General features: G+C 39.6%; 1 pseudogene; it reads right to left on the bottom strand.

Annotated features, from left to right (window-relative positions):
* Positions 20,216–21,046, bottom strand: Gm13527 (predicted gene 13527; annotated as a pseudogene).

Genomic DNA, 60,948 nt, shown 5'->3' with positions numbered 1-60,948 from the left:
GTCACATTATCTTAATTTTACAGATGAGGAGAAGAAGAGAGCAAAGGAACTCATTCACAAATACCTGGAATTATCAAACTTAGAATTTAGAGTCAAAACATGCATTTTAAAGGCTTTTGGTACTGCCTTTTCACACACTGGGTGGGGATTTCTCATCTGTGGGCCTGGCTTGAGAGGCTATTGTTTCAGGAACGGTTAGCATGCTGACAAGAAGTCAGAGTGGGGTGGCCACAGCACCACAATGCTCCAGTTTCTGAAATGTCTTTCATTTTGAGGTTAGATCTTACCATGTAGCCCAGGCTGATCTTGAACTCAGGATCCCCCGGCCTCAGCCTACTGGGATCGCAGCATGTGCCATCTCTCCCACCTTCTCTCTGACATTTTAAATGAGAGGATTTTCATTGCTTTTCACAACAAAGGGGTTCATAGTTGTCTACTTTGGTAGTCAAGAAAATAGAATGATGGCTGCCCACCTTTATGTCTCAGAGAAAGTCATTGAAAAAGCAGGAAGGATAAAAAAAGCCTATTTCTTCCTTAAGAGGTTTGAATCCTTCTGTGTCTACTATTTGACTTCCAGCCAACTTCTGAACTTCCTGTTAGAAACACGACAGAGCACAGCAGAAAGTTAGTTTGCTGTAGTGCTCTGTTCTGAGCAGGACATTCAGTAAAACCGCAAACCTGGCTTTGTCTGCATTCTCTCCTCTTTCCACTACTTCTTGGGTGTCTGCAATCTACGATGCTCAAGTGTTACATTTCCTTACAAGCTGCTCTTACAGTCTACTGAATGGTATAAATAGATGTTGTTTAGAGAGTTGAGCAAGAAAGTAATATTTCTTCAGGAGATTCTCTTGCATCTAGCTTGTCATGGTCAAAGGGTAGTGAAAATAGCCTTATTATATTTCAAAATTTATTAGAATATATACACTGGCAAACAAAATATGGTGGATTTAGGTCAGCCGTTTGCTTATACAATAGATTTTGTTCAGCTTTGACATTTAATTTAAGCTTCAGTTATCTGAGGGCTGAGAATAGGATAAGCATGTTCTGCATGTGGTACGCTTCTGGTTTTATAAAACTCACTTGTCTGCAGTTATTCAGAAATAATTCATGATCAGAGGCTTAGGGACAAGGAAGCCTTGTGACATATTCTGAAAGAATTCTGAAAGGTTGAATTATGGAGACCCTGAGAGACATTTTTATTTTTGAGAGAAAAAAAAGATGGCTACATTTGCTTTTCCTGCTTGGTTATCATCTCAGTGTGCTGAATTGATTCAGTAAAAAAAGCTTGCTTCCAGAGATCCATAATGAACACACGGGATACCGGGAGTTAGTGCAATGGGCCTGCCTTAAGCAGTGCCCAGCAGAAGTTTCAACATGGGCTACATGTGTGGAAACAATGTGGCAAACATTTGACACATCAGTGACTTATTTTTAATATATCTGAGAAAAATAAAGTCTGCTGCTGTAAAATCTGCACTTGCAGATGTGTTAGCCCTAAATAACCTTTAAAATTGGCCGTGGTGTGGTGGGAGATGTTGGTATTCATGAGTGTTTTGACATGTTTGACATTTTATATATGGTGCACTGCTCTGTCTATCTCTCATTCCCAACCCCCCAATAGTGCACATTTTCTTACTAAAATATAGCTTTCGGTGTTTGTATTTGGTGTCAACAAGTCTGCTTACTGGATGACTGATTTGTTTGTTATTTATGCAAATAATGTTTTAATGAATTAGGTTATTACTGCTTTTCATGTTGTGAGTGAGAAAAGAAAGGCTTTGTAAAGAGAAGCTGGATTTTGAGTTCTTTCAGAAGCGATGGGCAAAAGGATGTGTCTCTGCATGCTTCTGTAGCTAACGCTTGCTGCAGCTCAGGATCCACAAATAAGGAAGAAAGAAACTGTATGGAATGATTATATTTTTGGAAGCCGAGGAATTTGTGCACCAAAATCTGGTGTGATGAATAGAGGTTTTGAAATCAGTCTAAGCAGTATTCAAAATTGTCCTTTATTCATTTATTTAATTTTTTTGGAAAGGGCAAAAAGCTCCTTAGTGGAGGAGATTTCCTCTTGAACTGAGACATCCAGGTGGCCTTGAGATAAGCATGCTGTAAGAAAATATACATGTATGTATGTGTAGAATCAAAGATTTCAGCTGCTCTACTGAGTAAGATAGGCTTGGTACTGGGGTTGCCTTTGCTTTGCTTCATAGTCAAGTTCTTCTTCAGGCTGAACTCAGTGCATAAATTCAAAACTCATCTTTTGTGAAGTAGTTTTTTTTTTAATTTTATGAGTAACATGTTACTAAGCTAGCATTTTTCTGCCTGCCTTCTTTTATTTCCTCCTTCCCTCCTTCTCTCTCCCTTCCCTCCCTCTCTCCTCCTTCCATCCCTTCATTTTTTCTTTTTCTGATGACTAGAAAGACCAAGAGTTTGAAAGGTATTGTTACCAAATTTGATCCTGTGCAGCATGTAAATATTTCTGCACCACATTCAGTTTGTCCCTCTGTCTATTTAGTCCATCTAACGATGGATGACGTTGGCAGTTGTGTAATCTGGAACTAGTAAGCCATTATTTTCCCCTTTCCCCCTTTAAATTCCAAATTGCTAATAATGTGACTTCTATCCAGACACTGTTCTCTTTAAGACTGTAACTGACTCTAAGGCTTTGACATTTTTCTGTCCCAGATATTTCTCCTGTTTTTAATCTCCACTTGTTGGCCCATGCCAGAACAGCATGGGGCCCCCAGGTGGAGGGCAGAGAGGGCAGCGTTTCTGTCTGGGGTGTCAGCATAGCCTTTCCTCGGGAGTGGAGGTCTCGTGTGCTTTTTCCTTTCACCCTGTCCCTGGAGATGAACTCATCACCCTCACGACATGCAGAGCAGCTACAGTTCAGATTTGGCCAGAATAATGTAAGTTTACTTTCAATACACACAAGTATTTAATGTCGCTTCTTGCAATTCAAATGATGACAAGAGACCAGCTTACATAGACTCTCTACAGGGTATTCTCCTGAGTTCTCTTCTCTCCTGATCAAGACATATGCCAGTCTCTCCCCCCCACCCCTTGCTTAAGGCTCTTCCTGAACAAAATTTCACTCACAAAGCACAAACAACAAAAAGCTTTAAATAACAAAGTGGCAGTGCTGCTTTTTCAAAAACACTATTTTGATTTGTAGGGCAACGTGAGTGGTTATAGTTTGATACTAATATGACTGTGAACCTCATTTTCAGTGTTATGAGCTGGGAAAAATGCAAGGCTCTTCTCGATTGTGCAGGGTTTCATGTGCTTAACATTGCTCTTATCAAAATATGCAGTGTTGATTCATTAAGTTTCTCATCCGTACTTCAATAAAAAAAAAAAAAAACAAGAAAAAGAAAATAAAGTGCTCGTCTTTTCTGAGTTAATTTCTCTTAACATGTATCCAAAACAAGCCTTCCAGTGTAACATGATGTAAAGTAGTTATGGAATTGCCTGATTGTAGGGAAGTAGGTGTGGGTGAGGCATGTAGCATGTAGCATGAACTAGATTGCAGGTAGCAGAGGATGACGGAAAAGGCAAGATACTATAAACAAGAAGCAGTAAATGAGCCCCTTTTCCTGCTCTGTAACTGGAATACAAATACTTGCATTATGTAGACATATTCATAAATTTTGATGATAACTTACTGAAAGAAGACCATAAATATGGAAACTAGGCACATTACTGAATATATATGATTTTTACAATGAGTGCTTATTATTTTTAAAAGTCTGGATACTATAGCTTTCACTTAGAGGAATCAATCTCGCAGTGCTATGAAATAGCCTAATCATTTCTTTTCCTCTGGCTAATAACAGTAACTTCCAAAATTGAAGACTGAACCATAGCAGTCAAACTTAACAACCTTTTGATCAAATCACAAAACTGGTGGCTAAAAGGAACGTGAAACCTGAGATACAGTTTCGCAAAAATCCTATTTAAATCTTATTTAGCTTAACACAGCAGAGTCACACGTGATACAAATGGGCCAAAAGGCCATAAATAAAATGAGCTGTTACCTAACAATAGGCTGACTATATAGGATGATTCAGTGGGGGTCCTGTTATAAGGGTTTTTATTTAACCTTATCGTTAATAACCCTTCTAATGTGTAAAGATCATATTAATTACACTACACATGGCCTCGGATGGAGAAATTGGCTGGACTGGAGAAACACAACGGCACAAAGAAAGGTCAGGCACACACAGAGAAGAGAAAGCTTTTCTAAGAGGAGGAGGATGAAAGGAGAACCATCTAATGCATGCCTTAGCATAACAAATTTTCAATACAAGAGTAGGACTGCAAAAGAGACATTTGTAAAATGCTCATACTTGGGGTGAAGGTTGGAAAAAAAAAGTTAGGTCGGAATAGTCTTTGTAAAATCATATCAGAAGCCTTCCCTGCTTGTGAAGCATCATGCCCACAGATTTAGCCCCACCAGAAGAAGCAGTGAGATACCTGCTTTCTGAAGAAAGTGTTGCTGAGGCAGTAGCAGGGTCCTGCAAGCTGCTCTGAACAGCATCCGGAGGGACGCTGATGAACTGGATGGATTTCAGAAGAGAAAGGTGGTTAAGGGCTCTGCCACTGATTTATGAAGAAAGGTTTTAAAAAGCGGTTAGGTATTGCTTACCCACACAAGACGAGCAGCAGGGGGGAACAGGTGAGTATGTATGAGTACTTGGAGATCACACATACAAAGAGATGGATGATTAAGTTGGCCCAACATGGCAATAGCTCTGAGGTAAGAGTGAAAACAATGGGTAATGTTTGGTAGGTTCTAAAAAAAATAATTTGTGTATTGTCATTTATACAAAAAGGAAGTGACTTTTAAGAATTAGTAAAAGTTGATTTTTGCTTTTGAAGATGCAGAAAGGAACTACACATTCATCATTAGTAGAGTTTTAAATGAGGAGGAAGAGGAGGAGGAGGAGGAAGACAAGACTCGGTATTTCAGTTTAGAATGTGAAGAGTTTTACTTGTAGTTGAGATTAAATAGGGTACACTAGAAGGTCAGAGTGGATCTTAAATGAAGGACCATTCCACTGTCGTAGGGCGGAGCATCACAGTACCCTTGGCCTATAGAGTAACCTCAGCAAAAAAGCTTGTAATACTCTCTTTTAGCAAACCATTCCCTTATGAGGGAGGTTCTGTTCTCAAAACGATAGTGACAGCTCAAAATTCATTATCAAACGAATAAGAGAAATGAGATGGTTCTCATTTGTTTTCTTGCTGTTTTTTTTTCTTTCATGCGTCCACACCCCCCCACCCCTGAAACACCAGCTTGGAAGGAAAAAGAATGAGTAAAACTGAAGTGCTTGTACTAATTACAGTAAGCCTGGAAGTAGCTGCTGTCTCAAATTCTAGGGACAGAAAGCTAGGAAGGTCATGAGTTGCAGGCCAGTCTGTGCTACATAGTAAGACCTGGTCCAGGGATCCATCCCATAATCAGCCTCCAAACGCTGACACCATTGCATACACTAGCAAGATTTTGCCGAAAGGAGCCAGATAGAGCTGTCTCTTGTGAGACTATGCCGGGGCCTACCAAACACAAAAGTGGATGCCCACAGTCAGCTATTGGATGGATCACAGGGCCCCCAATGGAGGAGCTAGAGAAAGTACCCAAGGAGCTAAAGGGGTCTGCAATCCTATAGATGGAACAACAATATGAACTAACCAGTACCCCCCGGAGCTTGTGTCTCTAGCTGCATATGTACCAGAAGATGGCCTAGTCGGCCATCATTGGGAAGGCCCCGTGGTATTGCAAACTGTATATGCCCCAGTACAGGGGAATGCCAGGGCCAAGAAGTGGGAGTGGGTGGGTAGGGGAATGGGGGGGAGGGTATGGGGGACTTTTGGGATAGCATTGGAAATGTAAATGAAGAAAATACCTAATTAAAAAAAAGGAAAAAAAAAAAAAAAAGAAGGTCTGGGAGAGGGACAGACGTCTGGATGTGAGGGAGAGGATCTTACAGAGCCATCAAAGGAGCCAAGCAAAGTGTCAATGAGGGATATAAATGGATTTTAAGACATTAGTGGAGGATAGAGAAAAGTACAAGTGACCAAAGAGCCCACGTGGCTCTCCTGCTTCCTCTGCTCTATAGGGAGAGTGATTTTCCTGTGCTGGAAGTTGCAGCAAGGTAGGGAGGTACAGAAGGAAAATCTCATTAACACAAGCTCCCCTTTCTCCATGCAAGTGGAAACTGCTTGCTGTCAGGCCGCTGAGAAGCCAGCATATGCAGGCTTCCAGGGCTGTGCTGCAGAAGGCTGCGTGTAATTATTTCTGGATAGGTTCCTATGTATGATTCCATGATAACACCCACTGATATTTCCTGTGTGTGTGTCAGTTGGCCTTCTCGCAGTGAGATATCATATTGGGGACATATACAGATATTTTTCCCTTAAGCTATGCAGTGCACACTGATGTCTGAAATCCAGTAGATTTACTGCTCTAATTGGAAGAAGCAAGAGAGGAAAAAAAACACTCCTCACCATTTGCCTTTATTTTCCTGAGGGTTCTCTCTCTCTCTCTCTCTCTCTCTCTCTCTCTCTCTCTCTCTCTCTCTCTTGATAGTACATCATAGCTTGTTTCAATTATAACCAATTGGACTATCTGTCCTATCTTTAAATTCTGACAGATAAGTTTCACAGTAAAGCTTCCCACATAATTTTAGTCCCAGGGTGACACAGTGCTTGCACAGTTGCCTCTTCACCTGCTGCAGGAGATACTAAGGGTCTTTATTACTATCATTTGTTAAAAATAATAAAAATGTTATTTTCCTAACTCAATTTTTAACTTACTAGACAATTTTTATTAAGCAGGGGGAGTTTTTGAAGTTCTCTTTTAAAATTTCATTTTGTAAATGGTTATAATTTGTTTCGATTTGAGCAAACCGCTCAGCCTAGGGCCTTAATTCAGTCCCTCTCACCTTAACACATGGTAGAGGACGATGCTGCAGGAAGACAGAGCTGTAAGCCAGCCTTTGGGATTGTGACGCTGTTTTGTTTCTATTACTGTGTTGTGTTAATGATTTGCTGAAAATGGCCTCATTTTCTTTGGTTTTGTTTTTGAATTAGCTACAGCAGACAAGGCTGCTATCATTGAGTTCTTATTGTAAGACTAAAAGTAAACCATTTTCACAAAAAAAACCCAAAAAACCAAAAAACAAAAAAACACTCCCGTGGTAATCATTTGTAGGTTCAAAGTGATCAAGGTGAAGAGAAGAGGTATTGCCATTTCTGCTCAGCTTTATAATGAGCTGGTTACAAACATTTAAATTAAATCGTCATTCACTATTATTGCATGTGCACATGTGTGAGTGTGCATGATTGCATGTGCCAGGATACACATATGAAGCCAGTTCCATCTTCAATGAGAGGTCCGGGGATTGCATACGTTCTTTATTCAGCTTAATCTCTAAATTAACCTGAGCTCAGGCAGGGGGGCTGTGTGAGGGAGTTGTCTAGATCCTATCAAATGCACTCTATTATTGTGCAATAGTGAATTTTCTCTTGTTTAACAAGAACACTAGCTATAACTCGCTTATGTTTATAATGTGGATTTTGTGAATTAGAATCAGTTAATATTTGTTATCTTCTCAGAGAGATAAGCATTGCTCATTTGTTGAATTGTGGAATGATAAAGATTAATGTGGTCTCAGAAGGTCGACGAAAGCCATCTTTGTCTCTCTTGACCAACTGGGTTTTGCTTGCCTTGCGTGTCAAAGACAACATCTCAGCTAAAGCAAGGCTAATGTGTCATGGCAATGGAGATTTGCAAAATTTTGGCAGAGCTCTTTAATATTTAGATGCTAACTACTTTGAATAGCCCACTAAAATGAACAAGAGATTTGTCTTTTGATAAATTTCTGCAGCTGAGTGAGATCCTTAGGCACTCAAGTGCCTTTACCCTGTGGTGCGTTAACACATTGATATTCCAGATAAACGTCGCAGAAATGACTGTTTTTAGGCCCACTTTAGGAAGGGCATATTTTGCATATAAAATATTATGATACAGTGACAGAATATTATAGCATTTAGGGAATGATTTAGTGACTACTCTCCCAGTGTTTTTAGGATGCCAAGCAGAGCTAAATTACATTATGTACATTTGGCTTATTATACAAGATATACTTATTTATAGAAAAAGTAGTTTCTCAGAGATGGTTCTTTAACATATGTGAATAACTTCCATTGATCTCCCTGCAAACTCAGTCCTCATGTTGGTATGAACATGGGAATTTTTGGACAATGATGAACCTTGTTGCTTAACACCTTATGGTGGGATTTACAAATAATAACTTCTGTTTAAAATGTGTTAAAAAGGTTGGTTTCGTAGAAGTGGGAAGTACAGTGTATAGTAGAGGCTAGGAAAGGTACAGAGAAGGGGGGCAGAGGAAGGTCACATGGAGCTCTGGGATATACAAGACAAATCAATTGTCAGTGCTTTATAACACAGTGGTGTGAGTGATATTCCCAAGAATCCACATGTCACACACACACACACACACACACACACACACACACACACACACACGAGAAAGGATATTGAAGGCATCCATTCCAGTTCAAAGCAATAGGGAAGCACTTGTGGTTTTTATTAAATCAGTATACAGTGTGTACAAAGCCCAACTTACCACACTGTCCCTTTAAATATATACAGTTACTATGTCAATTGAAAATTTCAAATAGGGTCTGGAAAAATGCCTCCGTGGTTAAAAGCACTCAGTGATTTTGCAGACCAGGGTTTTGTTCCCAGCACCTAGTTGAGGACATCTGATGCTCTCTTCTGACCTCCCCAGGCTCCTGCACACATGGGGTGCACATACCTTTGTACAGGTAAGCTCACATACTTATAAAAGAAGGAACAAATAAATCTTATAAAAATAAAGCCAGTTTATGAATAATGAAAAAAATAGATGTATGCAACATAGAAAAATGCTGGAGGCAACCTGTGCATACTGCTACCTATACAGACATTAAATTATTCCTACACTAATTAGGGTAAAATATTGCCACTTAAGAAAAGACAAGCAAAATACTTGTTTAGTAATTAAAGTTTTGTGGGTTCAATGTTAATCTAGTTTGAGATCTGCTCGGTGTGACAAAAGGTGCAGGTGCTTTTTTTTTTTTTTTTTTTTTTTTTTTTTTTTTTTGCCAATTAGACTTTGAACACTTTTTGAGAGTCTTGTGATGGAGGCATGTGGGAAGAATTACTGTAATGATCCACAGAGAACCTTTGAGGAAGACTTCCATGGAGTTTTTTTGGTAGGTATTTCCCCAACTATAATTCTATATCTTGTCTTCTTTTTTCAATATAGAAAATTGAAAGTGAAAACCAGCCTAATTTTTGGTGAGGTCAGTAGCAGCATCAGGAATTAAACTCAACACATTTTTTGAAAGCTATTGGTATTATTGCCTATTATTATTTCTCTCTCTCTCTCTTTTTCTGTGACAGATCTCACGTAGCCTCAAACTTACCAGGTAGCTAAAGGTGGCCTTATTGCTACTTCCCAAGTGCTGAGACTGCAGCTGTGTACTGCCATGCCCAATTTTATGTGGTGCTGGCTATCAATCCTAGGACTTTGTGTATACTAGGCAAACATTATCAAGGGTACTGTTGATTGAATCCAAGGTTTCATGCATATAAGCGATACTCTCCGACTTAGAAATGTGTTTGAGAGAAACGAGGAGGAATCAGTCCCCAGTAGAATGTCAGCTTTAGAAAACTTTAAGCACACTCTAGAAAACAGTTCCAAAGATTTTGATGTAGGAGTTGAGTAAAGTCTATGGAATAGCTATTTTACAATGCCAGCACTCAAAGTATTGTGTAATTTATATAGACGATTTGAATTCCTGTTCCTTTACCAGGATACAAAACAAAAAACTTGCCACTGGTAGCTGGTTGTGAATCTGCGTTTATTTAGCAATCCATTTGCTCTTTAGCTCACCAAGGACAACTTAAATAACTCATATATATATATATATGAACTGACATAGAGAGTGTCTTCTGTGAGTGTTAGTCATGAGGTTTAAATGCCTACCTGCTAAGACAGTATCTACTCAGTGGTTAATTCTCAGTCTGCTTTGACTGTCATTACTATCTTGCAGGGTTCTGAAAATTACTTTTTTATTTTAATTAGATGTTCCCCTCTTATTAATTTTACGGTTTTACTTGATAGTTCATAATGGCACCGGCTATGAAGGACCTCTTTGGCCTCTCTTATTTAATCAATACATGTCAATTTTCTATGTGCTAAGTGAAAAGTACCTCTCTTAAGTCTCCTGCAGTGTAAAAGAGAATCCACATATGCAAAGAGAACACTTTCAGCATTGTATGTTTGGAGATCTAATGGGACCCCACAACCCATGTTACAGAATTTGTGAATGTTTCGATGAATGTCTTTGTTTGTAGAGAAAGGAGTTTGTTCCTAAAACAAGAAAGAAATATAAAACCAAAAGCTCGGGGACGTGAGCAAGCCTAGGGTTTCTAGAAAACACTGATATACAAGACTCAAAGGAGGGTTTTTTTTAGATGAGCTTGCATTGATATCTGATTGAATTTCCCCAGCCATACATCGGCATTTGTTTTGTTTTGACTAGTGGGTAGTGATTAAGATAATTTGGTAATGAAAGTATTTACTTAAACTTTTGTAGATGAATTTAATCCAGCAACATGGCTGCTCTCACCACATCTAAAGACCTAGGGGTGTGTTTGTGTGTGTGTGTGATCCAGATGGAATGCAGATATGCCCTTAGTATACACCTTTAATCTCTCTGGCTGGAATCCCTTAGTACACACCATTGATCACAAACAACGACATCTAATTGAATGACTAATTCATAATTAAGTGACAAAGCAGAGAAAGATTTGACAAGAGTCATAGATAAGATAAGGCCCAATTACAAAGGAACTCACACAATATGTACTCACTGATAAGTGGATATTAGCCCAGAAACTTAGGATACCCAAGATATAAGATACAATTTGCTAAACGCATGAAACTCAAGAAGAACGAAGACCAAAGTGTGGACACTTTGCCCCTTCTTAGAAGTGGGAAAAAAACATCCATGGAAGGAGTTAGAGACAAAAGTTTGGAGCTGTGATGAAAGGATGGACCATCTAGAGACTGCCATATCCGGGGATCCATCCCATAATCAGCTTCCAAACGCTGACACCATTGCATGTGAGCTCTGGGGGTACTGGTTAGTTCATATTGTTGTTACACCTATAGGGTTGCAGACCCCTTCAGCTCCTTGGGTACTTTTTCTAGCTCCTCCATTGGGGGCCCTGTGTTCCATCTTATAGATAACTGTGAGCATTGACTTCTGTATTTGCCAGGCACTTGCATAGCCTCACAGGAGACAGCAATATCAGGGTCCTTTCAGCAAAATCTTGCTGGCATATGCAATAGTGTCTGTGTTTGCTGGCTGATTATGGGATGGATCCCTGGGTGGGGTAGTCTCTGGATGGTCCATCCTTTCGTCTTAGCTCCAAACTTTGTCTCTGTAGCTCCTTTCATGGGTATTTTGTTCCCCATTCTAAGAAGGAATGAAGTATCCACACGTTGGTCTTCCTTCTTCTTGAGTTTCATATGTTTTGCAAATTGTATCTTGGGTATTCTAAGTTTCTGGGCTAATATCCACTTATTAGTGAGTGCATATCAAGTGACTTCTTTTGTGACTGGATTACCTCACTAAGGATGATATCATCCAGATACATCCATTTACCCTATTGTTTTTAATAGCAGAGTAGTACTCCATTGTGTAAGTGTACCACATTTTCTGTATCCATTCCTTTGTTGAGGGACATCTGGGTTCTTTCCAGCTTCTCGCTATTATAAAATAAGGCTGCTATGGACATAGTGGAGCATGTGTCCTTATTACCAGTTGGAACATATTCTGGTTATATGCCCAGGAGAGGTATTGCTGGATCTTCCGGAAGTTGTATGTTCAATTTTCTGAGGAACCTCCAGACTGACTTCCAGAGTGGTTGTACAAGCTTGCAATCCTACCAGCAATGAAGGAGTGTTCCTCTTTCTCCACATCCTCACCAGCATCTGCTGTCTGCTGAATTTTTGATCTTAGCCATTCTGACTGGTGTGAGGTGGAATCTCAAGGTTGTTTTGATTTGCATTTCCCTGATGATTAAGAATGTTGAACATTTTTTCAGGTGCTTCTCAGCCATTTGGTATTCCTCATTTGAGAATTCTTTGTTTAGCTCTGTACCCCATTTTTAATGGGGTTATTTGAATTTCTGGAGTCCAGCTTCTTAAGCTCTTTGTATATATTGGATATTAGTCCCCTATCAGATTTAGGATTGGTAAAAATCCTTTCCCAATCTGTTGGTGGCCTTTTTGTCTTATTGACAGTGTCTTTTGCCTTACAGAAGCTTTGCAATTTCATGAGGTCCCATTTGTCAATTCTTGATCTTACAGCACAAGCCATTGCTGTTCTGTTTAGGAATTTTTCCCCTGTGCCATATCTTTGAGGCTTTTATCCACTTTCTCCTCTATAAATTTCAGTGTCTCTGGTTTTATGTGGAGTTCTTTGATCCACTTAGACTTGAACTTTGTACAAGGGGATAAGAATGGATCAATTCCCATTCTTCTACATGATAAATGCCAGTTGTGCCAGCACCATTTGTTGAAAATGCTGTCTTTTTTTTCACTGGATGATTTTAGCCCCCTTGTCAAAGATCCAGTTACCATAGATGTGTGGATTTATTTCTGGGTCTTCAATTCTATTCCATTGATCTACCTGTCTGTTGCTGTACCAGTACCATGCAGTTTTTATCACAATTGCTCTGTAGTACAGCTTGAGGTCAGCTATGGTGATTCCACCAGAGGTTCTTTTATTGTTGAGAATAGTTTTGCTATCCTAGGTTTTTTATTATTCCAGATTAATTTGCAAATGGCCCTTTCTAACTCAGTGAAGAATTGAGTTGGAATTTCGATGGGGATTGCATTGAATTTGTAGATTGCTTTCAGCAGGATAGCCATTTTGACTATATTAATACTGCCAATCCATGAGCATTGGAGATCTTTTCGTCTGAGTTCTTCTTCAGTTTCTTTCTTCAGAGATTTAAAGTTCTTATCATGTAGATCTTTTACTTCCTTAGAGTCACACCAAGGTATTTTATATTATTTGTGACTATTATGAAAGGTGTTGTTTCCCTAATTTCTTTCTCAGCCTATGTATCCTTTGTGTAGAGAAAGACCATTGACTTGTTCAGTTAATTTTATATCCAGCTACTGCACTGAAGTTGTTTATATGGTTTAGGAGTTCTCTGGTAGAATTTTTAGGGTCACTTATATATACTGTCTTATCGTCTGCAAAAAGTGATATTTTGACTTCTTCCTTTCCAATTTGTATCCCCTTGATCTCCTTTTGTAGTCGAATTGCTCTGGCTAGGACTTCAAGTACTATATTGAATAGTTAGGGAGAAAGTGTGCAGCTTTGTCTAGTCCCTGATTTTAGTGGGATTGCTTCCAGTTTCTCTCCATTTAGTTTGATGTTGGCTACTGGTTTGCTATCAAAAATCAAAGACAGACCAACAGACAGATAGACAAGGCAAGGTGGTGCATTCCTGTGATCTATCCTTTAGAAGAATAAGTGTAGAAGAACTACAAGTTTGAGGGCTATTTGAAGAGATCCAGTGTATTAAAGAAAAACAAACAACCCAAACTTACAAACAGTTCCTTCCACCTCAAACAGCCATTTAGGCTAACGGGGCATTCAACAAAAGCATTAGATAAGGTACATTATATATAGCTCTAGGATAATCATATGTTCATCATGTTGTGGGGACCTCAGGATAAGTGTTCTATTATATATGTTAGAAAATTTGAGAAAAAAATCCACATCTGGGCAAATAAATGTTATCAGAGCTGTTAAAAAGACTTCTGGTAGATATATGACATCATTACAAAGCACACAACACTTTCCATTGTTAAAAGAACTTTGCATACATGGAGTTGGCCTGGCTTATCATCACTGTTGATTTGAGTTGGACTGAAACTTATATTAGAACTTAATATAATTTCATATAGAGACCAATTATATCAAAAAGCAGCCCACAGTTGAAATTACAGAGGTATATATACATTTTTGATTTCTGAACTTAACTTTGAGATGCAAACATTTGAAAATGTATTGAGGGATGTATGTAATGTATGGATCAAAGGTTATAGGTGCTTAACTGCTCTTACAGAGGATGAGAGTTTGACTCCCAGATGCCTGACACTCCAGAGGGATCTGATGCTTCTAGCTTCAGTGGAAACCTGTAATCATGGGCACACACATCATTATTATTATCAAAAATAATAAAAATATACAATTGTATCGAGCAGCCTCATATGTTGGATTACATACTAGAGCTGAACATTTAAGCAAAAGAGCAATACATGGTAAACACAGGTGACTATTGGGGGCTCAGTACTGTTTTGCTGAGTATGTTGGTGACGTTTTCCTCTATTCCCTTCTCACTGGTAACTGTCATTGCACAGTAGTGAGTCCCCCAGTTCTGATGTGAATTGACAGTAGCTACGGATGAGCGTCGTTAAACAATGATCTTTGTTTAGGAGCTCTGTGCTTTCTATAGTATTTCTAAAAACATAATAAGTATGGATTTGATTTACATACTTAATGCCTTATTCATTCAGTTGGCTTGTTTAAACCTTTTGGGAACAAGCCAACTGAAAATGAATAATTATTTACAACTATTATTGATGGAGTGCTTACTGTGTATTCTTTATAAGGATTAACTCATTTAACCATCAAAACAACCTGGTGCAGAGGGTCTTTTATATTCTCCATTCTACAAACAAGGACACAGCACATGTCCAGAGTTGTGGAACTAGGAAATATTGAATCCAAGAGTTAAGCCCTGACACCTGGTCCCTAGAAACATTATTTTCATCCTGACTCTAGCATGGTTCATTTTTTCATTACCCCAGATGCCTTTGTATGCTGTGGAGCTGATAGTGTTCCAAATAGTCCCTCTGAATCACATGATTATCTTTCAGTGGTAGTAGTAGACTTGTGGAAGGTACTAGGCACCTTAGCATGCCTGACCTTGTGAGAAAATCTAGTTGTCTCTTTAAAAGGTTTGGAGTTTTGCCAGGTGTAGCTGCACATACCTTTAATTTCTGAATTCAAGAGGCAGAGACAGGTGACTCCGTTTGAATTTGAGGCCAGTCTTGTCTACACGGCCAGTTCCAGGTCAGCCAAAGCTTTATAGTGAGCCATTTTCCTCAACAACAACCTTTGGAGGTTTAAAGTCATGGTCTATAAGTCAAGTGATTTTTTTTTTCTTCTCTACATGTAACTCAGGCTGGTTTCCAGTTCACTACAGCTTCAGCCTCCTGAGGTTCGGATTCTAGTCATGGACCACTATGCCTAGATGATAATGAGTGAAGTTTGCTGAGGAAGATGAGAACCTGGAACCACACACATCAGATCAGAGAGCAAGCATCCCTGCGATGCTCTGCCAAGCCTCCCTCCCTGACTCACAACCTCATAAGCATAGTTAGGTGGTTCTTTAGTCATTTCATATTGAGCAATAACTTGCAAAGGCACACATTCTTTCTATATGTCAGATCAAGCCTAAGGCACAGGTTGGTCATGAGTCTCCATATGACCTAGAGCAACGTAAACTGCTGTGTCAAGTAAGCTTTAGTGTTTGTTTATAATTTGTCTTCAGGAGCTCCCTTTGAAAAAGTGTAAACCATTCATGCTTATTTAAGCTTTAATGACAAACATATTTGTTGGCATTTTTGGACAAAGATCCTATAGGACAGAAATAGAAAAACACATTTTCCAGGTGTATCTTGAGTCTGGCTTTAATTTAAAACTTTCTGTTGTTGCATTGCATTGATATTTCTCCCTCTTGTCTTCTTTCCATTCTCTGCCCTCTCTCCTTCTGCCCCATCTCCTTCCCCCACCATTTCTGCCCCCCATTCCTAATAGCTCCCTCATGGTCTCAATCTCACTTTTTGTTCTCTTACTGGGTTGATGTCAGACAATAGACACAATTAGTGCATCATGACCGAGGGCACGTCTGGTGATTGAGAAAAACCATGGTGGCCTTGACCATCATGTAAACTTTGGAAGACTTGTGTTTTATGGTGAAAGGGAACCCAGGAAATCAAGATGCTATTTCGTGTATTCATGAATAAAACTTTAAAAAATTATCCCCAAGAGTCAAACAATGGTTGATAATATATAGTTTTCCCAAAGGATGACTTGCCTATGTTTTTGTTTGGAGATTAAAACAGAAAAAGGACTAGATACATTAGAGAGCTCTTAAATTTGGTAGATGGAAAAATAGAAAAGAAAAATGGATGAAAACTAGACAATGGCAAACAGTCAATTAATAAAGAGGCCTTGGTTGACTAATATAATGGATATGATGTAAATCCTAATGGTGGTGCACATAGTAAAACGATACCATTGTCCACAAATGTTATAATTTCTGAACTTAGTATGTTTTACATTTCTCTCTGTTTGAGATGGGATCTCACACAATGCAGGATGTTCTCAAACTCACCATGTAGCCAAGGTTGGCCTAGAATTTCTTGTTTTCACATCCAAGTTCTGGGTTTGCTCAATGGGTGTGTCACCATTTTCCTTGGAACATTAAGTCAGAGATAGACAAAAGAAACACAATAGACATATTTTTCCTTTTTTGTATGTTCTCTTTTCTCAGAATTCTGATACAATCTCTAGTGGGTTTTCTTCTTTACCATTTTTGATAGTTCTTATTTATTTATTCAATTATTCACTTTGCATACTGCTCACTGCCCCCTCCTGGTTGCCCCTTCCCCCATTGCCCCTGGGTATGTCCCTACCCTGGCACCTCAAGTTTTCTCGAGGCTAGGCACTTTCCCTCCCACTGGAATGGACAGACAGACAAGCTAGAAGAACAAATTCCATGTACAGGCAACATATATATATCATGGTTTAACTCTAACCAATCAAGTGAAAGACATGTATGACAAGAACTTCAAGTCCCTGGAGAAAGAAATTGAACAAGACATCAGAAGATGGAAGGGTCTCCCATGCTCATGGACAAGTAGGACTAATATAGTGAAAATAGTCATCTTACCAAAAGCAATCTCAGATTCAAAGCAATCACCATAAAAATTCCAACACAAGTTTTACAGACCTTGAAAGACCAATTCTCAACTTCATATGGAAAAACAAACAAACAAACAAACAAACAACCCCAAGATAGCCAAAACAATCCTGTACAATAAAAGAACTTCAGGAGGAATCACTATCTCTGACCTCAAGTTGTATTACAGAGCAATAGTGATAAAAACAGCAGGGTATTGGTACAGAAACAGACATGTTGATCAATGTAATTAAATCAAAGACCCCAAAATGAACCCGCACACCTATGGACACTTGATTTTTGATAAAGATACCAAAACTGAATAATGGAAAGATGAAAGCATCTTCAACAAATGGCGATGGACTAACTGGATGTCTATATGTAGAAGAATGAAAATAGATCCATATTTATCTGTCAACACAAAACTCAAGTGCAAGGAGATCAAGGACCCCACCATAAAACTGGACACACTAAGTCTCATAGAAGAGAAAATGGGAAATAGCTTTGAACACATTGTTACAGGGGACAATTTCCTGAACAAAATACCAATGGTCAGGCTCTAAGATCAACAATGGAGAAATGGGAATCCCACAAAACTGCAAAGTTTCTGTAAGGCAAAGGTCATCATCAAAAGGACAAGTCAGCAGCCTAGAGATTGGGAAAGGATCTTCACCAAACCTATATCTGACGGACTAATATCCAAAATTTACAAAGAACTCAAGAAGTTAGACACCAGAAACCCAAAAACCCAAATAAAAAATAGGGTACAGAGCTAAACAGAGAATTCTCAACAGAGGAATCTCAAGTAGCCGAGAAGTACTTAAATAAAAAGTTCAATGTCCTTAGTCTTCACAGAAAAGTAAATCAAAACAACTCTAGGGTTCCATCTTATACCCACTAGAATTGCTAAGATAAAAATCTCAAGAGATAGCAGCACATGCTGGCAAGGGTGTGGCACAAGAGAAGCACTCCTTTATTGCTGGTGGGAGTGCAAACTTGTACAACCACTTTGGAAATCAATTTGGTAGTTCCTCAGACAACTGTGAATAGTTCTACCTTAAGACCCAGCTATACCACTCCTGCATGTATGCCCAAAATTTGCCCTACCATCACACAGGGACACTTGCTAAACTATGTTCATTGTAGCTTTATTCATAGTAAAGCCAGAAACTGGAAACAACCTAGATGTCCCTCTACTGAAGAATGGATAAAGAAAATGTGGTATATTTACACAATGGGATACTATTCAGCCATTAAAAACAAAGACATCATGAATTTTGCAGAGAAATGGATGGAACTTGAGAATATCATCCTGAGTGAGGTAACCTAGTCCCAAAGGGACATGCATGTATTCATTTATAAATGGATAATAGCCATAAAATACAGGTACTCTAGAGACCCAAAGAAGCTAAACAAGAAAGAAGGAACAAGAAAGGAAGCTTGAATATCACTTAGAAGGAGGAATAAAATAGTCATAAGAAGCAGATGTAGGAGGGAACCGGGAGGGAGTGGGATTGGAGGGGAATGGGGGATTCACGATCAGGTGTGGGGAAGGACAGGGTTTTCTTCTCCTTCTTTTTTTTTTTTTTACAATAAATCTTTTTTTTAAAAGATTCATTTATTTATTATATGTAAGTACACTGTAGCTGTCTTCAGACACTCCAGAAGAGGGCATCAGATTTCGTTATAGATGGTTGTGAGCCACCATGTGGTTGCTGGGATTTGAACTCGGGACCTTTGGAAGAGCAGTCGGCGCTCTTAACCACTGAGCCATCTCGCCAGTCCAGGGTTTTCTTCTTAAACTGAACTTTACATCAGGTGTTCAAAAAGCCAATGAACACTGCTACTCTTCCATGCAACCGATTACACACACACACACACACACACACACACACACACACACACACACACACACAACCAAATTTTGTATTTCATATTCAGGATTTAGTTATTCTTACTAACAGTGCCAACACCCCATTTAGTCTCCCCAGTGATATTCACATCATAACTAGGAAGCTAAGTCAGTAGAATCCACTGAGCTTTTGTAGACTGTACCAATTTTAGCAGGGCTCATTTGCATGCATGTGTCTGTCTATGCTGTATCACCACAGTATAGATGGTCAGAACCACTATTGTGTTCAAATACAGGTTGTCACATCACTTCAAAGTTATTTATGCAATCTTTTAGTAACCTCCCATCTACCTCTTTTCCTAACCTGTGTGGGGCATGAGTCTCTTTCTGTCTTTAATTTTATCATTTACAAAGTTATATAAATGGAACAATAACAGTGTATCATGTAATCTTCTAATATGATCTCTTTTCACTCAGCTTAACTCTGTGCTCCTGACTGTTAGGGTTTAGAGAAAGGTATAATAATATAGGAAATAATGATGAAATTGGCATTTAAGAAGGGAATATCTATATCTGAATGTTGTCTGATCTCTGGCTGTTTGGCCTAAAATGTCTCCCTCTCCCATTACCTACTCCAATTCATACCAGGATAGACATTGTTTATCCGCAATGCAAAGCTTTTAATTGACAAGGTGAAATCAGGAAGATGGGATGGAATCTCATTATTTATCAAATGCATCATTTCTGACAGCGAACTCAAATGAAAGGCTTACATGTGATGGCCATTTGTCTTTTTACCTAGGACACTTTATGTTTAAGATTTGTGATTGTCAATAAAATATATATTTGGTGATGGTGCTGGACTTCAGAACTGGGAAGGCAGGAAAAAGAAAAAAAAAAAAGCAAAACCAAAAAAAAAAAAAAACAAAAACAAAAACAACAACAAAAAAAACCCTAAATGGTAGCACAGAACCATAGAACTGCAACCGAGAAGTCACTTGTAAAGTTGGAACAGCTAACAAAGCAGAAATGTAAGCCGCACTGGATGACTAGGGCTGCAGCCCAGCTGTGGAGCTATGCACGTAGGATGCTTTATGTTCAGTCCCTGGCACAGTTAATACATATGTATAAGTGCGCAAAAGCTAATTCTTGCTTTACAAGTCAGAAAAGATTATTTATTTATTTATTTATTTATTTATTTATTTATTTATTTATTAATTAATTTATTTATTTGCAATGAACTTTTATTGATGGTATTCAAGAGAGTAGGAAAGGCTCCTTAAGCCCTTCCTGTTACTAAGGGAGGTCTAGGATGGAAATTGTGAGGGAGGTGTTCAGTGTTGGGGGCAGACCATGCTAGTGAGCTTCCCGTTCAGCTCTGGAATGACTTTGCCCATAGCCTTGGCAGCACCAGTGGATGCAGGGATGATGTTCTGGGCAGGCCCACAGTCATCACACCATAGCTTTCCAGAGGGGCCATTCACAGTCTTCTGAGTGGCAGTGATGGCATGGACAGTGGTCATGAGCCCTTCCACGATACCAAAGTTGTCATGAATGACCTTGGCCAGGGAGGCTCGGCAGTTGGTGGTGCAGGATGCATTGCTGACAATCTTGAATGAGTTGTTGTACTTCTCGTGGTTCACACCCATCACAAACATGGGGACATCGGTTGAAGAGGCAAAGATGATAAACCTTTTGCCCCCACCCTTCAAGTAGGCTCGGGCCTTCTCCATGGTGATGAAGATGTCAGTAGACTCTACAACATACTTAGTACCAGCATCACCCCATTAGATGTTTGGGAGATCTCACTCCTGGAAGATTATAATGGGCTTCCCCTTGATGACAAACTTCCCGTTCTCAGCCATGACTGTGCCGTTGAATTTGCCATGGGTGGAGTCATATTGGAACATGTAGACCATGTAGTTGAGGTCAATTAAGGGGTTGTTGATGGCAACAATCTCCATTTTGCCAAGTGCAGAACAGAAGGCAGCCCCGGTAACCAGGCATCCAATATGGCCAAATCCGTTCACACCAACCTTCACCATTTTGTCTACAGGATGAGGCTGGCACTACATAAGAAGATGTGGCTGTCTCTGGAACAGGGAGCAACAGACTTTCAGGAGTTTAAATTGTCTAATTGTCACAGAGTGGAGGCAAAATGAGAGCCCAAGTCTACCACATCATTCTTCAGACCCTCTCACCTCTCTTTTATTCCTTCTCCAAAACACATTCTAGGCAGAGACATAAAGGCTTGAGCATTTGTTACCACTTAGATAGTTGCCAGTTTGCATTTCATATGAAATTGCAGCCTGAGTAAGGTGCATGCTGGTTGATGAGCTGAACAGGCACACATTTAAGAGATCACAAGGAAAAATATTTCTTATTTTTATCCTTCCTTTCTGTGATTAAGGCATTGCTTATGAACTGTTGAGAAATTGCTTTTTTGACTTAGATTTTCTGACCCATCTCCGTTCAGCTTCCATTCTCATTTAACACTGTTGATGATGATTCTGTCTTTGAGGTATCTTCTGAATTTGAGTGCACAGTTCATGCACTCTGACCTCCAGTAGAATCTGCCATGTCAGTCAAGGGAGGGCTGAGAGGATGAAGAAATGCTAACATGAGGTTGAGTTTTGTGAACGTTTTTCAAATTGTGCAGTTTAAACCATTATTTTTAACTATTAGATATCCATCAAAACCTTTTTGAAAAGTGAAGTAAAAAACTAATGCACTTGCAAAGTTGATTTAGAAGTAATTTATATATTAAAAGGAAGTATTTCATGAAGCCCATGCAGTAACAAGTATGGCATTAAGTAGCCAGTGTATTGGTGGTGATAGACACTAGGAAGAGAAGACTAGAATGTGAGAGACATTAGAGTGGAAGATCAATATAACTTGTAGGCTTCTTAGAGCTACAATGAATAAAAAAATAAAAGAAGGAACAACAAGAGATGGTACATGTGAAAATAATGATACTGGCAGAAATATGGGATGCCATTCTAGTGTCTCGTCTTGGAAAGCTGGTGAGATCATTATGAAGTTATTCAAGGTAGCATCACAGAGAAGTCCCCGTGGGGTTGCTTCTCAGGTAAGTGAGTAAAACACACTTTTCCAGGATCAAATGCTAGGACTAGATTGTCTTAGAGAATGTTGTGATTTTTCTCCTTAAAAATTGTCTTCTTTCTGATATGATTAAAAGTCGGTGTGGTCCAAGCATTCAAGAAACTACAGTAAGTCAGCCAGATAAAGACTTATGGTCCTAGAATAGTGTTCCCTTAGAAATGGTGAGAGTCACAGGGATGACTGGGGGTCATGATGGGGCTGTGGCACCAGAAGTGAATGTCCTGGGCATGAGAAGTATTGATTTTTAAATGAAGTAAGGACAGCTTTGTAACCACAAGAATGCAGACCACAAACCAACAAAGCAGGGCTTATAGAGGCCCACAGGGGCTGAAGTGACAACCATGGACCCTGTATGGGTCTGAGCTAGGTCCTCTGCCTATACATTGAGGTTGTGTAGTTTGTTGTTCTTGTGGAACTCCTAACAGTAGGTGTGATGGTTGTCTCAGACGCCTTTGCCTGCTCTTGTGACCCTTTTCCTTCTACTGGGCTGCCTCATCCAGTCTTGATATGAGAGTTTGTGCCTAGAGTTATTATAGCTTGTTATGCCCATAACAAGTAGGCCCTGGGAGGCTTGCTCTTTTTCTTTCCTTTTTTCTTTTCTTTTCTTTTCTTTTCTTTTCTTTTCTTTTCTTTTCTTTTCTTTTCTTTTCTTTTCTTTTCTTTTCTTTTCTTTTCTCTTCTCTTCTCTTCTCTTCTCTTCTCTTCTCTTCTCTTCTCTTCTCTTCTCTTCTCTTCTCTTCTCTCCTCTTCTCTTCTCTTCTTCACATACAACTATAAAATTAAAAAAAAATTAGAACAGTCCCTTCCCTTCCCTTCCCTTCCCTTCCCTTCCCTTCCCTTCCCTTCCCTTCCCTTCCCTTCCCTTCCCTTCCCTTCCCTTCCTTTCCTTTTCTTTTTTCTCTCCCTCCCTCCCTTTCCTCCTTCCTTTTTTTTTTTGGAAGGGAAATGGAGGAGGAGAGAGGGGTGGGGGAGTGCTGGGATGAGTGGAGGGAGGGAAATGGCAGTCAGTACTGTATTATATTGTACAGACTGTACTGTAATGTATGAGAGAAGAATAAAAGAAAAAAAAGGATGTGTGTCTAAGTGTAAGAAGGGAGTTGGGGTGACCCTTGGGAAGATAAGTCTTGATTTTCAAAGGGTGAAGGAATGTTATTTATTTCATTTTATTATTATTATTATTATTTATTTCATTCCAGGCTCTGATCTTGCAGGCATAGAATAAAGCATTGCTGCCACAGGAGATGAAATGGATTTGTATTTTCCTGGGGCTGCATACAGCCACTTGATATAGTTTACTTGTTCTTACAGAAGTTGGAAACACATGGATGAAGCCACCTATTTTCAGATTGAAAAGGTTCCCAGATTCCAGTCTCACATCTTGCCAACTTATGTCAGGATTTGGAGTTTGGGAGGTAACATTTTAAAAATTATTTACTGACATGGGGAGTATATGAGATGACAGAATATGCCCTGTCATATTCTTTACCAGACAAGCCACATTAGTTTCAACTTGTACATTTTTTATTTCTTTGGGAGTTTATTGTAAGCTTTAACACAATATATGAAATAGTGCCTTGGGACCCCAAAATGCTGAAACCAGGGTTCATAAAGCATTTATTAGGAAGTGATGATTTAACTCTGGAGGCCATCCATGTTAACCCACTGTTACAGTACACATCTGAGGAGCATGTTAATTTTCCCATTAGCAATGTGAGTCTATTTCATTTTTGGTCAAACAGCCAAAAGGATATTTCTTCTTTTTTTTTTCTTCTTTTACTGACTCCCCTATCTGAGCTGTAACTAGCTGAACATTTACAATTCTGAATGATATAATGAAATTAAGATTCTATAATATTCTAATTTGCATATCCCATTATATAGAGTGACACCATTAGAAGACATGTGTTGAAGCTTTCAAAATGATTATGATATGTGAATGTATTAGAGGATAAATATGCTTTGCTGAACCAAGATTGCACAGTAGTCACAAGTAATATTTTAGCTAGATATGCTGCTGCCATGGCCTTTTCCTCCATCTCCTCTTCCTGCTAAACAAGAAGTCTCTGTTCATTCTGGGAATCACTAGTGTGTTATTCTGAGCCTTTGATAATATTTATTGTACTCTCAATTTTTAAAGGAGGCTTCACAAATGTAATGTGCATCTGATGTGGAGCTTACACTGACATTGAATTCAGCTGCCCAGAGCCAGACACATGCAGTGAGTTTCAGGAGCAGACAGACCTTACACACTGCACAGAATGTCTGATAGTCACGGGAAAACAGAGGTAATTATGGGTAGTGGCCTCTGAGACTGGACTAGACCCTGCTCTGAGAGACAAGCAAGGCCCCCAAACAAATGGCATAGGACAGAAATTCTAAAGAATAATAATTGCTCAGATCAATTAACAGAACTTCTTATCTACTGTTAACATATTCTTGAGATTGTAATTTAATTACATTTCTTTCTTCTGTTTGTCCCTCTAAACCCTACCATTGACCATTCATGGCCTCTTTTTTTTTTTCTAACCAATTGTTATTGGATGCTTATATATGTATACAAACATATGGACTCTTGATTTTGAAGAAAGGGAAGGGCTATTGCCTCAGGGTAGACACACAGAGGGTAGACACACCATCTCTCAGACACCACCATCCAGGATACACTGAGCACAATTTATTCCTTTTTTTTTTCTTTCCATTTTTTATTAGGTATTTAGCTCATTTACATTTCCAATGCTATACCAAAAGTCCCCCATACCCACCAACCCCCACTCCCCTACCCGCCCACTCCCCCTTTTTGGCCCTGGCGTTCCCCTGTTCTGGGGCATATAAAGTTTGCGTGTCCAATGGGCCTCTCTTTCCAGTGATGGCCGACTAGGCCATCTTTTGATACATATGCAGCTAGAGTCAAGAGCTCCGGGGTACTGGTTAGTTCATAATGTTGATCCACCTATAGGGTTGCAGATCCCTTTAGCTCCTTGGGTACTTTCTCTAGCTCCTCCATTGGGAGCCCTGTAATCCATCCATTAGCTGACTGTGGGCATCCACTTCTGTGTTTGCTAGGCCCCGGCATAGTCTCACAAGAGACAGCTACATCTGGGTCCTTTCGATAAAATCTTGCTAGTGTATGCAATGGTGTCAGCGTTTGGATGCTGATTATGGGGTGGATCCCTGGATAAGGCAGTCTCTACATGGTCCATCCTTTCATCTCAGCTCCAAACTTTGTCTCTGTAACTCCTTCCAAGGGTGTTTTGTTCCCACTTCTAAGGAGGGGCATAGTGTCCACACTTCAGTCTTCATTTTTCTTGAGTTTCATGTGTTTAGGAATTTGTATCTTATATCTTGGGTATCCTAGGTTTTGGGCTAATATCCACTTATCAGTGAGTACATATTGTGTGAGTTCCTTTGTGAATGTGTTACCTCACTCAGGATGATGCCCTCCAGGTCCATCCATTTGGCTAGGAATTTCATAAATTCATTCTTTTTAATAGCTGAGTAGTACTCCATTGTGTAGATGTACCACATTTTCTGTATCCATTCCTCTGTTGAGGGGCATCTGGGTTCTTTCCAGCTTCTGGCTATTATAAATAAGGCTGCTATGAACATAGTGGAGCATGTGTCCTTCTTACCAGTTGGAGCATCTTCTGGATATATGCCCAGGAGAGGTATTGCTGGATCCTCCGGTAGTACTATGTCCAATTTTCTGAGGAACCGCCAGACGGATTTCCAGAGTGGTTGTACAAGCCTGCAATCCCACCAACAATGGAGGAGTGTTTCTCTTTCTCCACATCCTCGCCAGCATCTGCTGTCACCTGAATTTTTGATCTTAGCCATTCTGACTGGTGTGAGGTGGAATCTCAGGGTTGTTTTGATTTGCATTTCCCTGATGATTAAGGATGTTGAACATTTTTTCAGGGAGCACAATTTATTCTTGTGAGTAGAGTAAGCTACCCTTTAAATTTATCAGGATGAATTGAGACTGTAGGGACCCATGGGTGTATTAATATCGTATCAGAAAAAAAAGAGTCCAAAAACCTAGACCTACCTACTGGACTGAGGAAAGGCTGCAACCTCCTCGCTTGGATCTGGTAAAGTGATGGGCATCTAACAAGTCTTACCTGCCATGTGTTTTCCTCAGAGACCAACAAAGGACTCCCAACTTTCTTTGGAGCTTCAGCTGGGCTAGGTCTCCTGTTGTAGATGTAGCCTACTTGACTCCCTGCCCATCCAGCTGTTTGCCTATCTGGACCCTGCCTGCTGTTTTCTGCTCTGGATTGTTCAGTTTTTCACCTCACAGCTGGAACAACTTTGCTCTTAAGTCCTGACCCCAGCAACTAACTGAGCAGAAGGTCCCTCCCAGCACGGGTCTGGAGTGCGACATCAATACAGACTTTCTCACCCCACTTCCCGAAACCTTTTAAACTCCACTGCAGCTCTTTATTTATATTATTTCTGTAAACCACATATATGCTTGTAGATAATTAGACCCCATTTACAGTGTTCTGTATTAGGTGTGGTACAATAGTTTCTGTTAATAATTAAGATTGATATAAAAAAATCTGCACTCACCTTGCCCAGATCATGGTAGAAGGGATTATATTGAAAATTGATGTCAAAGAAACTGCTCAACATTGTGAACTTATTGTTACTTAATAAATCCTGACACTGAGAAAAGATACAAGCATATTCATCTATGTCTCTGCCGTAGTGCACTCATGACCACTCCCTGCATTACTTTTTGAGACAGATTCTCTCCCATTGGTGCCCAGTGGTTCTGCTGGATTGGGTGGCCAGCAATCAGCAGGCGTCAGCCTGTCTCTGCCTCCTTAGTGCTGGGATTTCAAGTGTGCACTGCCATGCCTCGCTTTTAAGTGAGCTCAGGGGATTGAACGCAGGTCTTCAGGCTTGCATAGCAAGTAGCTTATTGACTAAGCCCAAGAACTGCCTTTAGGTTAAAAATGAATGTTGGCCTTTGATTAGATATGTTCAATTAGATGTGCTGTCTTAATTTCCCATTCTCTGTGTTCTTTGATTCTGCTTAACTTTCCTCGGTTCTGTTTCCCCTTTTAAGTCTTGGCCTGGTGATAATCATCAAACCAACTTTTGGTGTGACTTCTTTGTGTGCAAGAATACCCCCCCTCCCCCACCCCCCAACCGGACTGGATGTTTCAAACTGACTGCAGTTACCACACTAGGATCTCTTGTTACTTTCTAATACTATGACTTAGACATTAGCTGGATATAGTTTGATTTGATTTGGACCTGCCCAGATATGTTCTGTGTGTATACATCCAGTGCCTACAACTCATTTGCAGGTGTCAGCCATGACTATTTCAATCAGCGTAGATAGTGTGACTTGAGCAGCAGATCACTGATTAGCATGCGGTCTGATCAATCTAATAAACTTTAATTTAGTTCCATTTAGCTTTTCTTTTCCTCCCTGGGGCACAGTGTGACTTTCTCCAACTTGTTCAGGTAAAACTCTGATCTTCCACCTGGTGCCACAACCTTGAGCTTACTCAGCACTTCTCCCACAGCCACAAGGTTCGCTGGAGGCTGCCAGAGCGTGTGGCCTCTAACTGGATTTCTTATACACAGTCATTCACATACGGAACCAGCAGGGGTGCTCTGGAAATTGTAAACACTGGGTTACGGTAGCAGCAACCGAAATGAACTGGGACCATGAAAACGCACCTTCTAGGTCTTCTGAAAATTCCCACAGGTAATTTTTTTTTTTTTTTTTTGCTGCTTGATATAGTGCTATTAGATACAATGTAGTTAAAATAATATATCAGAAAGACCAATGGGATTTCAGTATTGCATACCTGTTCACTTTTACATCCCTTCCCTTTCTTTCTTGCCTTTTCAGAGGAGTCTCATTGCCGAGCCAAAGCAGGCCCGGAGCTGCTAAGTAGCCCCGGCCTGGCTCACCATTGCATTTCAGAAAGACTTTTCTAGACTCGCTGATTTCTAAGATTTTCCTGTTCCGTGTTGGTGAGGCTGTCATCGACTCCTCCGTTCTCACTCTCTACCTCTGCATTTGGGCCTGCCAGACTCTTTTCTATTTTGGAAGTCTGAGAGGATACGGTAGAGTAAATAGCTGAGGAATTGTGAGTTAAGTCTCAGCTGGAAGTTTAGTTGCAGCAGCAGGTTTATTCTGTTAGGGAACTCACTCCTCTCTCCTCATGGCCTCGACTTTGCTTAGGAAAGAGGCCACAGCTCCGTGGCTGTGATGAGTAAACCCAAGGTCGGTGGACCAACACTCTACATTTTTTTCTTTTCTTTTCTTTTCTTTTCTTTTCTTTTCTTTTCTTTTCTTTTCTTTTCTTCTCTCTTCTCTCTTCTCTCTTCTCTCTTCTCTCTTCTCTCTTCTCTCTTCTCTCTTCTCTCTTCTCTCTTCTCTCTTCTCTCTTCTCTCTTCTCTCTTCTCTCCCCTCTCCCCTCTCTCCCCTCTCCCCTCTCCCCTCTCCCCTCTCCCCTCTCCCCTCTCCCCTCTCCCCTCTCTCCCTTCTCCCCTCTCTCCCCTCTCCCCTCTCTCCCCTCTCTCCCCCCTCTCCCTTCTCCCCCCTCTCCCCCTCTCCCCTCTCCCCTCTCTCCCCTCTCTCCCCTCTCCCTTCTCCCCCCTCTCCCTCTCTCCCCTCTCCCCCCTCTCCCCCTCTCCCCCCTCTCCCCCTCTCCCCTCTCCCCTCTCTCCCCTCTCCCCCCTCTCCCCCTCTCCCCTCCTCTCCTCCCCTCTCCCCTCTCCCCTCTCCCCTCCTCTCCCCTTCCTCCCTCCCTTCCTTCCTTCCTTCCTTTTTTTCTTTCTTTCTTAATAAAAGTTGCCCATCCTTTGGGACAATTAGAAGACTTTTATTCATTGTTTCTTTAGTTTTCATGCCCTCTTGTGATATGATGGGCAGTGTCCTAGCCATTGGCTAGACCATTATGAATGAAATGAGAGACACAGCTCTCATGGGGCCTGCATTCTCCTAGTTTGTTGTGACTTCTTTTGGAAGTTGAAGCTGGTAGAACTCTGAGTTGTATTTTAAGACCCTTGAAGTTCTATTGTGAGTTGCCATTGATGTAGTTGTTGGTCAACTTGGCTTGATTTTAGAGACAGCAGTAGATGTTGGATAAAGACTAGCACCAGGTTTTCATATTTTTACACAGTTAAGGGCCCTTTTATTTAAAAAAAAAAAAGGAAAAAAGAGAAAAGTAATTAAGGACCACATCACAAAGATTAACGATTTTTTTCTTTAACCATTAAAGGCAAATCTTATTTTTGCTTGGATAAGGATCTGAGGTTGAGAAAAATAGAAATCTTGTCTATCAAGCAATGCCACTATGCAATAGTTTTGTTTATGTTGAAAATCCATCTTTTTTTGATACCACATTGACATGTGGCAGCATTGACAGCACAGAATGGATAACTCCACTAACTGTTTACCATACTCTCTACCTTCTACACTCAGCGTTTGCCACCTGCACTCCTGAAACAGCAGGGCACAGACTGCAGAACAGAGGGGGTGGGGAACATGACTTTAAGGACTGTTTGCAGTCTTGTGAGTTATAACTTATAAATTTCATTATAATTACATACATTTTTATAATAAACCTTTTAATAAAACAATGGTAACTAGGTAGCAAAACTTGATTTAAAAAGCACATGGAAAAGCAACCAAAGAACTGTATTAATGTCTAGGTTAGCCTAGACAATCAGATGACACAGAAGGTTTCATGTGTATTCTGCAGCAAACATTTTGCCTTTTTCTGATTGTTTGATTTGCACAGGAGAGAAATTGACATCTATAAGGAGACACCATTCTAGCCTTCCCACTTTCCTAATTACACTGACGGTCTCTCTGAAGTCAGACTAGTTTTGTGCATTGGTTAACTTGATTCTTTTATGTAAATATTTAGTATCCTTGTAGGAAACAAATATGCAGACATTGATTGAATTTAACAAATATTCACACATGGATTGATTTCAAGTGGACCCATAATGCAGATTCTACATGCTGTTTAGCTTGTCTTCTTCTGAAGTGGGTGGGGAGGTGTACCTTCTTGTACTCTGGGGCTTTGAGAATCATTGGGCAGAGATGATTCCCTTACACACTGAGGGTCAAGGGGAGAAGACCCGTACTTACTTAATTCATCCGAGAAATGGGCTGCCATCTGAAGTACCAAGGTTGAGTCTTTTTAAAAAAAAATTATTTATTTATTATATGCAAGTACACTGTAGATGTCTTCAGACACACCAGAAGAGGGCATCAGATCTCATTACAGATGGTTGTGAACCACCATGTGGTTGCTGGGAATTGAACTCAGGACCTCTGCAAGAACAGTCAGTGCTCTTCACTGTTGAGCCACCTCTTCAGCCCCAAGGATGCGTCTTCTTAACTGTGCACCTGTCATTTAAACTATTTCTTATCTTTAGAACGTTATAAGAACTCATAACTCAGAGAAAGATGCGAGGCACACATAATATTCGAGCACACTTCATTCTTTTTCAGATAGATTCTGGGGTTACAGACTAAGCTAGCCTTGGACTTGCTTTACCATGCCTGGCTTTCATCACATCTTTGGCTATATGACTAGGAACACTTGAATACTCATGTTATATCCATCTCCCAAATGAATAGTCACAGTAGCCTTGTGAATACAATGGAGAACCAAGGGCAAAGGGAAAAAGTCAAACCTGGCAGCATGACATCTTCAAAGTGTTTTTTCATTAAAAAAAAAAAATTGTTACAAGACCTATCTCTTTCTGTGACTTCCGGATTTTCTTTGTTCAAAAACCACTTATTGGGCCAGTGAGATGTATTGTCAGGTAAAAGGTGACTGCTGCCAAAGCTGCCAAGCCTGATAACCCAAGTTCCATCTCCAGGATGCTCATGGTGCTAAGGGGAGAACCAACTCCTGAAAGTTGCCCTTTGGCCTCTTCATACACGTCATGGCATGGGCTTATGTATGTAAACAAAATAAATAAAGAGAATATAATTTTAAAAATTAAAAATTGTTGATTGAGGATGCACAATATTGTACACCAGTTCTGGGTAGCAGTTAACCACACACAGCATTTTTGGAGGCAAGAAGAGAGAAGAGAGCTGGAGAGGGCAATGGGAGAGGTGGAGAAAAAGGATTAAGACAAAAGCAAAGGACAAGTTGTTAATATTAATTCACATTACGTTGAACTTTATCTCCGGTTGAGTTGGTTATTTTATTCACTTGCCAAATATTTATTGAGCAAATACTATGTTCCAGGCACAGTCCTAGGCTCTGGGGATCCAAAGTCAAGAAAGACTTGCTTGTTCTTGTCCTCAAGGAAGGCACAGAGTATGGGGGGAAACAGAAGTGCATAAAGCAACCTAGTAAGGGGATCAGATAGAGTCATGCGCAAAGAACTATGAGAACCCAAAGTGAATGCGTCTAAGTCAAGAAGAAAAACCTGTGCTGAATTTTCTACAAGAATGCCAGAAGTAAAACAGACCAAAGCAAACAGAACACCGTTATTTGTCCAACTGGCCCAGATAAAACTGAAGAATTTAAATGAGGGAAACAGAGTTAGTTACACTTTTTCAGCCTGCATATCAATTCCTAATTTAATATACAAAGAATAGATTCACCATTGCTGTCACATGTACCACTCTTGGATTGCAACTAACATAACATGTATGTCCTGTATCATGGGAACTGAACCATGTGGCTAATTTTAAAACAGAAGTGTTATTCGGCTTAGTTTGACAAATCTCTCTCACTAGGAACAAATAGTTAATATTTTACTTATTATTCTCACCAAACTGAACAAGCTGATAGGTACTTTAAAAAGCCCATTTATTAGTGTTATCGTGATTTGTTTTCTGCCAAAGTGGTTTGTGTTACTAATGGTGAAATTGGCACTTGTTAAAAAAGAAAAAAAACAAACTATCAATCTATAAGCATGCCATTGTGTGGTCATAACAGCGTGGCAAAGTTGAAGTCTGAGCATCTTTCCAGTAGGAGCAAAGAGGGGAAAGGGTGATCAATGTGCTCTGCTAATTCTCTTTGGAGGGCCGAGGCCCCGACTGAACATCTGCATTCCCTGTGTGAACCCTGCACAAAAGCAGAATTTATTAAACGGCTGCCAACTAGGAAAGCATCCTTCAGTTTCAACATTGCCTTAGACAAATCATCAAAGTAGTCCGGACATGAATACATTAGCTACCACTCCACAGTTATCTGAGAACCAAGGAGCAAAAGATTTTAAAAATAAAACAAACTTTCAGACACTGCAATGCATAGGTACGTGCGATTTCATCTACATCTTGTTAATATTAAAAATAATTGCATACTGTTCAAGGCGACACAACCAGAGTAATCTAATAAACATTCTTTTTTAAAAACTCTAACTTGGCAAATTCCTCTCACTTCAATGGAGCATTTGCTTAAATTAAGGTAGAATTCATCCCTGCAGGAGAGGGGCATTTATAAGCAATATATTAATTCATGAGCAGAGACGTGCCAGCTATTGTTCAGCACGGAACATAATGAAAATCCTGGAATTGCTTCTATCGCCATCGTTATAAGGGAGAGAGGGACTAATTCTTTCTAGCAAGTTTAATAATAATTAGGTAATTGAATCACCGACTCACAGCTTTCCCCCACTTTGGTATCAAATAGTTGAAGCTTCCCCGGAACTCCAGGATGAGGCATTCCTTAGGAAGGAGCCCTAAGCCTTTTATTATAAACCTGCTGCCATTAGCTAGTGGGAATTGCCATGTTGGCTTTCCCATTTCCTGTGTGCTGCTAAGTAGTAGGAGACAAATCTATGATCACTTATTAACTTATAATTTAGAGGAGTGATTCAGACATTGATTTTACTATTTTTTATTTTATGTGGCATTTGTTATTTAAAAGGTGTTTATTTTTTCTATTGTCTTCAAACGGCAGTCGCCTACCCATCCCTGTAGTTTAGACACATCCATGTTTGGGATTTGTAGGTGGCTTTATCAGAAGTCTTTTGTACTTCCCTAATTTATTGGCTACTGAGGACAAAGTGTTTGATACCAATTCATTTAAAGTGACAGGCTAACAAAAATTCTAACTAACTTACTAACTAACTAACTAACTAACTAACTAAAAAAAACCCAAATGTAGAAAAAACAGCATAGATATAGCATCTTAACAATTTATAAAAGATGATCACATTCAATGGGAGAAAACACGAACACACAAAAGTTAAAGACTGTAAGTAGGGCCAGGTGGTTGGAGTGCACACCTTTAATCCTAGCACTTGGGAGGTAGAGGCAGGTGCATCTCTGTGAGTTTGAGGCCAGCCTGGATTACATAGTGAATTCTAGGATAGCTAGGTCTACATGGAGAGATACTGTCTCAGCAGCAGCAGCAACAACAGAACTGTGAATATATATATATATATATATACATTCTTGACAAGTAATAATTAGTATAATTGCTATTAATTTATTACATATGACATGCCTCAACAAATTTAGAAATATGTTTTTATAATCACAATTACCATTTCAAATATCACTGAGAAAAGAAGTTTCATAGCAGTTGCCTAGAGCTTGTAAGAAATAGGTTTTTTAGTGCTGTTTTACCTACATTACATAGATAGACAAGATATTTTGATGACTGTGCTAGTTGATATAGAGTCATCCCACTAGAGTCTATTGTCTTCTTCTCAATGTGCATATTCACCAGGATCTTGGCTAAGTCTGTGAGTCTCTTGGTTTAAGCTGATCATAGTACATTCTTGCCTGTGTTAAAATGCCCTATCTCTGACTTGCCAGCTGGTCTTCTCTTGCTTGGCAGTGTAGAACCAGGGAAGCTTGTCTCCCTCCCCTATTGCCTATGCTTCCCTATGGGGCGAACTGATCCTTGTGTCTATCTGTGACTGGTGCTTTTCTGGGTGTGTTCCTCTCATGGTATGTTAGTGTGGCTGTCTCCCTGAACAGACTGTCTCTTCTGCCAGACACAGTTCCTTGATGAGAACTCTACTTCCATCTTCAATGCCTACTGTAAATTCTGGCATGACACAAGGCATGTGTTAACATATATTTGTTGCATAAAAACCAATGTACTTGACCAACTCCATAAAAACAGACTACCTAGATGTGATAAAGAAAGCTGGACCACTAATGATGGTGTAATTAGACATATCAAAGGGCAAGTAGATATGACTGTTCTCTCTCTCTCTCTCTCCCTTCCTCCTTCCCTCTCCCTCTCTTTCTGTCTCTTTCTCTTTTTTCTTTGAAAAATAATTCATTTAGGTTTTTCTTTTCCACTGAAGATGAACATCTATGTTACTCTCGTTCCCCCACCATATCAGCTTTTTCTTTCTTCTTTTTAATGAATAAGAGTGAGCTATCCTGCAAGAACATTCTGAATACTCCATCATGCGTTAAGCCTGGGGAGGAACATTGCCAAGTTATGCACATCTTAAGATTTCTCTCTTATAAAGCCAAGAAATGTGAAAGTTATTAGCAGTTCTCATATACAGTTTTATGAGAAGGGAAATGCAGAAGTTCGTGTTCCTATGGCAATGAGCTTGGGTTCTGACTTGCTTCCCAGCTTTGCCATCAGCCAGCCATGGCTCTGGATTTCTCAGAGCCAGACAGCTGGCACAGCCTCCCTGGACTGAACAGTTGCTTGCACAAACATCCATGTTGACACTGCTTTCTTCTTTTCCATAAATTGTTAACTTTTGCTTGGTAGAATTGCGTGCTTCTGCACTGATAAAGATGCTTCTTTTTCCATGGGGTTTGTGCTCTCTCCCAATTCACTGGCCTTACATCTCCCCATGCCTGCAGTTTTGCGGGCTTCTGATGCCACTCAGAAACTGAAGTCTGAGGATGACAGTGCCATTTCTGGGGCAAGAGCCCAGATTCTTTTGAGGATGGCTCGGCACTGAGGCTGTTTCTTGTGACTATAATCTGTGCATCTGAAGCTGATCCTCCAGTGTCAGTGACACAACCCTAGTATTCAATCTCTGGTCATTAGAAGTGATGCCATTACAAAGCTGATTTTAGACCATAGAGCAAGACCCATGACATGAAACTACTTTGTATTCTTAAAATATATTAAGTTGGATCAAATTACACTTGAGTCCAACATAAAAAACCAAACGAACCAAACAACACACCAAAAAAGTCCCCAAACAAGCCAACCCCCCCCCAAACCTAAACAACAACAACAACAACAACAAACAAAAACCCTAGCAGTTTGTCTACATTGGTTAAGAGTAGCTCTACCAAGTCCTCTGTGTTGATGTGGCATGGTGACACATGCCTTTTATTCCAGCACTTCAGAGGCACATGCAGAGGTAGTGTAGAGGTAGGGTAGAGGTAAGTGTATTTCTGTGAATATAAAAGCTAGTTTGGTCTATAGAATGAGTTTCAGGCCAACCAGGATTACATAGCCAAGACCCTGTGTAAACAAAACAAAGCCCCTAGAAAACTAAAACCAAAAAATGATCAAAGAAACCACCCAAAACCCAAAGCAAAATGTCCATGCTTATGGAGAGAAAGAATTATGAAAGCCAAGGATAAGAAGGAGCAGGTTCAATTGTAGTTATGCAGGATTTAAAAAGTAATAGTTTTGTGGACTCCTTTTTTGGAAAGAGTTTAGATATTCAGGATAAGGTGTACTGTTTGTTTTTTACTCTGAGAAAAGCTTGAATCAACATGAAGTTAAAAAGAAGGAACTGGCAAGTTGACTCAGTAGGTAAGGACATTTGTCATCAAGCATAATGTCCTGAATTTGTTCCCAAGGATCCACACAGTAAATGCAGAGTACTTCTTGTGAATTGTCCTCTAGCTATACAGGGCGACAGTGGCATGAACATGCTCAAATATATGTGTGCATATGAATTCTAGAACACACAACAAACAAAACACCTGCCCCAACCTCACTCTAATAATATTAACTAGATAGCTGTAACAACCGTTATATTCCGGATATCAGGCAGATTCCTTGGGCTGGTGAACATGTTTTCTTGTTCCTCTTTCTAACTTCTAGCAACTAGTTGTTTGTATTGTGTCACTTTGTTTCTGCTTTCTAGAAAGTCATATACACACAATCTCTTACCGTTGAGGGTTGGTTTCTTTCACTAGGATCACTGTCTTTGCAGTTTGCCCATGTTAATACATTTTTCAACAAAGCTCTCAGTATCCACAGATTCTGCCTCTCCTAGCCACAGGTCAATGCTTGTGCCTGCTTGTAATCCCAGTTACTCAGGAAGCTGGAGTAAGAGAATTACAAGTTCAAGGCCAAGCTAGACAAGTAGTGAGACTTGTCACAAACAAACAAACAAACAAACAAACACGAATCTTAATTTTAAAAAGAGCTGGGGATTGTAGTTCAGTAGCAGAGCATGTGTCTAGCACATAAAAGGCTGCAGCTTAATCTCCAAGTACTAAAGAAAAGCGACTTGGTTGTTGTGCACTAGGCGTTGAGGCCTGCTATGAGTGCATCTGTACTGAACGTATACGGACTTTTCTTTCTTTTCACTGTTCCCTAAACAAAGCATCACGGCAACAATTTATATAGCACTTATGTACTATGCATCCTTAGAAATCTAGAGATTATTTAAAGCATATGGAAAAGGTGTAGTTGTTGTATGTGAATACTCTATCGTTAGGGGTAAGGCCTTGAGCATTCATAGCTTTAGGACCGGAAGTGGTCCTGGAAAGACAGTCAGAAAGACAGCTGAAGAGTCCTTTTGTGGTAGCCCTTAGTATTCTGTTTGGGTTTATTACTGTTTAACTCATCACATGGTAAAACAGCAACAACAACAACAACTAAATGAACAAACAAACCTCCCCACACACAGGAGCTTTGTTTACAGTGGTTATGAATTAAAAATGTCTCAAGATATTTGTGTATGTGTTATGTGTAGCATGGATTTTACTGTAACATTCACTGTAGGAGTGGGCTTGCTGGATGACATGACTAAGGCACCAATGGCCCTCTAAGAACCTGTCAAGCTCTGCTGATCAAGGGAGCTGTTTTCTTTTCCATGCGTTTGGACAGCTCAAGGAGTGTAGTGTGGAAAAAAACCTGCTGGAATTCAGTCAGGACTTCCCCAAGCATGAATCCTCTCTTGTTCCATTCACTCCAGATGCTGGTTGGACATCCAGACAGGGGAAGCAAGAGTTCTGTTGGTGGAGCATTTGTCCCCTTTCTTGGCTACTGAGAGTGTCATGTGAAGAGTAATGCCTGACTACAGAACCAATAATCCCAAATGACAGAAAGATTTGAGTCCCCACGCTTCCTTGACAGGAGCAGAACACTCAAGAATGATAAGCTCACTGTCCACTGTGTTGTGGACACCTAGGGTGGGAAACACCAAGATGGCTTAGAAGGTAAACATGCTTGCTGGCCAGCTTGATGACTTGAATTTCACCCTGAAACTTACATGGTAGAAGGAAAAAGCAGATGTCTACAAATGATACTCTGACCTCCACACAAGTGCCATGGAATGTGCATGTTCACACATACATGATGTATAAATAAATAAATAAATAAATAAATTTAATAACAATAATAAAGAAAGTGAAAAAAAAAAAGAGTCATAGGGAACCTCTCAAAAGATGCAATGGGAAACTCTAAGAACCTCTCATCACATGGTAAATGTAGGAGCTACATATCCAGTGTTGTCAAGCAATGTTGTGTGGACCTCACAGTATTGGTGTCCTCCTGAGTTCAGCACAGCTGTGGATGCCTACACATGAACAAGTCAATTAATATTCTGTCATGGATGGGAGAGAACTGGTAGTTGAGGGCTGCTGGGGGAAGAGAGAGTCACTGTTGATGTGTGGATCCTAGTAGGTTGCCGATGCCCCAGTGGCTGGCTGGCTGGCCTACGCTCAGATACATCTAGTTAGCACTAACTGGTCTTAGAATGAAAAAGGAGAAGAAGTTTATTAGGTTAGCCTGAAAGAACAGGATTCAGCTTCGTGGTTTTTGTCTTCAAGTATGTCTTAAGTAGAATAAACTTTACATTTTCTGTATTATCTTCAAGAATGGAGATTGTTGATATTTACGAATCCTAGGCAGTTTAAATTTGGCGAACACTTTCACCCACTAGATACAGACACATCTTAGGAACTTTCAGGGATAATATGCATATACTTTTCAAAACTTTTGAGTTATGCCCTCTCCCTAGAGAATGCCTGTAGAAACAGCAGGGTAGGAGACACCAGTTTAGTGAATTTTTTTTTTTCCTCTCTCTCTGAGACAGGGTTTCTCTGTGCAGCCCTGGCTGTCCTGGAACTCACTTTGTAGACCAGGCTGGCCTCGAGTTTTCCAATGATTTGCATTTTCTGGAGGTGGCTTAGGTTTAGATTTGTTCTTTTTCTTTTTCTCTATTTTCAGATAGAGTCTCACTATGTAGCCTTGGTTTGCCTGGAGCTTGCTATGTAAACCAGGTTAGCCCTTAAGCCCTAGAGATTTGCTTGCCTCTGCCTTCTGCCTGCCGCCATCATCCCTCATTCTCGGACTTAGGTTGCTTTGGTAGTTAGTAAGGCTCCTGTCGCTTGACAAGTTCATGCAGAAGCCTGGAGGTGTATTGATAGCCTTCCTCTTATAAATATGGCAGTGTTTTGGCTAGATCAACTCTAATTCTTTTAAAGCCTCAAGAGTTATTCGATTCTGAATTTTATAGTGAAAGCCTCATATAACACAATTGGTCTATAAAGTCTATGGTGATCTTTTTCACAGGCATTGGCATTCATGAATGGTTTTTAGAGTATTTGATTTATTTTTAGGACTTCTGCTTGATTTCTTCTTCATCTGCCTTGTAATTTTCATTAGCTTCATTTGGAGTTCCTTTTGGTTTGGCTCTATGGACCAGTACCCATTTTCATTGCAGCAATAAAGCTCTGAAGCTGGAGTATAAATTTATATATTAGTTATCAAATTTCTCTAGCCCGTTAGCTTCTATAGAATAGAAAATGGAGTGTTTTAGGGTCGTCTTCTCCATAAGGTTATTAAGGTCATTCTCTGAATTCTTTACATACTTTGCTAAAATCATATGTTCAAGGATTTTTTTTAAAGGTAATTTTGGTAACTATCATATATTATATGGGGTGGAGAAATAGCAAGAGAAGATTTGGAAGAAGTGATACTTTAGAACTTTTATGAGGCAGGACCTCTTGGAGCGAAGGTTGGCTTTTACCATGGTGTGAGGTTGAACATAATACTACTGTCTCCATGTGCACGTGCAGCCACATCTGCTCTTTGTGGCAGTGGAGACTGGGTTCAGGTTTCCTGCATGCTAGGCAAGCACTCTGCCAACTGAGAGCTACACCTCTAGCCCAAAAGGTTTTTAACCAGAACCTTTTAATCCAGATTTACTACATTGTTACATGAAAGGAATAGACAGTGGCCAATTTTCAATCTGTGGGAGTTCTCCTAGCTTCATTAAACAAAAGTTTTGCTTAATGATAATTACTCTGTCTGGGGCTTCCAGATCTTTTTGGGATAAAACTGCTTTTGCTGTGTTGTTCAGGAAAGGCACAAAGAATGAATCTCTCAGAAGGTGGACACTTCATTAAGAAAAGAAACCGAGGGATGCATTGCTATGGAAGCATTTGTTATTCTGCCATTAGGATGTGTAAAAAGAGGTTTAATTAACACTTGAAATGTGCTGAACACATGTAGTATTAATCGTTTCACTTATGTGAACTGAGGAGTTACTTGAGAGATTTCCAAAAGTAGATTCTACCACAGGGAAGCAACCTGCTTCCCAAAATGCCAGCCATTTCTTGGCATTATCACGAAGCAGTGGAGTCATGAGAACAATGTGTGGGATTCAGAGGAATAACTAGAGATTGTCCAGGAAAGGGCACCTGGTCTGAATGAGGAGAATGCAAGTGCTGCCATCTGAGGACAGTCTATAAATATGTCCTCTCATCTGTCTGCCAATATGCAGACCAAAATGCAGAATGATTGATGCCTGTCAAATTAGGAAAGTTGTGTGCAATTGGAAGCAGACTTAAATGCAAATCAACTAACATATGTGAATGGGATTTAAATAATTCCTGGCACATAGTAGGTGCTCAACAAATGTTAATTCTCTGCTGTACAAGCTTTTTTTTAAGCTTAAAGAAGGAAATTTAAATACAAATAAAGCAAAGTATAATTTTCTGCAAGTAATAAGTATGGAAATTGATATTGAAAGATTTTGATGAAAACTGTGGCGCTATTGTCAAAATGGACTTGGATGATGAGTACTGAGAGAGCTGATGTGTTATGACCATGGGAAATGAGTTAAGGGAAAGCCATCTTTAGTTGGTGGGACAGCTTATACATTCAAATCATGTTTGTTGTTGTTCTTAGCCTAATACACATTTGCTAAGCTGAAAGCTGATTTGTTCAGATGCTTCAGGGCATAGAAGTGTCTTACAAATAGCTCCCATATCTGTTGAATTATCCTCTTACGAATACAGTCTAAAATATAAAATCCCAGCACTTGGGAGGCAGAAGCAGGTGGGTCTCTGTGAGTTTTTAGGTCACCCTGGTCTATGTAATGGGTCTCAGGACAGCCAGAGATACATAGGGAGACCCCTTCTCAAACAAAACAAGAAGTAGGAGGAGTTGGAGCCAGAGGTAGAGAAGGGATAGCAGGAGGAGAAAGAAGAGGAGGAGGAGGAGAGGGAGGAGGAGGAAGAAGCTATTGCAATACTATGATTTAATCATACCATCTTTCATTTTGCACGTAGACAACAGTATTTTTCTGTGTAAATAAAGGTATCTCCTTTTCAGGACAAGAACATTTGTTGAGCTGATTTCACCTAGTAATGTGAACAGCTTTCCACTACAGAAAAATAAATTTATGTAATTAGATAAATTTATGATAAATTTATGTGATTAGAATCCCATGACATGAAGACTGTTCTATGATCTATGTAACCAATTGCCTATAGTCGGACTTTGGACATTTCTTAAAGATTCTGCTTTTAGAGATTACGCCACTGTGCCTGTCTTGTGCAATTTAGTTTTTGGACAGGATTTTTCAGGGTAGCTCAGGCTGGCCTCGAACTCATAATTCTGCGTCAGCTTCCGGAATATTGGGATTACAGTAATATGTTACTATGCCTGCCTTCAAAATGGTTTATTAGGTTGAATTCCTAGAAATGAAACCTCTTGATCAAAGACTGTGAAAATGTAAGCTTTCAGTAGATACTACCAACTGCCATCAAGAAATATTGCAATAGTGATGTGTAGTGTTATTACAGTTACTCAAACTATTCATTCCATAAACCTCCAAGGATGAACATGTAAAAATATCAATTTGCCAAATTTAAACTTAAGGTGTTGTAATTTTTACTTACATTGATACCTGGAAAATGTTAAATATTTTTCACATGTTTATTTTTAGGAGCAAGAGATGGTCCTACTTTATTTACTTTATTCAGTCTTCATACGATATGTTTAACTTTTTTTTTTTTTTTGGTTTCTCTGTGTAGCCATGGCTGTCCTAGAACTCACTCTGTAGACCAGGCTGGACTCAAACTCAGAAATCCACCTGCCTCTCCCGAGTGCTGGGATTAAAGGCGTGCGCCACTTCACCCGGCTCTTTTTTTTTTTTTTTTTTTTTTTTTTTTGAGATGTTCTCATTATGTAGAACAGGCTGGCTTTGAACTGAAAAAGCTCCACCTGTTTGGGCCCACTGAGTGCTGGGATTCGAGGAGAGTTCCACAGCACTGGGAGTATAACTGTTTCTTATATGCTTATAAGATTTTTTTTCCATTTTTTATTAGGTATTTAGCTCATTTACATTTCCAATGCTATACCAAAAGTCCCCCATACCCACCCACCCCCACTCCCCTACCCACTCACTCCCCCTTTTTGGCCCTGGCGTTCCCCTGTACTGGGGCATATAAAGTTTGCGTGTCCAATGGGCCTCTCTTTCCAGTGATGGCCGACTAGGCCATCTTTTGATACATATGCAGCTAGAGTCAAGAGCTCCGGGGTACTGGTTAGTTCATAATGTTGTTCCACCTATAGGGTTGCAGATCCCTTTAGCTCCTTGGGTACTTTCTCTAGCTCCTCCATTGGGAGCCCTGTGATCCATCCATTAGCTGACTGTGAGCATCCACTTCTGTGTTTGCTAGGCCCCGGCATAGTCTCACAAGAGACAGCTACATCTGGGTCCTTTCGATAAAATCTTGCTAGTGTATGCAATGGTGTCAGCGTTTGGATGCTGATTATGGGGTGGATCCCTGGATATGGCAGTCTCTACATGGTCCATCCTTTCATCTCAGCTCCAAACTTTGTCTCTGTAACTTCTTCCATGGGTGTTTTGTTCCCAATTCTAAGGAGGGGCATAGTGTCCACACTTCAGTCTTCATTCTTCTTGAGTTTCATGTGTTTAGCAAATTGTATCTTATATCTTGGGAATCCTAGGTTTGGGGCTTATAAGATTTTTAAATGTTACAGGTAGTTGATATTGTTTTATGTTGTTTTATATTTGAGAATTATCACAGGTTTTGGGCAGCTTTATACCAGAGACCAAAAGAATGGATGTATTATTATTATTTATTATTATTTGGTCATTAACTGTTGTTCTTCTCAGCAGAAAAAGAAGGAATAAAACCTATATGCACAATCAAATTGAAGTTAAATGCTGTTGATGAAGTTGAGTGTGTGTCATTTGGAAGGAATTCAGTACATGGTTATTAACTATGTTTTCTCAACCTTTGTGTCTACCAGTAGTTGATAGAATATGCAACAAGTGATGGAACAGCAGGTTCATATTATGGGAAACCCTAGAAAAGATTTGCATATTTACATATGTATGCATGTATCATACTTTTTGAGTGTATATGCATGTATGTATAGTATATATGTCTGCATGTATCTCTGTGTGTTGTGTACCTGTGTTCTTTGTGTGTAAACCAGAGATGGATACTGGGTTTCTTTCTTTAGTGCTCTTTACTTTTTGAGACAGGGTCTCTCACTGAACTGGGTCATTGAGCTTTGCAGATCATGTCCTTCCTGTTACAGGTGCATGCCAACAAGCCTGGATATTTTTTAATTAACTTTAAAGAATTGGAATATAAATACATCAAGACCCTTCATTTTCTTTGATTTCTTCACCCCTCCCATACCTCTTTCCCAGGGACATTGTTTTGTTTTGTTTTGTTTTGTTTTGTTTTGTTTTGTTTTGTTTTGTTTTCAGTCTGGGTGCTGAGGATTCAAACCGAGGTCATCAAGTTTGTATGACAGGCATTTTTATTTTGCTAATTGGTTTATCTCCCTATTTTTGAACACATTCATTACCTCTGTCTTCCTCACCTTGTTTAATATTACTTTGTCTTTTAATAAGCTCCTTGAAATTCCATACCACACTTTTCCTGTAAATTGAAGATCGGTAAACAAACATCAGACAAGTCACTAGATTTTTACATGGTTTTTGTTTTTCAGATTATTTTTAACTGTGTGAGTGTCTGTGTGTCTGTGTGTTTCTGTGTGTGTGTGTGTGTGTGTGTGTGTGTGTGTGTGTGAGAGAGAGAGAGAGAGAGAGAGAGAGAGAGAGAGAGAGAGAGCTGGAGTGGGTGTGAACTGAACTCTGAGCCTCTATAAGAGCAGTACACGCTTTTAACTTCTGAGCTATTTCCCAAACTTCCAAGTCTCCACTCTGTAATCTGCCTTCTCTATTAAGTACCAGGAAGTGAATACTTTTAGACAAATATTTTATTTAAAAATATATTACTTGGGTAAATAAAATATCATATTATATAGTGAGATCTGACTATGAATATTTCTTTAGCTGGGCGTGGTCGTGTACACCTTTAATCCCAGCACTCGGAGGCAGAGGCAGGCAGATTTCTGAGTTCGAGGCCAGCCTGGTCTACAAAGTGAGTGCCCCAACAGCCAGGGTTATACAGAGAAACCTTGTCTCAAAACAAAACAAAACAAACAAACAAAAACCAAATAAATAAATAAATAAATAAATAAATAAATAAATATTTCTTTATTTTTTAAAATTGAAAGTAGATTCTTCTTTCACACAATACATCCCAACCACATTTTCCTCTTCTTCTACTCCTCTTAGACACACCTCCTTCCATCTCCCCAAACCATTCCCCATTTAATTGGATATTTCCCATTAAAAAAAAAGAGCAGACCTCAAAAACATAGGCATAGCATAACATAACAAAACAAAACAAAATAAGACAAGACAAAAGACCTCACACTGCAGCTAGACAAGGTAGCCTAACAAGAAGAAAAGAGTCCCAAGAATAGGCAAAAGAGTCAGAGACACACACAGCTCCTTCTTAGGAGTCCCACAAAACACCAAGTTAAGAGCCATAACAGATATCCAGCGGACTTGATGCAGACCCTTGCAGTTCCCATACTTGACACTCAGTCTCTGTGACCATAAGTGCCCTGCTTACTTGATTCAGTGGGCTGTGTTCTCTTGGTGTCTTCAATTTCTTCCTACAATCTTTCCATCACTTCTTCTGCAGGATTCTCCAAGTTCCAAAGGGAGGGACCTGATGGAGACCTCTGATTTAGACTCTCCACATAATGTGTAGCTGGGTCTTAGCATCTGCACCCATCTACTGCAGGAGGAAGCTTCTCTGATGATGGCTGGAGAAGGCACTGATCTATGATTAGAGCAGAATATCATTAGCAAACATTTCATTGATTTTTTTGGATATACCATAGGTCTCTGAGCTGTCTAATTTCTGGTTTCTGGCCACCCAAGCAGTGTCAGGTATAGACTCCCTCTCATGGTGTGAGCCTCCAGTTAAATTGGTTGACTACACCACAAACACTGCGCCGCCTTTGCCACAGCGCATCTCATATAGGCAGGGCTGATTGTTCATTAAAGGTTTTGTGGCTTAGTTGGTGTCCACATTGCTCTTTCAGTAGCCTTCAGAGTACATTCCCATGAGAGTCTAGACTGTAAGGGTGAAGGTTCGATGCAGGTACCAGCTTGACCTTTCCACAATCAATTAGTGGAGTGGATGATGTCCTTATCAATGGGGTCCCTAATGTAAGTTTTCAGAGAGCAATCCTCTATCCTAGCAACAGCCTGGGTTGTTTGGAGATCTTTATGGGACCTTTGGCCAACAATGAAACCAAATTCAACCCAGTCCTACCACTGGAAGCCTTGCCTGCCTACAAGAGATGACCAATTGAGACTCCTTATCTCCTATTACTAGTAATCTTCGCTAGAATCACCCTCATAGATTACACTGTACTAGGCCTCTACAATGCTAATCAATTGCCTCCCAATTCCAGCCATCTTTATCCCCTCTCTCTCTCCTTCCATCCTGTCTTTCCCCAACACCTGACCCCTCCCTCTCCTGTACTCAACCTCTCCCAGTTCACCCATAAAATCTATTCTATTTCCTCTTCCCAGGGAGATCCATGCATGCCCTCTAGACCCCACCTCTTTACTTAACCTTCCTGGGTCTATGAATTGTAGCTTGGTTATCATTTACTTAATGGATAATATTCACTTATAACTAGATACATACCATATTTGTTTTTCTAGGTCTGGGTTACCTCACTCAGGATGATTTTTTTTTTCTAGTTCCATTTATTTGCTTGCAAATTTCATGATGTCACTTATTTAACAGTCAAGTAATACTCCACTGTGTAAATAAATGTACCACAGTCCCCCCATTCTTCTTTTAAAGGACATGCAAGTTGCTTCCAGTTTCTAGATATTATGAATAAAGCCACAATGAACATAGTTGAGAAAGAATCCTTTTGGGAGGGGCATGACTATAAAATATTTCAATAGTGGAGTAATGCTAAACATTTATCTGGCTGGTATCATTGTCCTAGCATCAGTTGTTAACTTGACACACCCTGGAAGAAGGAACCACAATTTTAGTAGTTGCCTCCATCAGACTGGCCCATGAGCATATCTGTGGGGTCATTTTTAAATCAATGATTGCTGTGGGAGGGCTCAACCTTGGGGTGGTGCCATCCCTGGGCAGGTAGGCATGGGCTGTATGAGAAAGGAAGCTGACTAGTCAACAACCCAGTAAGCAGCATCCCACCAGGCTGTCTGCTTCAGCTCCTGCCTGTAGGTTCCTGCATGGGCTTCCCTCAGGAACAGAACCCAAACAGGGTAAACCAAATTAAATCCCTTCCTCCCAGGGTAGCTTTGGTCAGTGTTTTATCACAGCAACAGAAAGGACCTAGGACAGGAGGCAGGAAAATCAGAGAAATGGTCACGCATTTCTGTGCTTTTCTGATTGATCTAGACAGAAAAAGCAGAGGCTCCACTTCTGAGGCAATAACTTTGATTACGTCAGGTTGCTGTTAGGGGGTAGAGTGTGGGTGCAGTGGGGTGGGTGGAGGTGTGGGTGTGGGGTAGGGGAGACTGAGTTCTATGTTACCAGGTGAGATAGCAACTTTCCAAGATGGAGGCATTTCATGAGGATAGATAAGTTCATTGCTAAGAGTAACAGCATGCTACTGTTAGGACAGTGTTCACAGACAACAATCTAACAAAACCAGCACACCTATGAGTCCCTCGAGTCCCTCAACATTAGGAGTGACTTGCAGTGTCAGTGTTACCCAGGTGCTATAGAAACTCTTATTTATTTATTTATTTATTTATTTATTTATTCATTCATTCATTCATTCATTCATTCATTACTTATTTATTTATAGAGCAAAATTGTTTTTCTTCATGAATTTTTCTGGGAGATAGATTTTTTTGTCTTTCTCCTCTTTCTTTCTTTCTTTCTTTCTTTCTTTCTTTCTTTCTTTCTTTCTTTCTCTTTCTCTCTCTTTTTCTTTCTCTCTTTCTTTCTTCTTCTCTTCCTTTCTTTCTGTTTTTGAGATCAAGTTTCTTTGTATAGCAGCCCTGGCTATCCTGAAATTCAGGATAGCTCTGTAGTCCAGGCTGCCCTCAAACTCATGAGGAGAGGTCTGCCTGCATCTGCTACCAGAGTGCTGGGATCAAAGGCATGTGCCAACCCCACCCAGAAGAAAATTTTCATAAACATCTTTGTCATGTTTTTCTTTCTCCCTGATATTTTTGTAAGACATGAACAGAAACACGCATAGTCTCTTGTAGTAAATTATTATTTATTTATTTTTGAAGCCTGGATTGGCCTCAAACTCTTGACCCACTTCCTCAGGCTCCTGAGTGCTGGGATTAGAAGTATGAAAAAGGCTTGATATAAATAAGTCGGAACGCACTACCAGACTTCAAGCGGATATGCTGCCAGACAAGCAGCCTTTGCACTGTTTTGAACGGAGGGGAGAATGGGGGTGGGGGTGGGGGTGAGGTGGAGTAGAGAGGGAAATGCTGAGCAGAGAGTTGTAATGTAACCGTCCACATTTCCATTTTGTACATGCCCCAGGTTAAGAATACACTGAATAATACCTGATCAGGCGAAATAGAAATGCCAGCCCTGAAAGGGTAGGTGATATAATCACAGAGCACGGGTAAGAACAATTTAACAGTGATTATTTTGAAAACCATGTAAAAGAAAACATGACACTGTGAATGTGGTGATGAAGAAGTAAAAATAGGAGCTTCCAAAACAGAGTGACAGGGAACGGATGGGAGGCAGCGTGGTTAGTGCCGGAGCCTTGGCTCTCAGGCTCCAAGCACAGTCGATAGCTACTAAAGCCAGACCGGGCTTCAAATATTAACTGCATTTTTCTGGTCCCATTCTACTTTCTCAGATGTTTTTGGTTTAGGCTTCTTTCTTGAATAAATAATCTTAGCTAACAGACTTTTGTTTTCAAATAAACATCCACCTAAACTCTGTCTTTCTCCCTCTCCCTCCCTCTCCCTCTCTCCTTCTCTCTCCCTCCCTCTCCTTCCCTCTCCTTTTCTCACCCCCCCTCCCGCCCCACATACTTTAAAAAAGCAGTAGACTTGAATACCAGTTGTTATTTTGGATCAACCTATTGATTTACCCTAAGGGAGAGTTATTTGGTTTCTGTATTTAAGGAAAGCAAGTTAAAATATACAGGTTGTTAGAAAAGAGTTTGAAGTTCTGGGATATTCCCCACCCCAAGAATAAGCGCCCGGGAATGCCACCAGGCAGATTTCCGGGATGTCTTTGTCACTCAGGCTGGTTGCTGTCAAGATTTAGGTGCTGTTATTTTGTGAGGCTGAGAGGCCTCTGGTTCTATCCCAGGTTTAAATGCGGATAAATCACAAAAGGCATCATTTTATATGGACAAGGATGCCGTCTACATCTTTCCCTGAGTAAAGTATGCAGAAAACCTGCTTAAATGGGGCATATAATTTTTAATGACTCAGGCCTTCAGTCCTCGGAAATGAACCAAGTATGATGAATTTTGGAGGCTGGTGAACGTGTGTAACTCATCACATCCCCAGACTGTAGATCACCCGAGAAGATGTTTGAAAGTGGCTTGAAAGGGTTATCCTCTCTCTAACTTTAAAGAAACTTGTTATAGTCAACTTATCAAAAAATTGCTCCCCCTAAGCTGGGAGATAGTAGTTAGACTTTTATTTCAGTTACAAGGAATCTGTCTCTCATATTCTTATGGAAATTACTATTAATATTTTAGCTCACGTATTACTGACAAGAAAATGTCGCCATTTTGTACCTTTCTTTTTGCTGACCTTTGATTTCTCAAGCGTCTACTGGACTACACATAGGTCAGCTCTTCTAACTTCTGCCATTATTTCACTGGCTATGAGAAGAATAGAGTGTTCATTGGTTAGCCCAAGGGGGAAGAAAGCAAGCTCTATGCACCATTAAAAAAATAAAGGAATATATTCCTTCTTTTATTTAATTGGATATAGTAATTTTTGAAAAATTTTATTAAAAATAGATTCTTCTCTTATACAATACATCCTGACCATGGTTTTGCTTCCCTCCCTTCCTCCCAGCTTCTCCTCACCTCCTCTCTCTTCTAGATCCCCTCTCCCTCCGTCTCCCATCAGTAAGAGCAGGATGGAATATTCACTGGTTAGCCCAAGAGGAAAGCAAGCTTTGTGCACCATTAAAAAATAAATGAATGTATTCCTTCTTTTATTTAATTGGATATAATAATTTAAAAATATATTAACCCTGTCCCTGAAGATCATAAAATGAGAGAATATGGAAAATTAAAGAGCTAGGTAAATTAGAAAAGCTGAAAATGGCCAGGTAGCTAGTGAAGAAAAAAATTAAACATATTGTATACACAATTGATTCTAATGTAGCCGTGGCCGAGCATCAGAGCACAGCCATTGTTGCTCAGCAGGGCGTCCTGTCCCCTACAGACCTGGGACAATTACCAGCGTAGGTATGTCGCTAAGCAAGGCAGATTCTAAAATTCATCTTTAAAAGGAGAAAACTGGCGAATAACCTGATTGATTTTAGCTTGAGATTTTTTTAGGATGGATTATATAATTAGAAAATCAGCTTCCATGTTTGGCTGTAGGTGACAGCCAATCCCAGATTCACTCACAGCATTCAACATCTTATGAGATTATTAAAGCTGTTCAAAGTTAGGCATAATTTCAAGGACAAACAAAAGTTATAGGATCAAAACTACAAAAATAAGCAGAATGGTAAGTCTGTGGACGCTGGTGTCCCAGTATCCAATATGAAACCATAAAGGTCAAGAAAATGGACATTTGACAAATAAAAATTAGATTTGTTGAGATGAGAAATGAGAAATGAAATATGCCAAAACTATAGACAATTTTAATATTTATGAAAAGGCTCAGAGTTCTCAATATAGAAGACACATTGGTTCGTATTGATAGAGTTGAATGCAGATATTTGTTGATTAAGTGAATGTCATGTAAATTCTTTCATTAAAAATATTCTTAAGCACATTTCACATTTTTTTAAGTGGCTAAAAGCAAAGAAAAAAATGTTAATCTGAACCGTAAACCTATCATGTGGTCATGTTGTGGGAGAAATATTGACTATGCTTATAGAATATTATATAAGAATACATTCATTATCCAATCACACACGTATATAAAATAAGGAAATGAGTGTGTGTTTGTGAGTGTAAGTATACTGTCATAGCTGTTCTAATAGAAAACTAAGCTGCTGGAGCTTTATCTGATAAAATTAAAACAATGCAAACACTGTATTATTTTGCTCAAAACTTAAAACTTACTATACTTCCTTGTGCAAGCTAGTTTTTTTAATTTAATTTTTATTAGATATTCTTTTCATTTACATTTCAAAAGCTATCCCCTTTCCTAGTTTCCTCTCTAAAGTCTCCTATAGCCCCCCACCCTGCTCCCCAACCCACCCACTTCACTCCCGCTAGTTAGTTTTTTGTCAATTTGATACAAGCTAAGTCATCTGGGAAGAGAAAAAAAATCAGTTGAGAAAACATCTCCATCAGATTGGCCTACAGGCAAGTCTGTGGAGCATTTTTCTTAATTCATGATTGGGTGATACCACCCCTGTGCAAGTGTGTAGCTGGGCTTGGCTACTTTGTGGCTTCTTCTTTTTATCATCCCCATCACTAGATAGGAGAGAAAGAAGGATAGAGAAGAGAGAGAGGTAGAGATACCTGAATCCAACTTCTTTCTTCTTTGAGCACTGCTACTAACAAACCACAATCAACCTCCCTAAATGAACAACAACCACCCACTCTGCTTCCCAGTGCCGTGGCACTTGTATATTCTATGAAAAGTTCCCAGAATTCCAAACATCACAAAATCACAGACATTATCTGTAACTGGCAAAACCGTGGCTCTGCAGGAGCATGAGACATAGACAGCTGCTTTGCACAGTCCAAGGAAGCATGGGATTAAAATGACAATGTAGGCTTATACTATTTCCATGTTTTTAGAAAAAGATTCCAGAATTATCACGGAACAAGTTTTCCAAGTGATATAAAAAAAAGCCAAGTGAGCAATCTGTGGAAAGCAAGTCAGTGAATAGCATCCCCCTCAGTTTCTCCTCTGGGTTCCTGCCTTGACTTTCTTTCCACAGTGGCAGAATGTGACATGGAATTGTTGAGATGAAATAAACCCTTTCTTCAAGATATTTGATTGCAGGATAGAAAGCAAATTAAGACCCACTTCAAGAATTGACTTAAAAGATGTGGTCTCCTATCTGTTATGGGGAATTCTTCCTTGTTATTGTTGTAAGACACTTCCTGCAGTAACAGGCTTATACTGAACTTTTCATAAATAAAGTAGGAATACAAATGTCATTGGGCCAGCGAGATTGCTCAGAGTGTAAAGGTACTTGATACACAAACCTGAAAATTTGATTTGGATCTCGGGAACCCATAGTAGAAGGAAAGAACTAACGATGGAAAGTTGTTCTCTGACCTTCATATGTGCATGTTCACACTCACACACACACACACACACACACACACACACACACACACACGTAATAATAGATAAAGTGGTCTGAAGAGTAGGGACTAGAATGGTTATGAAATGGTGAATTAATTTTAGGAGTGATTGTTACATAGAGTCAGGCTACTGTAAACAAAAAAGCAAAATAAAAAAAAATCTTTTTTTTTTTAAATTAGTTGCCTTGATCCGAAATAAAGTTTACTCTTAGAAAAACATTCATTTTTTTTTAAAAAGCCAATTTAATGCAGTGGTTGACAGATAATTATTTTGGCCACTTTTATACAATAGTTATTATTCTACTGATGGAAATCAGAAAGTTTATTGTACACTTCTCATTGTGTGCACAGCATAACGTTTCCTCAAAGTTCTCTTAATTTACTTCCCCAAAATTTTCGTTATCAAATACCTGGAAATTTTAGTACCAGAACTCTGGAGGCAGAGACAAAAGGATCTCTGAGTGTGATGCTAGCCTAGTCTACTGAATAAGTTCCAAAATAGCCTTGACTACACAGAAAAATCCTGCTCAAAAAAAAAAAAAAATCAGAGATCATGGTTGTATAGAGCTCAGTGTCCAGTGGCTATCAGAGGTAGATAAAAACATGGGGTTACAGACACTATTGCATACACCAGCAAGATTTTCCTGACAGGACCCTGATATAGCTGTCTCTCGTGAGGCTACGCCAGTGCCTGGCAAATACAGAAGTGGATGCTCACAGTCATCTATTGGATGGAACACAGGGCCTACAATGAAAGGAGCTAGAGAAAGTACCCAAGGAGCTGAAGGGGTCTGCAACCCTATAGGTGGAACAACAATATGAGCTAACCAGTACCCCCCAGAACTCGTGTCTCTAGCTGCATATGTAGCAGAGGATGGCCTAGTCGGCCATCAGTAGGAGGAGAGGCCCTTGGTCTTGTGAAAACCATATGCCCCAGAACAGGGGAACACCAGGGCCGGGAAGCAGGAGTGGGTTGGTTGGGGAGCAGGGTGTGGGGAGGGTATAGGAGACTTTCGGGATAGTACTTGAAATGTAAATGAAGAAAATATCTAATAAAAATAAAAGATTTTCGAACTGGGGGGGGGGGCGGGAAGCATGGGGTTAGGTGCTTTATTGCGTAGAGTTCCAGTCTTTAGGTCTAGGCAATAATTGCGTATGAACCCAGACAGCTGAGTGTTTAGAAGCACTTGCCGCCCTTCCAGAGAACCGGAGTTTGCTGCTGAGTTTGTCATCCACATGAGGAGGAGCTTCAAAAACGTCTGCAAATCCAGCTCCAGGCGACCCAACACGCTAACACGCTCATGATCCATACGACAGACATGAGTTCATAAAATCTTGATCAAATTTATCAACAGACAGAAATAATGTGTAGAAATGGTCCAGGACTAGGAAAACATTTGTGTTTGACCCAAACCATTGGGGATGAACATAGGTTGTCATGGGCGTCTGTATTTTATTTAAATGTTAGGTAGATGGTTTCCTGTACAGGACTAAGTAATGGTTGAAAAAAAAAAAAAAACTACTCAGTGAGGAGAGGAAACAACGAATAGGCCTGCTGCAGTATCAGTGCAGAGCAGCAGTGGGTTGAACTCAGAGGAGGTGGTTCATAGGAATCAGGTGAATGGAAATGCATTTTGGGGAATAAATTAATATGATTTACTACAAACATAAATGAAAATCATCTTTAAAAGTATGTTTTACCTTTTTCTGTTTGAGAATGATTTTTACCACCCGATATTTAATTCTAAAAAAAAAAAAATAACTTCAAAAAGAAGTTTAAAAACAGCGTACTGGGAAACTAAACGCCTTTACAGGTCCTTAGAGATCCCAGAGGTTAAGTATTTTGCCATTTTTTTTTTAATTTTTCTCCTCTACGTACACTCCTAAGTGTTCGAATAATAATTTTGTTCTAAAGCATTTGGAAATGTGTTGTCTATATCTTTCTAATATTTCAACATGTTTTGCCAGGATCAAGGAAATTCCTTTACATAAGCACAAGATCAGGGCAATTTAGCACTGCTCTAATGGTAGTGCTCTAACATACAGCCCACACTGACTGTCTTTCAGGAGTCTAAGTGCTATCCTTTTCCCCATCATTCTTGAGTCAATCAAGGATCAAGTCATGTTTCTGTAGTCCCTTCAAACTGAGAAGGGGTGGGCAAACTTCTCTGTAAAGCTTAGATAAGTAAGTAAATATTTCGGTCTTTGTGAGTCACATATGGTGCCTGTTGTAAATACTCAGCTCTGCTATTGTGGAGCAAAAGAAACCACAGAAAATATGTTAAATGAATGAGCATGAATGTGCCAATAAAACTTTATTTATGGACTCTGAAATTTGAATTTCATATAAAAATTCATGGCTCATAAAATATAATTCTTCTTTTGATCCCCCCCTAACAATTTTACAATATGAAAACCATACCAAAGCGTGGTATGTACAAAAAAATGCAGTGCCCGTGATTTGGCCTATAACCTCTGTTTGAGAACAATTCTCTCACTACTTGTCTTTCACAGAATGAACATTTTTGAAAAGTCCAGACCTATTTTTCATGTTCAGTGTCAAAATTGGGTCAGTATTTTTCTAAATTATTAAATACACAAACAATATGTAAGTAGTGATGTATTTTTTTCCTATGTGAAGTATGTTAGGAGGCACCCATGATATCAGCCCATGCAGTGGCTTGGCAAATGTTCATTCTCTCTTCCATTCAATTTCACGAGTTTTTAAAATTTATTTGGGCATATCCATACAGAAAGTACTTTTCAATGGGGGACTTATAAAGAGGAACCAAAAACGTGCAGTGATAAACCGAGGGTTTTAGAATTAGACTTTGACTGGAGTTCTGATTCATTCACTAAGTGAGGCTTCAGACAGACTCATATTTAGACCTTAGTTCCATCTGGGGCAAATGAAGATTCTGAATATTGTTATTCGTTCTTTCACCAATTACTAAACAAAGTGTACCAGCAGGAAGTAAGAGATTGTGGAAGTAAGAGAGGAAAAGAGAGTGAGCAAGGAACCATTAGTCACTGAAAAGAAGAGGAAGAAGGATGTGGGGAAGAAGGAAGACAGGAAGACAGGACAGACACACAGACATGGCGGGTCCAGACTCCCCACATCAAGGCTGCTTTCTTAATGGTGGATGGTTTGGAACCGATGCCATAGTTAAGCAGACCAAGCAGACATTTTCCTTTTCCCCAGGGCTATTTGAACTTATGAGGTAATATCATCATGGTCTATCTTTTCAACCTGGCTTTTAAAAGAAGCTGCCTGACTTTTCATAATGTCAGACTAATATTAGAGTGAAATCTTAGAGGTATATGGGGTAGGCTTGGGTAAATCAGAAGGAAAAGTCTATGGCAATTAATGAGCTTGGGAAAATATCCAGTGTTATTATTTAGGGAACTATTCTGCAATATCTCATTCTATACTTTGAATTTTGAGATGATTTCAAATTTAGTTCTTGTGATTCACAGCAAAGTAGAAATTGGCAGCTGTTTCATGGACCAGATGCAGTTTTTAATAAAGATATTTTGACTCAAAATCATTCTTCTCGAAAACAGCAAAAGAAGTGAGGGGACTAAAGACTAGTATTAGCATGATGCTGATAATCTTTTACATTAAGAAATTATTTTAATTTATAACATAAAATTTCCAATCATTATTGTGTGACAGCATAGAATTCAGAGGTATGACAAGAAAGTATAGTGGGGCTTAGAAGGATCAAGTTGGTCTATATTGATACAGGTTATGTTAATAAAGAAAATTAGAAGCCAAGTGCATATACGAAAATAAATGAATACTAACTGATCAACTTTCCCAGTTTGATTTTGGGAAAACAGAATGGAATATCCATTCATCTGAAATGTAACAGATATGCACTTATAATGGTGTGGCTTGTACTCTAGATGCCTACACAACTGCAGGTCTACATACCCTGCAGGTTGTTTGCTTAGTTGCTTGAGGGCATAGCAGTGTCCTACAAAAAGTTCCCTTATCTGTTGAATCAGCATCTTAGTAATATGGTCCAAATAGAAAATAAATGAAAAGAGACCTTGAACAGCAATCTGGGCAGTATAAGATTCATTCAAGAAATGTGCTTTACATCAGTTAAAATGTTTGTCTCTTTGAGAAATATGAGGTAGGAACCGTGCAGTGTGGATTCAGAGAGGTATGTTAATATATGTCTTGCAGTTGGGTACTGCAGTAAATAAGCTAAGTTATGCTGCCCTAAAAATAATAATTAAAAAAAACCCTATTTCTAAATTTCTAGAGTCTGTGACTAAGTCATTTTCCAAGTTAAAGGAAACTTTGTAGATGTCAGTGAGATAAATTTTAGTTCAAAGAAGTAATCAGTGGGAGAACCCAACAGGAAGAACTTAACCAAGTGTATCAGGTATTTGAAAATAGAACCGGGGATGTTTATTAACTGGGATACCATTCAGGCATAGCCAGGTCAAGCTAATGCAGTGTATCTGTAACAGCACAAAAGTTTGTTGTGGTTAGAAGGAAAAGTGACTGTGACTGTATGACCAGAGAGAATGAATATTGGTGGAAATATTGGAAGGTGGACAGAAGTAGGGACCAAGGCAAGGAATGCTGTTAGACGCAAAGGACAAGGGAACAGACTCTCTAGCACAAAAGGATGCCATCCTGTTGGTAACTGAGTTAGGCTCAATGAGCTCCAAGCCAGTGAGTTTCTAAGGTGGACAACTATGAGATGATTAATGTAGGTTTAAGTCTCTACTAGTATTCTCTACTACAGTAGGAATTAAGTATAACCATTAATGCTTCGTCTCAGGCCAGGATGATATTCATCTGTATATCTTACAATATCCGAGTTGCTTAGACTATGAGTAGAAATGTTTATCTCATTATACAGTCATGTGCAGAGCCACAGTTCCCTTGCCAATGTCTTTTCATCCACAGCAAACAACAAGATGGTGAGAAGAAAACGTAGCACAAATATATGTTCACAGCACTGTTTTATTGGGCACCTCTTTTGGTTTTCTGGAGTCTCAAAGCAATCTTGAGCCATGCTTATGTTTGTAAACAGACACGTGATTTTACCTGTGATTCAAAGAATCAACCAGTGGGAGAACCCAATGGGAAGAACTTAACCAAGAGTATCAGGCCTTCGAAAATAGAATCAAGAATATTTATTAACAGAACCCAAGCTGCCTACATATCAGCATAAAGAGGCTTTAAGAGAGAAGTGGATTGCAGGTGTTTCTATGGCCTCTGGAATGGATAAGGTAGTAGAGTCATATAGAAAAAAAATACAGATAGTTATGGAGGTCAGTATCTCCCAGGCCACGAATAACTCTGGGAGCCTTTACAAAATAAAGAATTGCATTAGGTAGGTCACAGCTGACTTTCTGGTGGGAAGGATTATTCATATACTGCTTTCTTTTACATGCAATTCTTATGTGAAGGACATATGTTCTCAATCTATTTAATGTAATTCTCTACTTAAAACAGTAATTCTTTATATACTTTTATACCAAATTAGTCAGCAAGCACTTCGGGATATGAGGTAAATAAATATAATTTATTATTATTTTACCAACTTACAAGTATGGTGATTATTTTTAGGCATGGAAAACATCCAGAGTGTTTTTAAAATTTTTTATTAGGTATTTTCTTTATTTACATTTCAAATGTTATCCTGAAAGTCCCCTATACCCGCCCCCCCTGCTCCCCTACCCACCCACTCCCACTTCTTGGCCCTGGTGTTCCCCTGTACTGGGGCATATAAAGTTTGCAAGTCCAAGGGGTCTCAATCCACACGTTGGTCTTCCTTCTTCTTGAGTTTCTTGTGTTTTGCAAATTGTATCTTGGGTATTCCAAGTTTCTGGGCTAATATCCACTTATCAGTGAGTGCATATCAAGTGACTTCTTTTGTGATTGGGTTACCTCACTCAGGATGATATCCTCCAGATACATTCATTTGCCTAGGAATTTCATAATTCATTGTTTTTAAGAGCTGAGTAGTACTCCATTGTGTAAATGTATCACACTTTCTGTATCCATTCCTCTGTTGAGGGACATCTGGGTTCTTTCCAACCTCTGGCTATTATAAATAGGGCAGCTATGAACATAGTGGAGCATGTGTCCTTATTGCCAGTTGGAACATCTTCTGGGTATATGCCCAGGAGTGGTATTGCTGGATCTTCAGGTAGTACTATGGAGGAGTGTTTCTCTTTCTCCACATCCTCGACAGCATCTGCTGTCACCTGAATTTTTGATCCTAGCCATTCTGAATGGTGTGAGGTGGAATCTCAGGGTTGTTTTGATTTGCATTTCCCTGATGATTAAGGATGTTGAACATTTTTTCAAGTGCTTCTCAGCTCTTCGGTATTCCTCAGTTGAGAATTCTTTGTTTAGCTCTGAACCCCATTTTTAATTGGGTTCTTTGAATTTCTGGAGTCCAGCTTCTTAAGCTCTTTGTATATCTCGGATATTAGTCCCCTATCAGATTTAGGATTCATAAAAATTCTTTCCGAATCTGTTGGTGGCCTTTTTATATTATTGACAGTATCTTTTGCCCTACAGAAGCTTTACAATTTTATGAGGTCCCATTTGTTGATTCTTGAACTTACAGCACAAGCCATTGCTCTTCTATTTAGGAATTTTTCCCCTGTACCCATATCTTCGATGCTTTTCCCCACTTTCTCCTCTATAAATTTCAGTGTCTCTGGTTTTATGTGGAGGACTTTGGTCCACTTAGATTTGAGCTTTGTACAAGGAGATAAGAATGGATCAATTCGCATTCTTCTACATGATAACCACCAGTTGTGCCAGCACCATTTGTTGAAAATGCTGTCTTTTTTCCACTGGATGGTTTTAGCTCCCTTGTCAAAGACCACGTAACCAAAGAACCCACGTGTGTGGGTTCATTTCTGGGTCTTCAATTCTATTCCATTGATCTACCTGTCTGTCACTGTACCAGCACCATGCAGTTATTTATTTATTTATTTATTTAATCACAATTGATCTGTAGTACAGCTTTAGGTCAGGTATGGTGATTCCCCCAGAGGTTCTTTTATTGTTGAGAATAGTCTTTGCTATCATATGTTTTTTTGTTATTCCAGATAAATTTGCAAATTGCCCTTTCTAACACAGTGAAGAATTGAGTTGGAAATTTTCATGGGGATTGCATTGAATCTGTAGATTGCTTTCAGCAGGATAGCCATTTTGACTATATTAATCCTGCAAATCCATGAGCATGGGGGATCTTTCAATCTTCTGAGATTTTCAATTTCTTTCTTCAGATACTTGAAGTTCTTATCATACAGATCTTTCACTTCCTTAGTTAGAGTCACACCAAGGTATTTTATATTTTTTGTGACTATTGTGAAGGGTGTTGTTTCCCTAATTTCTTTCTCAGTCTGTTTATGTTTTGGGTAGAGAAAGGCCACTGATTTGTTTGAGTTAATTTTATATCCAGCTACTGCAGTGAAGGTGTTTATCAGGTTTAGAAGTTCTCTGGTGGAATTTTTGGGGTCATTTATATATACTATCATATCATCTGCAAATAGTGATATTTTGACTTCTTCTTTTCCAATTTGTATCCCCTTGATCTCCTTTTGTTGTCGAATTGCTCTGACTAGGACTTCAAGTACTATATTGAATAGGTAGGGAGAAAATGGGCAGCCTTGTCTAGTCCCTGATTTTAGTGGGATTGCTTCCAGCTTCTCACCATTTACTTTGATGTTGGCTACTGGTTTGCTGTAGAATGCTTTTATTATGTTTAGTTATGGGCCTTGAATTCCTGATCTTTCCATGACCTTTATCATGAAGGGGTGTTGGATTTTGTCAAATGCTTTCTCAGCATCTAAACAGATGATTATGTGATTTTTGTCTTTGAGTTTGTTCATATAGTGGATTACATTGATGGATTTCCATATATTAAACCATCCCTGCATCCCTGGGTTGAAGCCTACTTGGTCATGATGGATGATCATTTTGATGTGTTCTTGGTATCCAGAATTTAAAACCATGACGGATAGCACATAACATAGCCCAAAGACGTATGCTTTGTGTGACAATCATTTTGTAATTTTTTTTTCTTCTTTCTCTTTATTCACAGTACATAGTGATAGGTATTGTAAAGGAATTTTCTTGTCTATTGAGTACTTTGACCTTGTTTACTCCTATACTCACCCCTTACTCTCTCTCCCACCTTTTCTTTGCTATCATGTCATATATGTACATTTACATGTAGGTATATGATATCTGGGATTCACAAATGAGAGGCAATATTCACTTGAGTTTGGTTTCTTTTGTTCAATATGATAATCTCCAGTTGAACTCATTTTCTAGAAAATTGCATAATTTTATTCTGCTTTATGACTGAATAAAATTTTTTTGAAAATATACCACATTTTCTTTATATTTTTACAGTGTACACATTTATTTATTTATTTATTTATTTATTTATTTATATCCCAAGCACTGTCCCTTCCTAGTCACCCCTCAATGACACTCTCCTCCATCTGAGGGTGGGTCTCCCATGGGTATCCCCCTACCCTAGTGCATCAAGACTCTGCCAGATTATGTTCACCCTCTCCCACTGAGGCTAGATAAGGCAGCACTATTGGGGAAGGGATATTATCTTCAGACTCCATTTTCACATACCATTTTCTTCAGACTCCAGCTTTATGGAGAGCCTCCACTCTAGTTGTTGGGGTGCCCACACAGAGACTGAGCTGTATATCTGCTGCATATCTGCTGGGGCGAGGAGACTCATTCCAGCCTGTATATGTTCTTTGGTTGGTGGCTCAGTCTCTGAGAGCTCCCAGAGGTCTGGGTTAGTTAATTCTGGTGGTCCTCCTGTGGAGATCCCAGCCCCTTCAGGGCCTTCAATCCTTCCCCCAAATCTTTCATAAGAGTCCCTGACCTCAGTCCAATGTTTGGCTGTGGGTATCTGTGTCTTGTTCAGTCTTTTGCTGAGAGTCTCTCACAGGACAGTTATGCAAGGCCTGTTTGCAAGTGTAACAGAGTTCATGATTTGCCCATGGGATGGTTTCAAACTGTGCCAGTTATTGGTTAGGCATTCCTTCAGTCTCTGCTCCATCTTTGTCCCTGCATTTCTTTTATACAGGACAAATTGTGGGTCAAAAGTTTTGTGGGTAGGTTGGTATCCCAATCTCTCTATTGGGAGCTTCTACCTGACCCCAGGAGGTGGCTTCTTCAGGTTCCATGTCACCACTGTTAGGTATATTGGCTAAGGTTACCTACATTGCCTCCTGGGAGCCTCCCCTACTTCAACTTTCTAGGACTTCCTAAAGACTCCTCCTAACCCCCACCCTTGGCAGTTGCAGATTTCCATTCATTCTCCTGGCCCTCTGGGTCTCTCTCCTGTCTCTCCTCACACCTGCCCCCAATTCCTTTCCATATCCCCTCTCCCACCCACTTCCATTCCTCCCTCTTCCTCCTATGACTACTTTGTTCCCATTTCTAAATGTGATTCAACATCCTCACTTGGACCTTCCTTCTTGTTTAATTTCTTTGGGTCTGGTACTACATTTCCTTTATTCATTCTTTTGTTGATGGACACCTGGGCTGATT

Source organism: Mus musculus, chromosome 2 (assembly GCF_000001635.26).
Source record: "Mus musculus strain C57BL/6J chromosome 2, GRCm38.p6 C57BL/6J".
Classification (NCBI taxonomy): Eukaryota; Metazoa; Chordata; class Mammalia; order Rodentia; family Muridae; genus Mus; species Mus musculus.
Note: the sequence above shows the minus strand (reverse complement) of the source record. Positions and strands in the feature narration are given on the sequence as shown.